Raw genomic sequence first — 72089 nt, 5'->3', positions numbered from 1 at the left:
TCCTGTTGCTAGACAGCTGCCACATAGCATGATGTGAAGCTTCTCCTGCAAAACTTTTTCCCAGCTCAATGTGCAGCAGTGCATGCAGTGGGAACTGAGAGGCTCCCTCCACCAAAACACGCCACTTGCTTCTTCTGGTCTTAGTCCAGTCTGAGACTTCTGGACCAGTCTGTCAAATGGCACCTTAGAGAGGGTCTGCAACTCCAGCCACGACGTAATGTGGGTTCAGCGTGGTTTCTGCAAAGGCAATGTAGTGGTGGAGGAAGGAGGGAACAAAAAGACTTTCAAAGTGAAAGCTGTTTTTATGTGCTAATAACCAGCCTGAGCTAGCTGTCAAGGAGAGAAACAATGAGCATTGTACTTAGTAGCTAGGCTGCCTACTAACTAATTATTGCCTTTGCAGAAATCAACTGCTGCGCCAAGGACCAGAGCAGTTAGATCATATCCACAGTCACACCTCTGAGCTTGCAACTGGTTAAAGAAAGTGAGTAGTGGACGGCTGCCACCACGTCCCTCGGGATTCATGACTCGAAGGGACGCTGTGAACCTCATCTCCGTGGTGGAGGGGAGGAGTAAGGGGTCCGCTGGCTTTGGGAGGCACAGCTTGCCAGCACGGCCAAGAGGAGATGGACAAGGGATCTGCTGCCTTCAGGGGGACTCATTCTCCCAGAATCACCTGCCAGACCTGTATTAGAGCAGCCGTCAGTAGCCCTGTCGCCAAGGTGGGCAGAGACCTCTGGGTAGTAGGGACATCCCAGTCACCCCCCGTCCCCAGGGATTAGCCCTGCTGCCTCTGCCACGCTTCAGGGTAGAGAACGACCACCTTCTGTGTCCTAAACGACGTCTATAGCAACATCCCAGGCCCTGGAGCTTCGTGCACATGCCAAACTCCTAGCACCTGAGCAGTTAATAAATGTTTGAGTCACTGGGGAGCTAATTTAAGATAGCCCACAATAACTGGGTGTAGCAAATAATTGGCGGACTGAAGAAATGGAAGATAATATGAGAAGCCTGGGCGTGGGCGTTTATGTGAGGCATAGGGAGCAGTTTTTGACTCAGAGGCTAAGTTATCTGGGCCAGATTTAAGGCTTTGGAAATTTCAGTATGAGTTTTGGGGAGGGAAGAAATTAATGTCGTTCTCTTCTATGGGACATTTAGTTTCAACATTAAACTCAAACATATTTTCATTAGTAATGCTCCCAGTCATCAGACACATCTGAATTTTTAAAACCTCCCTTTCGAACTCCTACACTACTTTTCAGACATGTTGTGTCCAACTCATGACAAGCCCTGCACCAAAAAAAAATATTTTCTGCACAGACATTCCACATGCTCAGAGGCAAAAAAAAAGGGTTTTCTGAAATGCCACACGCAAGCAAGCCATTTGGGTTGTGGGGGAGAGTCACTCAGTGTGCAAACCACAATCACAGTCATATTTCTTACACCTTCCAACAATCAACCCACAAAGCTAACACTCCTCAGAAATGCTTTTAAGAGATTTTCTGCTCACCTGGAATAAAGATAACATTTACACTGCTGTTCCTTGTTGAGCAGCTATTCTTAAAACCGAGATGTGTTCTTGACTAACCTGTTTCCAAAGGAAACTTGAGCAGCTAAAAAACATGCCTTCAGCAGACCAAGGAAGAAGGCCAGCCAGTTAGTATTCCACTCATTTCTCAAAGTCTCATAATGTGAAATGCTATTATTTTAAAAAGTCATTATTAAAATAATCTTTAATTAATACAGGGTAATTTTACACAGAAAGAAATCTCCCTTTTCTCCACCCCCCAAAGAAGGCTCTGCAATTAAATTATTCTGATAGCAGAAAGCATCTCCAGACCTCCACCACAAACAAATGTGTGAGGAGGAAACGCATTTGATAAAACCCATATAACAAAAAAATCCCCATTCCGTAGATCAGACTGTTTTCCAGCCTTCTCTCTCACTGTCCTTACTTGTACCTCTAGTATCTGCTTCAGCCCAATGCTCTTTTAAGAACAAAAGGTTAAGGTGGGCTCAGCTTAAGTCTAACCATCTGGTTGTGCTACAAGATGTGTGTGTCCTGACAAAGGGTGGTTGGAGTCCAAGGGCTCTCAGGCATCTCCTCTCCTCCATGGTCTTCTCCTGCACTCCACCAGAGCACTGCATTTACAGGAGTTTGCAGCTGTGTAGCTGCGCACCTACATTCATGATACATTGCATAGGGCAGCTTCAAACTCTGAGCAAAGCCCCTCTCATCCCACAGGCTTCTTCCAAAGTACAGCTCCCCAGAAATACGTGTGAGGAATTAAGCACCAGATAGTTATCTCCGAGCATGCTCTCCAGAAGCAAAGGGCAGAGGAGGAGGAAAGGAGAACTTCAGCACAGGGCCCGTGGGCACGTGGATGGTGTGTATCCACAGATGGCACGTGCACGGGCAAAGAGCACCACACATAGCCCCTTGGATTTGCTCATGCCATCAGCTTTCTTTACTGGAAGGCCTCTTACACAGGACAATTTCTTCCCAACAGAGGTGCCTCCTGCTCCCACATCTGCCCCTGCCTGCTGCTTCTCCTGTCCCTTCGCCTTCCCACCTCCCTGGGACCTAAACCCCTGCCACTGGGTCCTTCTCTGGGCCCAGTACCAGGCATTTTTCTTCGGGCTCCGGCTCGGCAGCGGCAGGCAGCAAGGAGTGCAGGAAGGGGTGAGAGATAAGCTCGCAGAGATAAGCTGTGTTTCTGTCGAAGGTCTCCCGTGCAGCTGCACGCTTTACATGCCTCCGGACAGCGGTGCATTAGGGCCAAAGTTAGCCTTTCCTTGTAAACTGTATTAAGCAGCCATTTGAAAATCCATCCACCTACCTTGGCCTCCTTTTGCTGTCTCTTTGCACCTTCGCCACAGCCAGCGGGACTCTTCAAATCGTTCAACAAAAGTCGTCTCCGGGTGGAGTGACGTTCATGTCCGCAGGATGGGCACGGCTAAAGGTCCCCACCGACAGGTCTGAGTTTTGGGGGTTGTCTTCAAGCATGTATGTGTCCTCGTGTTTTGAGAGCAAGGATAAGCCAGGCTTAAAGCGATCAGACCCACAGGCTTCTTGTTCGGCGGGTAGGGACAGACAGCCTGCTCCTGGACACTGAAGAAGGAAAAGTGGTGCATTTTAGAGGCAAATGATCCAGGTCTGCACTAGCAGGTCCTTATAGTCCAGCAATGGAAGGTCTAATTGAGGCTGTATAATTATCTGCTCACTAAATAAAATGAAATGTGCACTGCCTCGGTGGATATCATTGATGAAAAGCCAATTGGGGAAAAGGTTGAAATACACAGCAGGATCAATTTTATTTGTAATGGGTTTTAACATTTCATCTATATATTTAACTGGTTGAAGCGAGTGGGAATAAATATTATGTTAGCAACTGTGTCATGGAATGAGGCTTTGGTTTTGATTAAAAAAAATAAAGGGAAAACAACCATCACCATTTTATGGTTATCATCATTTGTTTCACATACATTTTTTCAATACTAAGGTGTACTAAAATATTTAACTGGTAAATAAAAATACTTACAAACTTCTAAAGAGATCTTCGGAGCACCTGGACAAAGACTGAAGAATGTGGTTTTATTCCGTGTTAATTGTCTTCTAATACTTACATGAGTCTATATAAAAAGATAGGTATATATATACAGTTACACATGCAATTATCTCTTTATCTACGCATCTCTTCCATATAGCAAAAATGTACTAAAAATATTGATCTCAAACCTTATTATGCATTGCCCTGTTTCTTGTTTTATTGATATTAACAATATTTGCCTCCACAATAATTGTGCCTCCAGAATAATAACTATTTTGCTGATATTATTACCACATGGTGCAAATTGAAATCACAGAACCAAGGTACAAACTCAGGTTCAGACACCAGTCCTAAATTCCCCCACTGCAAAACAGTTTAGAGTTCATGCTTAAAGAACCAGAAAGATAAAAGCTTAATTAATGCTTTTTTTTTTTTCATTTTAATATATGGAATATATGCACCAAGCTAGAGGCAGGAGAACATCATCTTTTACACGATATCGTATAACTTGATCTCCTCAATATCAGACATCAATAATATTACTGATGTGAATAAATAAATAGAGCAAGATAAAGTAAAATTCTGACATGTATCATGTCTAAGGGCCTTGGTTTTATTTTGAACCTGTAAACCTTGGGCAAGGACCAAGTCTTTTCCCCTGAAGTTTTTACTCAGTGGATTTTTATTTTTCTGCAATGTAATTTGATGCTGCTGTTGGCTTTGGCATTAATATATTAAAAGTTAAATTTATGTCAGCACCAACAGATCAACTATCAGATGTTGCTATTAACTTTGACATCAAAATCATTAAGAAATTGCCATCATGTAAATTAATTATCAGAATTGTATTGGCATGAATGCATAATGATATTACTCATGCAAATAATTAAAGAAAATGCACAGTGAAAAACACATTAGAGTAATGGCACAAAATGTCATTATTCTGGCTTCTTGACAACTAGACACTATTAGTTTTCAGCACAGTGATCTCTAAGGTTAACAGAAAGAGATGGGGAACTCCACTGCAGGGCTCAAGCTGCTCTTATTTGTGCCTTTATTTATTCAGTATATGAGACTGTAGGAGTGAAAACTAACTTTTTTTAAACTTGGCAAAGAAAGCTTTTTACATCACACTGGGAGAGATTAAAAACAAACAAACAAACAACAACCCCCCAAAAAGCAGCAGAATGACTTGTAGCACTGTTGTCCAAAGATGTATGTTCTTTTGTTGTTGCCACTTTGAGGTCTCAAGGGACCTCAGGCACAGAAAGGTTGTTAAAACGCTAGGATTTTCCTGAGCACAGGAGAGTAATAATTAACCTGAAAGTATTTAGGTTATCTCCTTCCACCCCCTACCCAAAAGGTAATTATTACTGATCAGTGCTCAGGGAGAGAAAGTTGTGATTACAGTGCACGTGTGTGTTCTCTTAATTTAATGTGTAATGGACTGAGTTAGCTTTTTCGTCAACAGCAAAAGACTGTCTACTCTAATAGAATAAACATTACTAACGACTCAGTGTTTCGTGCCAGCTTACTCACCAGCTGGACACATTTCTTTTAAACGTCTCTCTCCCTTCCCTCCCAAGTCAATGGAAGAGGTGTCTCTCAGTCATGGTTTTGTACTTGATCCAGAAATTATATTATAGAAATAATGCAAAAAGGCAGTCATTTCTGGGCTTCTTGCCTTCCAGCTCCCATCTTTACTAGACTAAGGAAACACCCCCACCACCCCAAAACAGAAGTTCATATCCTAAAAATAAAATTCAATGTTTTAAAGAGTTAAATCATGGGGGGGGGGGGCGGGGAGGAGAACCTTCCTTATCCTCCTATAGAAGGCCACTCCTAATGACACTCAGAAGAAAAAGAATATTTCCAGGATAAAGTGGAGGGCTAGGAAACAGGACATCCATGAGCTGTTCTTGGCCCTATCCTTGTTCTTCTGCCTAACTTCAGGCGATTAAATGACTTGCCTTAAATTTTTCCCTGTTCTCAAAGTGAGAACAACAGTGCCAACACAAAGAGAACAACACAAACAGATGTGGCAAAGGAGCCACAATTAAACAAAGAAAAACCACTCCATAAATTAAAACTAGTCAAGCTACCTAAGCATGCACAAACATCCTAGAAATTTCTCAGCAAATTGGTAAAAGATTTGTTTGTGACCTAACGTCCAAATTCTGCAGCTGCAGCTGCCAGCACAGACTCCTGCATGTCTGAGGAGTCACTTCTAAATCTCTGTTTGGAGCCTCCTTGTCACTGCACTCTCTAGTCTGGACATAATGAATCTCAGCTGAGTAATGCGACACAACAGGCAGGCAATCTACGCGTCACCAGTACCAAAGGTTTGGTTGCTCTCTGGATCTCCTGGCAGTTCAGAGCTTATTTTCTCCTGTTTGCTTTGGGGGATGGGGAGAGACAGAGAGCAAACTATTTTAGGGCAGTGAAGGTTTCTGGGAGCAATTTGGATCATAATTAATATCAGGGCAATGGCAAATGTAATTTAAAAAAAAAAACTTGAAAGCTATTTCTGGTTTTCTTTAAACTTTGCAAGTTGCCTTGGGGACAGGTAACTTCTCAGGTATGCTTTGACTTTTTATGGTGAAATACAGACATTTTGCTTGAAACAGTTTGTTTAATGATGCCCTGAGCCTTTTACTTCTGTTTAACAATCCAAGCTTTACTTCTAATCCATCAACAGATAGGTCAAACTTGTACCCATAATTTAAAGTTATGTTAATAAATCTATGACATGTCTTGCAACATTTTATTGATAATATGTAATGTATTATAAGCATCATGAGCTTGCAGAGCTGCTGTCACTCAGGGATTTTGCGCATAAGGTATTACATCTCAAAAGCATGCTGCTGCAGTAAAAAAAGGACTTTAAATAAATAGGCTGGCACAATTCTGCCTTCAAAAGGACAGTCTATAAATTCACAAACAAGATTTACTGTGTAATTCAAGCCTGAATCAACACAGGGCTTACACTGTGTAACTGAGAAGGGACACAACACGTGGTAGGGTGTTTATAGTGTGGGCAATATTGTAATGCAGAGGTTGTTTTGCAGGCACATCTTTTCCTTTTCTAATTACACTGATTACCACCTCCCATTTACAATCACATACCCACACTGAGTTTAACTGCAGTAATTGCTACATGATAAATTTATATAAGGAAAATATTGAATGTCTATTTAGTGCATTATAAGGTAATTTAGCAGCTGGGGGAAAAAAAGATGGTTACAACAGCATCATGTGACTTCATCAATTCTCCATGCAACATGGCAAAGCAGCCTCTGCACTATGTCTACGCGACCTCTGAGGTACAGTAGATGCATCTGGATTAGAATGAACATCTGTAAATGCACTAGCTAACTTCTAGTTTATGGCCACATTTACTTGTGTGAGCTTACCATGTCCTGCAGATGATATTTTTGCTCCCCTGCTGTTTGTCGATGGTATAAAACTAGATTCTTGGGGAAGGGCAGACAGTACATTACTTAGGGAGCAATAAAACCCTGAAGTGATGGTCCTTGTGACATCATCTGAAGATGTAATTCACTCAAGGAGTTGCTTCTTCTCCACCCAAAAATTTAGCAACGTAATCTACTGAGAATCAGCTTGCTTGCTTTCTCATTAAAAAAAAAAAAAAATAGTTAACATTACAAACACTACAGGACACCCTTATCCAGTTAATTCTGGCTTTGCAGGGGTTAGGACCCTGTGCAATTTAGTGCCAACTGGGAAAACACATCCCACTCTGAAGAGTTAATCCATGTCTGTGTTATGGCACCAGCATGTGTTGTTGTTATATGATCAGCAGAAGTCCTGGCTCGAGTCACCCACCCTCAGAGCCGTCCCTGACTTTCAGAGGTCACGATCATGTTACCTCTCATCTTCGCCTATATGAGCAAAGGAAACGTGTTCTCTCTGTCTGCTTTCATCTCTGCCTACAGAGCTGTTGCTTGACAAGTAAGGGTGTATTAAGGATGTGACCTGCTAACCAAAGATACAGCAAAATCACCTTACACCCTGCAAGCTGAATTGGAGTTGCAACTCATCAGTCCCATTTAAAACCAGAGCAAAGCCACACAGCCCAGTGTTTAGGCAGGTGGAAGAAAAAGATGATGCATATTGTGTCTGTCCTTCAGAAATATTTTCTGCAGTTCTAGCTAGTTTAACTGGAAGATTTCTGACCTGGGTTGCTTTGGAGAGCATTACTGCACTCACTTTTCTAAGAGGCAATGTTATAAATAATCATTTGCTACTAACTGAAAGGGAAGGATTATGGACAAGTGCTTGGAGTGGCATAATAAGAACCGCAGCTCCTCAGCCCTGCTGCCTGCTCAGCTCTGCATCTTAAGTCTTTGGGCAAATAACTTTAACCCTTCCGCACCTCAGACTACAAACCCGTGAAGCAGTCACTCCCACGAGTGCTGAGTTTAAATATGTATTTTTAAAGAGCTTGGAGATTCGCCGGCACACCTTTCTCTACAATGGCAGGTATCTTCCAGCCGGATTCACGGGCTGTGCAGTATCAAGGAAAAGAGCAAATGCTGAAAAGCCAGCAAAGCTCTATAGCCTGGCCACGCTGGAGACTCCTACAACTACAGTTTGTTCTTTCAATTAACCTCTACAAATACACAGAAGGCGTCACGCATCTCACAGCTGTTCTTGTGCTCAAGCTCTCCCAAAACGACCACTGATCTCAGTGAGAGCCTGACTGCCTCAGGGTGACCCAGGCAGGCCCATGGAAAGGGCCAAAGCCCTTGTGATTTCTCCCCAAGCTCCCACACTTGCTGCTCCTTGTGAAACGGGGACAGAAGCCGTCTGTGGGCTGTTAGAAGTGGCTGCTGGGACCTGGAGTTCCTTGTGACTCTCACTTCCTTACCGTGAATATTTTTTTCTATCCAAACTACTCTTTCTTCTCAGTTCCTATTGCACGAGCGCTCCCCTATACTGCATTTTGAAGCAGTGTACTGGAAATGATGAGACAGGCTGTGCTGCAGAGCAGGCAGGGCAGAGCCCTCCGGCCCCTCACATCTCCCTCTCGTACGGCAGCGTGGAAGTGGGCAACAGGGTCCCTGGTACCGTGGCCTCGTCCATCTCACAGCTCCTCACACCAAAGCCACAACGCTTGCCTCGTCCTTCGCCTCAGCCCTTCTCCACATGATTTCAGCACAGGAGCGATGGCTCCCGCATGACTCCAGCCATGCCTGGCCATGTTGGAGGGATGGGATGGGATGGGATGGGATGGGATGGGATGGGATGGGCAACAGGGTGCCCAGGCAGCAAAGTTCTCCTCATTTTAGACAGAAGGATCCTGATTTACACAATCAGAGACAAAAGCATAATCAACCCTGCTCTGATTAATTGCAGTGGAAATGGTAAGGAGCTATCAATGCGGCAGCCAAGAGAGCTTAAAACTAAATATAACCTGTGGGAGGGGAAGAGAGGATGAGTCTTTGAAAACACTTTTCTGAAACGAAACAGGAATCTAGGGAAAGTTTTCCTCTCCTCTCCGCACTCCCCCGGCCTGTGCAGTGAAACGGGAGCTCCTGCCTTCCTTCTCCGAATAAAAGTGCCGCTCGCCTCCCTGGGATGAACAGCTGGGACCATCCTGCTCTCACCTCCCTGCTCTCCCTCACCGCTTTAAAATTAGCATCGCTGCGATCAGGCGGCAGCGGAAGAACTGCTCACCCACCACTCGCCAGGGTGCTTAGATCCCATCCCTAAAGCGGCACCTGCCTCCAGGAGCTGGGGAGTTTGCAACACCCCGTATCTCCAGCAGCGCGCGGCCGGGGCTCGCCGTGTGAGCAGAAGGCTCTCACCCACCCGGAGAGCTCCTGACGCTGCTGGCACCGCGGCACGTCTGCCTGGGCTGGCTCCGGCTCTCGGTGGGAAGCAGCCGGAGAGGCAGAAGTGACTCTACAGACATAAATAGCAGAGACAGTCTGAGCTGAGGAAGATGATTCAATGAGATATTTCGGTCGCGTTTTTATGAAGGCAGCAAGGCTCTCCAGAGAAAGTATTTTTAGTGGGCTGAGACCCACGACACCGATCAGTAGGCACAGAAACTGCCAGCGCAGGAAACCTGTAGAGTAAAACCATCCTGAGGGGGTATGCAGACAAGGTGGTAAGTGCAAATCAGAGGTGGGCTGCTTGTAAATGTGGAGCTCCAGCAACTTTCTGGAGCAAATTTCACAAAGAGACCTCAGGAACATGAAATGTCCATTCAGCCCTTCCTGGCTCATCCTGATAAATGCTTCATTTCTCGTTTAAAAGCAAATTGAAATTGATTAAGCCGGCATCGATATTGTCCTACAAGGTACAGAGAAACTAAATGCACTTGGGGTAAATCCCAAGGAAGAGCAACACTTGTGCACGCACACACACACGCTATTTAAAATAAGTTCATCTGGGATGCATAAAACCTGAAAAAGTTTCATTAGGACTGGAAAAGGAAACACCGTTAATCAGCTCTAGGCTTCTTATTACTCACTGGAAGTAAACTTCAGTCAGATAATTTTTTAAACACACATAAACCCCCCAAATTCTCCTTGGAAGAATTAGCCAGTTAACAGGTGGGGGAAAAAAAAAGCAAATGAAAGGGGTTGGGGGCTAGATTATTATTATTTTTTAATTTGCATTCAACAGGAGAAAGATTTATGCATGAGATGCAAATTGCTATGCGTTATTTACACATCTGAAGAAAAACAAATCTTGAATGTAAATGCTTAGAGGGCATATTTTTAAATATGAAAGTGGTAAAATTATTAAAATGTTTATAACTCCCACACTGTTAAAAAGACATTAAATTGGGGAAAAATGAGCCTTTTTATTTAAATTATAGAGTCCTCACCAAATATTAGGGCAGAAATCAAATACAAACAGCTGTGTGTTTCCATTCTTGAGTCTTTTAGAGCAATTTGTTCTTCTTGCAGTTGGTCCTAGCCAGAATATCCCAATGGGTTAGCAACTGCAGAGGGCAACAGCCAGTTACAACATTTCTGTTTCCATCATGAAATACTATGTATGTCTTCAGAAAATAAAGAAACAAAAATACCTTTATAAAAACAAGTCCACTCCATAAGCAGTCCAGCTCGGGTGGTGGGATATATACGACTTGCAGTTGACCACTCCTAAGAACGAGGTGAATAGCACTAAAGCATACAGTGAAAGAGCAAGCAAAGCTAAAAGACCAGGAAGAAAGCAGTAAGAATGAGAAAAGGATGAGACGAGAGCAAGTGATGGCACCTAGAAGATCCAGCACGGCTTAGCTGATCCATATCCACTGAACTGCGCATTTTCCAGTTCTCTTTGGAAAATATAAAGGATCTCTATTATACTAGCACTACTCAATCTTTCATGTATTCACTTCTGGAGGGGAAAAGCTATTATTTCTGTTTTTACCAAGAGAAAATCAAGGTAATAATACCTGGGTTATCAAACGCGTTTACATGCTTGACTCCGTCACCTTCTAAAACCTTTTATTATCTGCACCTCAGACTCATTAAAAAGCAAAGAGATTTAGGTGTCTTCATGTCCTTGCCACTTTTGAAAAAAACGACTTGCAACACTGGCTCAAAAGCTGTGAGACTAGACTCCATAAGCTAAAAAACAATAATGGAATTACCATTTTAGCTTGCTTTTGGACATTGTGAGCGCTGGATGGGGGTTGCTGTTTTCCTTCAGCTGCCCTACGTGAGATAGACCTTTGAGTCACGTTTCTTTCCTCACAGCACACCTCCCCAGTGGGAATGCTAGAGCGAGACCTGAGCACCCCAAAACCACCATTCTCTTAAGACAGAGCAGTGACCACTCACTTTTTGAACGCCAGTTCATACACACAGTAAAAATAAGTGAGAAGGCATCCACTTTCCAACCAAAGACTTGGAGCAGGTTTTTGTGGTTGTGGTTTTTATGGCTATCCACATGGCTAATTCACATCAGGTTTTTGTTGATCTTTTAATATTTATGTCCAGATGCCACTGTAAGCTTCCAGATGTTTTTGCACAGACATCAAAAATGTTTGCATAGCAATTACAAAAAGAAAGTTTGAGGCATTTTCAAAGAGCTGAGAATGACAAAAGGCAAAGTGGCTTTTGTTGCTGAAAGATTTCATTTTCCCCTTTTTTTCTTCTTTAATTTTTTTTTTTTTTAATTTCTTTATAGACTGGTAGCCTACTAAGCAAAAGCAGAACCCAGTCCATCTACTCTGAGTGTCCTATTTAGGTGCTGCCTCAGAAAATTTTAGGTTTCTGAAGCCAGATGCTTCCTACATTTTCTAGCAAGTGCAAATAAATAGCTACCTTCACAGGTCTCCAGAGGGTGATCTATCCATATAACTTAATCACCCCTTCAGTCTCCACTGACCATATAGGACTCTAGATAATCCCAAGGTTTAAGCCACAAATATTCCTCCACCACAGAGAAGAGATCGAAGGAGTAGGAGCTGTTCCATGCCTGCCGCCCTTGGGATCAGTCCTGAAGCAGTTGGGGCTATACCTGCCTACGTGGTGTCACAGCACGGCCCCTCAGGAAAGTTCGCAGACATCTCTGAGGAACGAGGTGGAGGTGAGCTGCCTGTCCATCTCTGCTTCCACTGCACTACAGCTCTGGCTCAGAGAAAAGTGCCCGTTGCACCAAAGCGGCTCCTTCCAAGCACAGACGCGCAACTAAAACGGAGCCATTGGAGTGCATTCAGGCTAATTAGGAAATTATCTAACTCTTGCAAGTGTCTGCAGGGAAAGGACTCCTGGGTGTGCTGGAATGCAGACAGGGCTTCTAGGTGAGATGGAGCCAGTCTGGGTGGGAGTTAGGTGGACTTACACCCCTCGCGAGTTATCTGTGCTCTGGCAATTATAAAACAACTTCATGCTTCCCTGTGTTTCTGTATTATGTTGGGAAAAAAACCACCCAAAGGCAAACATAATCCAAATGCCAAGTCTGGAATAAAGAAACAAAACCTTTCTTAATGTTGATAATTATATCATGCGCTCAGAACAACACAGTGAAAAAAGAGCTATGTTGGGCAAGAATGAGAAGATGACAGAGAGGTGATTTGTTTAGCACCAACGCTCAAAGTGACAGTCCAGCTGCCAAGTCCAGTTGTTTCTGGGAGAGAAAACAGGCAGTCCTGTTCTTTGTGCACTCTGACTGCTTGCTGCAATACGTATTTTGGTCCCACAAATAATCAACAAGAGTTTTGTCAGTGAGTTTGATGGGGCGAAGATTTTCCTTTGGCTAGGAATGGGTGGGCAGGCCAGCAGCAGCAGTTTCAGCCAACCACACTGCTCTTGGGAACCGCAGTGTCCCTGGATTTGCCCATAGAGTTCTGCGGAGACAGAGATGGGTGGCAAACATGACTGCATGGGTTATATTTGTATTTAGTCAGCTACAAGTGAAATTATACCATAATGTACTTAGGGAGGGATTTTTCACTAAGAAACAAATATTAAAGTGTGAGAGCGTTTGTCAATATTTTCTGTTAATTGACTAAGGGTTGGAAGCGTATATCTATATCCCAGACAGCAGTGTGAAGTCGAGATAGCCAACTGCTTTAAACTGGCTTAGATTCCAGAAGAAATATATCTGCAGCAATGTTATTTCAAACTACCACTCAGCTAAAATGAGCTTAAGCATCTCCCTCAGTTACCTTGTAAGCTGCACTATATTCTGATGCTATGATGTGAAGAGAAATTGCAGACAGGAAATAGCTGGGAGAACATAAAATAAATTTAAAATTATTTTCCAGAAAAATATATCAGAACTTGCTAGAGATATTATTTCCTAGGCACATGTTTCCTAGTCTCAGCTCAACTCTTTAGCACAAAAAATATGTAAAAAGAAAAAAAAAAACCAACCAAATTTCATCTGATTAGCATCATGACATCCACGCAGCCATTATTCATCACTGCTACTGTCAAAAGTCTTCTTGAGTCCATAAAACCAAACACAAAGACCTCCAAATGCAATCTGCAACCTTTAAAACGCAAACCAAAACTAAACAACATTTGAAAACTGTGGGCTAGGTCTTCAGCTGCCCAGAATCACTATGGTTTCCTTGCCTCCAGTGGAGCAATGCTCACATACCTCAACTCAGAAAAAGCTGTACTGAGTTGCAACAGTCGTCATACCCACTGTATGAAAGGACGCTCCTCAGACCCGACCACAGGCACTCCTGGAATTGAGGATTCTCAGGCAAGTGAGGTGTCTTACCTATATGATCCACCCCCAAATTTATGGGCTGCATCTTGCACATAGCCACCCCTTGGAAGCTGTACTTACGGCAGTCACTGCCAGCACTGAGCATGAAACTCCATTTTGTGATTCTCAGCAGGAGAGCCACATAATTATGCTGTTCACCTTTTATTGCTTGGCATTTGCTGATCATTAGTCCAGAGTCAAGACGACATTTTTTTTTTTCCCTCATAGCACCAGATTGGAGCAAGGTGCATTTTGGTCTCTGTTTATTACAATTATTTTTTTATCGTCCCTTATAACATCAGGCTTTGATCACTGTCAGGGACTGATTAATGAGCAAGATGGACTTTTGATCCTCTGGGAAGGCAATTCTTACGATTCTTTTTCAATGGTGACATCTGTTTGCATCCTACTTTAAGGGCCTATTTCATCATGCAATAGTGGCCAAGAGACATGGTCCTGGAAATCTTTATTTGTCATATGGGCAGAAAGACAAAACTTTACCTAGTCATATATGACTACTCTGCCTGCTTTGGTCTTGCCCAATGCTCCCAACTTGTCGTGGCAAGCAGTGTTTGACAAAGGCTCAAAATGAAGGACACGTGCACATGCAGAAAACTGACAAAATCATGGGAAATGGTTCATTTAGTATTGGTCTCTTCCTTTTTTTTAGTGTTTCTGGTAATGAACATGTTTCAGCAATGAAAAATAAATTGCACTCTAACATTGGTAACTGCAGGATGAAAGCGACTGGAGCTCCTTTAAATAAAGGACACCAAGGAGGGATGGGCTTATCTGTAGCTGTGCATCAGGATTACCCCAACTCTTCCTCCCCTTTGACTTTGCCACTTACAGTGGGGTGGGTGGTGATAAAAGCGGCCGAGGTGTACATGGTCTGGAACGATAAAGCTGCCTGGAGAGTCACATGAAAGAGAAGAGCCACATCTCTAGGCTGCAGCAGAGAATCAGGTCTCCTGTGATCAGGAATATATTCCCGCTGTGTCACAGTCCTGTTGTCTCTCTTCTGCGCCGTGACCCTCAGGAGTCACTCAGCTCTGTCTGGCATTTGGGGTCATGGCACAGGAGAGGGACCACAGCGCGGTCCTCTGCAAACGCCGGAGGTACAGCCCACGGCACGGTGGGTCAAGAGGAAAGGGAATGCGCAGCCCCCTGTTACAGCCCTGCGTGGTTTGTCTCTGATTTTCTTACAGGTCCAAAAAGGCATTTAAAAACTTTCAAACAGGAAAGAAAAAAAAAAGGGATAAAAAATAACTTTAATTGCAAATAGTGGCATAAACCCTGTGGCATTCAGTCAGCCTTTTTCTACCAGGTAGTAACTTAACTGGCTGTTTTTAAAAACTATTGCCTTGCCCTGTTAGACTCAATACCTGTCACATGATTAATGTGCTGGTGTCTTATTAACTGCTATGTTAGAGAAGCTGCCGTACTCACCACCACCCCCCTTCTCACACGCCTTTTGTAAAAACCTCGTTGCAATCCCGCTGCTCTGACTGGAGGGTACTGCACCTTCCGACAAAACATCATAAAGAGCAAAGAATTACCGTTTCCCAGTAATCCAGCCCATAAATCAACCCTTGTGTTTTGTTCCAAGGACGGTGAGGGACTCCACGACTGCACCCTGTGTTCACATTCACAAGACAGGCTGTGTCTTCAGAAAGAAGAAAGGGAAAAAAAGGAGAAAAAAAAAAAATCAGGAACTGGTAAATCGTTCCCATGTCTGATTGATCTTATCTGGACCTCCCTTGCTGCAACAATAATTTGAGACTGTCGAAAATTGCCACCTTATCTGATTGGTGGTCTTACCAGCTGCTGTTTTATCAGGGACCAGCTGGAGGAGGGAAGCAGGACGTGGCACGACCTTGGTATCTCAGCGCCTGACCTCAATATCTAATCAGTCGGTTGTCTCACTGAGGCTGCCTCGGGATGCTGTGCATGTCCCCCCTGGCACCAAGTCATTCAAAAGGCGTTCGCTTCCCGCTGGTGTCAGCCCACCAGCACGCAGCGCGCGTCCCAGCGTGTCAGCGCCCTGCCTGCTAGTGCTGCGGCACCTGAGGTGGAAGGTGCTTTTCTGTAAAGCTTCGGCAGCCTTTCTCCTGAAAAGCTGGGTTTGCAGGACTGCCACCCAGCCAGCAACATTTCAGCATCCTGCTGGCTTCCCGGGCAAGGCAAGGCCTCCAAACCCGTTTCATTGGGTTTATGCAAGCTATGCGGTATATATCTGTTACCTATAGAGTGCCACACCACAGGCTCGGCCTCATAGCCTGTATTAGGAAGAATGTGGGTTTTGTTGCTCTACACCAGAAACTGAAGGACGAGGTTTTTACCCCAGCTCTAATGGCCATTAGCTGTGTGACTGGGGAAAATCATTCTACCTCTCTGTATTCAGATGCAGACGGAGGATTACGCTTGCAAGACCCCCATCATGGCAACGTTGCAGGGAATATCTGTAAACCCTAGGGCTTTCCCCCGGTGCTGAGGGGGGAGAAATTCTCCTTCCAATCCATCGGAGGGGAAGGGTGCCTGCACGGCAACTGTGATCCTCTCTGCCCAAGGCAACGGTAAGCAGAATCGTGTCCTGACCTTCACCAGTCCTGCTCTTCCTTTTTGCCTTCATGCTGGGGCTGGTGGAGAGCTTCCACCGCCCTGAGCACTCTCCCACAGAAAGAAATACCCTTTGGGGAAGGTCCCTGGGACACTGCCGTCCCTTCTTCTCCCGTTGGCTTGATCTTCCACAGTGGTGGATGTTGCTTGAGGAAGTCCCTCTCAAAACAGCAGAGTCATTGCTGTAGTTCTGTGTTGCCCCATTCGACAGGTACGGGATGAACAGCATGCTGCAGGAGAAGCCTGGGCTTGAACCACCTGGGATATCGGTAGACCAGCAAGAAAAAAGGCTGTGAGAAGGGAAACCTAAAGCACAGAGAAATTAACTATCCAAGGAAGATCACAGTGCTCTAGCCTGTCATTCCTGAAAAAGAAGATTTAGATTTTCTGTTTCAATATTATGGCTTTTAACTCCTTTATATGTGTACATTTATTATACAGAATTTTTAAGAGGCCAAAATTAGAATCAAAGATTTTGATTCTGCTAAGCCTTTGGTATGACCCTAAGTTCCTTTTTTTTTTTTTCCCCTGGAAATTACTATAGCTTTGTTTGTTCCTGCTCTAACAGAAAAATCCTCTGCAACCACAGAATTTCTCATAAAACAGCAACTTATTTCCCAACCAGCTCCATCCATCAACTCTGCTGCATGCAGTGACTGCTAACAGGGGCGTTGGTCATGCTCTTCACACACTGCAACTGGGCACAAACCCTGGCATTTCTGCACACAAGAAGTATGAGAAAAACATGGAAGTTTGGTGCAGAAAGAAGTCTCTCACAAGCTCTCACTCTGGGAGTGAATTTCCCTGTGCAGTGAGTAGGGGCTGTAGCAGGGGAGCCCACGGGATGGCAACTGTCAGACAAACTGATGGACCAGTGCATTCTTTGGCCAAATCTTGGTTAGCTGTTGCTGTTCCAAAGTGCCAAAACATTGAATTGCATGATGTCTGTGACAACTCTAGCATTAAAAGCTCAGAAACCTACATAATTCTTGAGTTTTAGTCCTTGCAGAAGTTGCAGTTCATCTTCAATACCGGTCTAATTTGACCCCCTGCCCCTTAAGTAACAATAACAATGATAATACTAATAAGAAGATGAAGAATTTTCTATATATTTTTGTTCCATTTGGGCTTTGCTTCCGTTTATTAAACTGTGGCTGAGCAGAGTCATAGGGTTTGCTGTCTCCTAATCTAAACACCTTTAAGGGAAAGCAGATGCAAGAGAATCATTACTGTATTTATTTATTTTGACAAATAAAGACTATTCAATAGGTTTGGAGTCTGGTTGTTTACGAAAAAGAACGGGCTGTGACAATACTCACAGCTTGGAATAGCAAACGTATTGAGGAGGGTTGCCCGCTGCCCACCAACTGCACACAGAGCACACCCCTGGACAGCATTCCTGCACTCATGAGGACATTGCAGCAAATTCCAGTCTAAATAAAGCCGCAGAAGAACAGATAAGCAATTGCACCTCAACACACACAGATGCATACACACAAAAATGTCCCCTTATCAGGACCTAGATAATAAAGTTGAGAATGCAGCCAAGTGCATCTTAGTTGATTGGCAATACATAACAGATTGCCTTAGTGTATTCTTTGGGAGAAGCAGACATACGATTAAATAAAACTCATTATTAAAAACACCACTCCCCCCCCCCCCCCAAAAAAAAAAAAAAAAAAAAAAGTCAAACTCTGACTAGATAAATGTGGTATTTCAGGTGGAAAATTGAATGGACTTAATAGGAGTAATATGAACAGTTGGTCCTGGAAGAGCTTATAAACTGTAAATATTGCTCACTGCCGATGCTAACACAATAATGAATGGATCAAAATATTAGTATCAAAAGACTGCTGGAATATATTTGCGATGTTGTAGAAAGTGTGAAGGGAGGTAGCTGTCCTTCCCATGGCTTTATATTAATCTCTGAGTACTGGCTGATAGCAGGGGCCACAAGCACTATAATTAGATTTTGGAAATGTATATAGGGAGGAGGAAATGGAATAATTAAGGTAAGCTATCAGATGCCTGTCCTCATCCTTTTTAAACAAGCCAGAAATATACCCTGCACTCGTTCAGCATGCAACCTTCAAGGGGAAAGGTGTCAGACACTGTAATTGGTAGAACTTGAATGCTGCTATACTGGTGTCCCTTTTTTAAGGAAACCTATTTTCCACACCAAAATTGATCCGGCAAGGTTGTTATCTCATAATGCACACCTAGAGAGGTACCGCGAGGCCTGAGGGTAGGGAATAGCAGGGCACTTCACAGCCTCGGCAACGCTGCACCCTCTCTGGGGGACCTCACTGCCCAGGCGCCGGCTACATGGTAAAATATACGTGTCTGTATGTGGAGAGTTTGGGGTTTGCTTTAAAATGCATGGGCAAGGCAGTGAAAATGTGCTAATGGTACGGCATCTGGCCGGGTCTGACAGCCGAACTGGGTGAGCATTTGTTTCTCCTTCTGAGGGTGCTGGTAGGTGGGAGACCCTCTGCCCTTCCACTCACATGGCACCTCTGAAGGGCAAACTGGCTTTGATTTAATTATCCTGCCCTCCTTAAACAACAGAGAAGAGCCACAGAACCTCTACAAACACAAAAAAGAATATTTTTGGTGTGCAAAATTACTTGACATTATTCTTAAATATTTAAAGGACACTGCCTGCTGGTTTGGAAATCCAGTGAATAATTTAATACTGTTTGACAGAATCTCTTTGGGTCAATTATTCAGTAAGTGGATTAATACATTCTGACTAAAACAAAGCACATTGCATTTTGGCGGGCATATCTCATTACATCACGTATTCCATGTCACATTGCATTGCAGAGGATGCCAGCATAATCAAATGGGGCAACTTGACTTAGACAATGCAATCAGAATAATTTCCAAATATTCTTCAAAAGCTTCCTGTACCTGACTGTTTCTCTACCTGGTCTGTCTATATTTATCTGTCTAAAAAGGAAAATAACACAGCAAGAGATCTGATCAACTTACCAAAAAAAAAATCTAGCTGGAAACTGTCAGCAACTCTTGACCTCATTATAACCCTAAGCATCTTATCTATACCAAACACTTTAATTTTAGAATAGCATCTTTAAAGCCCCAGGGGAAGAAGAGAGAGCATCTCTTGATGCTTGACAGCAATTCTCTAACACTGACATGGTCCAAAAGAGGTATTCTTATCAAACCCTTCTGAGGAAAGCAGCTGTAATATAGGATCTCAAGGGCAATGGGGATACAATACAGGTTAAAAAAAGAAAGATCCTTGGAATTTCAAGAGGTATGTAGAAGGCTTCAGAGGCGGCAGCTGTCTCGCACCAGGACGGGTTTTATAGATAAAAGTGGAATGGATGGTCCTGCTCATGTTTCAAGTCACCAGCAGACACACCTCCCTCTCCTGTCCTTCTGCTTTCCATTCTTCCCCAACATGCTGTGAAGAAACAGGTGGGACTTTCTTTCCAAAATCCTGTAATGCAAGGTGGGGAAGATGGTCATTTTAGTAAAGCTAATTAAAATTTGGATTTTCAATTTTGTGGGAAATTCTCAGATTCTTCAATTTTCCTTCAAGCAGAATGGGGGTAAAAAGTCAATAATCTCATAACTTTACTGAGAAAGAAAATATTCCAAAAGCAATTCTATGTTTATGCATTTTTTATAATTGTAGTATGAATATTGCAACACACCGTAAAGCCCAAAACCATGCTGTTGAGGACAAATACTCAATTTCATGGGAGTGATCTGAGTATAACATGATATTTACTTCATTAAAGTGAGATATTTCTGCAAAAGAAGTTTCCATTTCCTGCAGTCAGCATTCTCTGATCAAATTCCTTTACCAGCTCAAAATTTTAAAGACAAATACGCAAAAATGCATCTAAAGGTCTGAGTAAAATCAGAATTAAAATCATCAGAAAAATAAAAGGTACCTGTTCCTCTGCTCTCACAGCAGAGATGATAAGACCTTTCTCACACCATGTAAATGAAATGAAGAGCTTTGCACCATTGTACACCCATGGCAAGCCAGAAGAGACTCTCACTCTCCGGCTACGTTCAGCAGTATCGTCCACATAGTACATCTAGGATGGCACCTGGCTTTGTCCAACGGCTGCTTTAGCAGAGCAAAAAGTACAGCTAGGAAAAAAAAAGATGAGATTTCCTCTGAACATTTCCTAAGGGCGACTCAACAAGAATTTTGCTTTCTGTATGTGTGAATGGGAGCAGGGATGAGGTCAGGATAAAGCCCTGAAGAAGTTTGTGAGATATTAATTGTGAGGAGTCCCTAAGGGTTTAGTTCAGACCAGCACTGCAAAGTTCCCACGCTCATGTGCGTCTTTGCCAGACTATCTGAACAATTTCCCCTCCAGAACTGTACGAGAGCCTGTCTTCTTCAGGTCTCCAGTGCAAGGCCGGCACTCCTTCCTGCAGTCCTATTGACCAAAACTGCTAAGGCCACAAGCAAATTGGCCTTCTCATACTCTTCAGGACCAGAAAAAGGAGGGTCAAAGGCAAGTGAAGAGAAAAAAAAAAAAAAAACAACCAACCTGCAAGGCCCAAACAAGCTGGGATGTGGAAATGGGCAGGCTCTTTGTCTAGTTAAATTTTCTTACCCATTTTTTTGTGTTTCGTGTTAGAATCACAGTACAGCCCAACGTGATGCTTCATGCTGGTCATTTTAGACATCCAAAGTGTTTTTCCCCATTCTATCAACTGGAAAATGGAGGCAAAGTCACTGACCTAAAAGCTTAGTGGTTAGCAGCGTAAACCTACACAGAGCTAGCAGTTGTAGCTGTTAGCAAGGTTTGAGGTTGGAATGGCTGACATAGAGCCTTCAGGTTTGCACTGACAGATCGCAGCACTTCCACAAACAAATTTCCACATCCCAGACCCCCCTAAAGAGCACCTTTGCAGCAAGGTAAGAAGTAGCAAGCATTGATGAAAAGGTACAGCCCAAGTTCTCCTTTAAATTGTTCAGTAATAAACATTAATATCGAAAACCCCATAACCACCTAAAAATGAATAACATCAATGCCCTCTACCCTTGACTTCTATGCACATAACTTTACTCTGACTCAGTGTCATTAAGCCTAGCTGAAGAATTTGAATTCTCAAGTGTTTGGATGGTTGAGGATTGAATAAACATAGCAGAAAGCTCACAGATCCTCCTTACAGTTTTAAAACATGTACTTCCAAAGAGATATTACAAGAAATATTTTAAAGATGATAGCTCAATAGGCTGAGATGAAAAAACATACGCTACTGAGAACCTCTGGCTCGTGTCACCCAGCCCCCTCACCTGATGTAGGGCTGTCAAAGTATCGGGAAAAGCCCCTGAACCAATGAGTTTGAAATTTTCTAAATTCCATCATGTCACGCTGAAAGGAGATAGAAATTCATTTCACAGAGGCTTAAAATATACACATACAGATATACATATATGTATGCACATGTATGTAGATACACCTTGGGAGGCTCCCGTGGGCAGAGGCAGGAGGCAGTGTGTGGGGAGGCCGTTCACCTTGACCCTGACGGAGGGGGGGACACAGGAACTGGGGTTTTTGGAAACCTCACAGGTAATGATTTATTTTAGTAACACAGACAGTCTCCTGCCATTTCACACAGGCAGCAGTGTCTTGTTGCAAGGACAGGAGAAGCAGAGGGAGAAAGAATGTTCAGAATCAAAAATTAAAGTGGTCAGCTTAGATGCCCAGCTCAAGTTGTGCAAAACGCCCACCTTGGCTAATAGCATTAGTTTTTAAAATGTGCTTTTTAGGATTTATTACTACTAAAGTGTTTGAATGTCTGGGCTGGAAGGCACAGAGATGAGCCCAACTGTTTGGATTTCAGTGATGCAGAGAGAGCTAGCGGTGACTATGTCCAACCTCTTGCACGAGGAAATGTCCTCCCCAATACTGTGTGCTTCACAATTTCATCTTCTGATTCAGCTACTGAACATCAGTTAGAAAGAGACCCAGTCCTGACAAAGGATATATCACTTCCAGAGAAAATAAGTAATATATACCTGATTAACATACCTGATTTTTTTGTCATGAAATTGTCCTGTTAAAAAAGTGAATATTTTCTATATTCCTGATTCAGGAAAGTATATTTGAGTGTTTTCTCAAATAAGGGGTGGATTTGAAGCACACATTGAAGGATTATTCACAGACAGGGATCTCTTTTCTGGACAAGATGACAGGGAGACCAGAACTCTTTGTGCAGATGAGGTTTAACCCAGCATGATCTGCTGAGATCAGGGGAATCACTTCCATTTTTCACTGGTGCACCAGCAGAATTGGGGTTCCAGGCTTACCAAAACCAAAACAAATGCTGCTCTATTTGAAAGTAAAGTTACACAGGAAAAACACTTAGGAAGAAACATTCCATATAACTAGGAAAGATCAATGAAACAGTTGTGGCTTAACCAACACCTGTAACTTTATCTCTTTCTCTAGTTCCAGGGGAAGGAGGGTTACATGAATGGGAGCATGCTCCCAGAGGGAGGAAATGTGGCATTTGACAGGTGCTAGAAGCCAATAAATTATGGGAAATGTAGAACAGAAGAACCATCTATTTCCTTGCAAAATTGTCAAGGTCCAGGCTGTAGAAAATTGGAAAGAGATGCTTAAGATAGAAGTAAAAGATGCAATTTTTTTTTTTTTTTCTTCTCAGGAGGACAGTAAAGGGGAGGAGAATATCAGTAAGAAAAGGAATTGAGTTGGAACTGTAAATCAAAATTTGCATTCCAGTGTTATAAAAGTATGGTGGGACATTCTGGCTTCATTTTAATCATGAAAACAAGTTCAGGGTTGATGTCTGCTCTTATAACCAGAAATGTCTGTAATATAATGTCACACATGTTCTGAACACTGTGGGCTGCCTAGTCTGCTGGAATTTGGCTCAAAAGACTAACTTTCTTACTTGTCCTTAATTTTATCATCTTTTCCACAGAGGAGGAAGAAATAGCCATCAGCCTGTGAATATACAAAACACTGATACCAACAGCAACGTGAGACTCTAACACAACGCATGAGTGTCCAACACCACCCCGTGTCTCCAAGAGCGGTGTTGAGCAGCCCTGGCCAGGCTGGAGGCTGCACTCTGTTCAACCTTTCTTTTGGTTTGAATCTGGTCTTTACTTGTGCTTCTGCTGTTCAAGTGAGGGCTTGTGATGGTATAAGCAGAAATACTTCATTATCTCTTCTGCCGTAGGCAAGTGCGGCTGAGTGCAAGTGTATTCCCATTAAGTCATGTGCATTAGCTGTGTGCTACTAGTAGGGAACTAGGAAACTACTACACAGTCTCCAAATCGTTTTATTTCTTTCCTCTCATCCTCCCCTTACTAGAAATGGATTAAAAGTGCAATGTCTTTGTTTTTTTCTGTTCTAAAAGGGGAAGGAAATGGCAGCTTGAAGCTGAGAGCAAGATTTCCCCATAATATAAAACAGTACACTGCCCCTGATGTGAAAGGAATTACGCTGATTTACATCCACAAAGACTGTGGCTCTCTAGCATACTAAATACCCTGTGGTAGTGCTGCACCAGGTACTCAGCTGAGGTATACAACTGTCCAGTGCTCACAGTACTGTGGGGAAATGTTTCTTTTAAAAAAACAATAAAAGCAGGCATTGTAATGCCCTTGTCTTTCATTACATGGCTCTCACAGTGAAGACAAAAGTAACATTCCCATCAATATCAACAGGATCAGAATATGGCCCTCGGAGAATATTTCATATTGTTACATCCTTTCATGACTCAAACAAAATTTCATTCCTGGATAACAGCCCTGGTTTATGATAGGAAATAAGTGCTCTGTCACACCCTGATAATTAGTACATCACAGGCAGAATGTAAAACCAGGCAGTAAAATGACACTAAGTTTCTGGCAGAACTTTGAGCCACATATAAACCATAAACAAGATGATACAGACAAGACATGGTTGTACTCCTTCTTTTCAGAGAGGCTGATAATAGAAAGGTCAATGCCTCAGGATAAAACAAAATACTGAAGATAAGCTCATGCTGGAAAGCAGTTGCAATGCCATTGCCCAGCTTCATATTCACACAGTAAAAATCTCAGCACAAGCAGCTTTGGCCATATGCCTTTCTTAGTATATAAAGAACTTTTTAAAACACACTGGGAGTTGAATGAATCTCAGCGAGGCAACTATCACTGACCATATGTGATGAAGAAGGAAGAGTCTGCTGTGAAATGTGTTTTTTCCTTTTTTTTTTTTTGAAACAGAGATGAGCATTTCAATTTTCTGCAAAGATAAATGCAATTTCTTAAGCACTGTTCTGAGAAAGGGGAAGGAGAAAAGGCAGGATACATACCATGAATGACACAGTGCAGATAAAAATGCAGACCTTCGGCAGCAATGGAGACCCAGGTTTCTACTCCGTGCAGCAGAAAATACATTTCTCACACTGCACATCCATAAATAATTATCTAGAAAGAAAACACAAAACTTTAAAAAAGTACCTTCAAAAACAATTTAAGGACTGCAGATAGACAGGTTAAACCAAACTGACACTCATATAGTCAGGTGGAGAAGAACATGTAGGTCTTTTAAAAGATTTTTTAAAAATTTGCCATGGAAATGAATGACTCGGTAATTTTAAAAAAAATTTGCCATGGAAATTAATTACTCAGTAAGAGGAGATGAAACCCATTGCAAACTGCTGATTTGAGTGCAGGTCCAAAACATTCAGAAGGCCAGGGAATGTCCAGATTAAATGGATGTGTGGTCTCCATCCCTTTCTGGTGAGCAGGGGTCCATATCCCAAAACCACCAGTGGGTAAGCCAAGGAGCGAGGAGGCTCTGACTCACCCCTGCTGAGGACACTGCTACGACCGTTCACCCACACAGCAGCTGGAGGGAGGTTTGTTTGCTGACAGGGCCCAGAAGAAAGTTTACAGTGAAAACACAACGGGAGCGACACATCAGACTGTGCTTTGGCGTACACAGCTTCAGGGCCGCGCTGCATTCCCCTGGTGGTAGCTCTAATTCAGGAGTTATTGCTAATATTAACTTTTTAGCCTAGTTTCCTAAGGAAATGGGGCTTAGGCAATCATTTTGTCTGGCTGGTTTCCCTATAATTTTGAGCCTACTGACTGATGTCAGCCAAGTGGAATAGAGGGACAGAGCTCTCACAGACAATTATGTTCCTACAAGTTTTGTAAAAACAGATGTCTGGAGAGGGAAAAAGGGGAGCAACCAAAATTTATTCCCTGCTAAAGGAAAGGCTGCAGCATGACATCATCATTTAGGTATCAAGAGGTCTTCCTTCAGACGGAAAAGGTCTATAGATGCTTGTTGCACCAAAAGTTCAGCAGGCGCTGATACGTTCAGAGACACCAAAGTCAGTCGGCCCCAGATGCAAGCCTGCAGGACACCTGGCTTCATTAGTTTCAAAGCCTGCAGAACCACTCATACCGCATCTAAGCACAGTTTCATGCTGACTCACACTGGAAATTTCCCACATGACGCTATTCTCCACATTTCCTATTCTCAGAAACTCTCCTCACAAGAAGCCAAATGCAAAGGATTTCTTTCAGACTACCGAGACTGAGAGTGCCTTTCTTACTTATTGAAAGTTAGCTGATAATCCTTCTGTTTTTCTGCATACCTTTGGCTGTCTCTTTTTACTTCAGTCAACAGTTGCAACACATTATAACACTGATGCCATCAGCAACACCTTCGTAAAATTCCCTTTGAATTCATTACTACTTAGTGCAGGAATGATAATGACCGATATCTGCTACATCAAATGGATAGTGCATGCCTCTGTGTATTCCCTCTGTGTGTAACCCATTGCTACTCGCACATCAGCACCTAGAACTCAAAATTAAAAAAACGAGCAGACCTGAGGATCTGTACCTGGGTGGTGCCACAATACATGTAGTGGACTCCCCTGAGCTCGTTTGTACTTTCTCTCCTGAAGAGTTAAAATCCAACACGTGAGGGCAGACTTACAACACCAGTTTAGCAGCCCCCTTTTCCAGAAAGTGTACGTCCCATTTAAACAAAACAAAATTAAAAAAAAAAAAAAAAGAGAGAGAGAGAAAGAAAACCTCATCAACATCTTGACTAGCTCCTGTTGAAAAATACTTCTCTCTGAGAAATCCAGGACATTCCTCTTTGCATTAATTGCCAGCTTATTAGTGGAATGAATGTTGCCAGTCTTTTCTCAAGCTGCTTGGAGGTGAAGAGCCTCTTTCTTTCTCTTTACCAAAAACAACAACAAAACATCTCAAGAAAGAAGAAAAGAGAAAAAGGAAAGGGAGCTGCTGAGAGCCAGGCTACTTATTCATCTTTGAACATTGGTTTCCATGGGAATAAGTTTGGTTCTTTGTGGAGGCTGAACAGCCCCATGCAGTCTAATGCCTCCAACATTACATTTGTGTGGTCAACTTTCCTTTGGCCTCCCCTCGTCCCCTTCCTCCTCATCCCTGCTCAGCAACAAGACTGGTGTCACAAAAATGAAGAAATCATTCAATAAACCGGCTGAATTAGGTTTGCATCAAAGCCCACTGAAGCTTTTCTAATGCCACCAGTGAAATTTGGATGAAGCCCTCACAGCATAAAGCACAGTGGCTTCCAGTCAGCTTGTCAAAATGGTTACCCAGCCTTTGTCTGCCTCAACTTTTCTATTTTGATGGTTTCTGTCTCACTTTTGTCCTTTATCTTTGGGGTTAGTTTTTTCCTTCTGCAGCTCTTCATTGTTTTGTAGTTTTGACAGATCATGTAGAACATACAGCTCTGGTCATGTTAGTGTTTAAAAGTGAATCATTACCTGTACACCATGAAGGGCACAGGTTCACCAACAACTGCAAAAAGGATTTTGGATGAAACCTTACTTAAATCAAAAAGCATTTCTCCTACATAAAACTCTTCAGAGGTTCACCTGCTTTACTCTTTGCTTTAGACCAAGGAAGTGAACAAAAGTAGCATGGCATTCCTGTTAGAGAATGAACTAGATGAAGACTGGGTGATCTCAGTCAGGACACAGAAGACATTACAGAAAAACTCATGGACTATGTATTGTGTTTGATCTGACTACAATAATTTGCTAGTCTTCTTGTAATCCATTTTGACATAAAATTTAAAAAAAAAAGAAACTGTTTATAAATCCATTACTCAGAAGCTGCCATGCAATACATTTTCATACATTAATCCTCATCATTTTGCTAACTGTCATGATTTTTTTCTATTAAAGGATTAAAGCAAAAGCATGTTTTCATAAATCACTAATAAAATATTTAGCACTTCCTGTTGCTCCACTTTCAAAACTCCTCCTCCTTCTTAAAAGCTTCTAAGGTCCAAAGTTTTTTTGAAAAAATGAACAAAAGAAGAATATATTAGAAATTCATGAAAACCATTCATAGGCAGGCTGTCGGGACTACAAGGGTTTTCTTTTGTAAGGATACTTTTTCCGTTTAGATTTTGAAATGTATTTTCTTTGCAAGACAGAGGCACTGATGGATTTTCAATTTTTAAATCTAAGATTAGGTCTAATTGCCTAATTTACTTTACCTATGCCTTAGAAAAACTTAGCTGGAACTGCAGCATTTTATACAGTAACTCAGGATGTGTGGCTTGAAAGAAGCTATTGAAGCGCAGAAAAATTGATCAATCATTTGATTGTCGATTCACACATCAGTGAATGACGGGTAGTGCCATTTTAGTCTTATCGTTCCTATAAGAATGTTAGCAATTCAGGCCAATGAAGATCCATTGTGATAATGGAAGTAATAATGAAAGCTGGAGCTTAGACCATGCCCTAGCATTCATGGCAGTACATCATCTCCCCTTACTCACAATAAGATGAAATGAGAAGGTTATTAGAAACACATGAACAATAAAGCTACCCTAAAAACTACCTTCTATGGATCCAGGTTTCAATAGTGCAAGTGTGTTTCTTTCTTTCTTTCTAATTTCAATTCAGCTGAGGCCTTTTCCCATCTTCCCACTGCATTTCAGTCTAGGGCAGAAGCAAAGCAACCAGCAAGATGTTTTCTTAATAGGTTATAGTTATGTGGTTCAGGAAATCAAATACACTGGATTATTTGTCCAAATGAAGGGGAAACACGAAGCTAACATTTGGAGTTTGCCAGGTCTAACTGAAACGATTTCAGATACCTACTAATAAAGTGAAAGTGCACAGCATAACTTGAGCTAACTATCAAATTCCAGGAGAGTCACTTTAGCCCAAAATGAGCAGGTTTAAGCAAAACATGAAAAGGTAGCCCAACTTCTTGCTCTGAAGTCCTCCTGGCATGGAAACATTTGTTGCTACGTATTCTGTAAACTAGGGAGAAGACTTAGTTTTCATGAAATTGTACTTCTAAGAGTGGGTGAATTGACAGATTTGAGACATTTTATCAGAAATAACTAAAAGTGCAGAGGATAACTAGAAAATTGAAAGGCAATTCCCACTTCTGTTATTCTTTGGCCTTTGACACATAACAATCCAAAACTGAGAAGCATGAACATTCTGTAAAGACAGCCGTCATCAACCCATTAGTTTCAATTCAGCATGGACCCACTGGGAGATAATAAGAGGAGCTAATATGATCCAGTACAAGAAAGCTACCAAAGCTAAAGCAACCCAGGACTTTCAGGACATGAATTTTGATGAGAAGTCATCACTGAAGGCTGAAACTCCTGAAATTAGGAGTCTAATCTCTAATGAAGTTACCTGGGAAATATGTGTGCAGTATACATTGTGTCTCACTGTATTTGATGCCAAAACAGCTAACTAAAACTGTTTTGGTTAGAGTTTCACTTATGACACTTCCAATGAAAAAAAAGAGGCGCTCAGCACAGCTGGAGTCGGAGGACCATGCGTGCCTCTGGCCTGCTGCAAAAGCTGTCCCCCACCTCCCCGACACAGAATGTCCCTCAGAAGATCTTGCGGGGATGGTAACCTCCGCTGAGGAGGGTTACGAGGAGGAGGAGGAGCAGTAACCTCCTAAACCAACCTGGATGGGAGAAGGAACAGCCGAGTGTCCCTGGTTTTAGACACAGGGTCCCTTTCCAAAAGCAGCAAGGAGGAGTAGAATGTGGTGATATTTGTTCTTTGACTGCCTACGTAGCAGTGCGAGGGCTGGGATGCTCCCCTGGAAGGGGACACCTTCATGCAGCTCCCTCCTCTGTTGTATCAGACGTGAACCACCAAAACCAACAGAGAGAAAAAAATACATGATTATACCTATAATTCTACAACCTTGTGGTCAGGGCATTTACCTGGAAGGTTGCATACCTGGGGTCTAGTCCACAGCCAAACCACAGCTCAGGGTAAATCCTGCCACTGTTTCACCATGGTGAAAACGTCATTTTGCAGTGAATAAATAGAACCATCCACCAATGGGCTTGTTAAGCCTTGATTTTTTTCTGGTTTTATAAATAGTTCTAGTTCCTAATATGTCGCATAACAACCATAAATTGGGGAGGAATGAATCTCACACTCACTTACAAAGGGACAAACTTTATCTCCAAGGATGTAAAATACAGAATAAACTCTGTAATTGGAAGCTTCTACTGCCTGTGTGAATTTATGTCACAGAGGAAAAGATTTGGACTCCCTACAAGTTAGAGTTAAAATTTTAATATCTAGGGGTTTTACTTTGATGATTGTGTCTTGATTCATCATCTTTTCTCTCTGTAAATAGCTTGTAAGCTAGAAATTTCTGCAAGCCTGTCAACTTTCTCAAATAAATCTTTTTTTTTTATCTTATTGATTTGTTTTCCGGAAGTATTTTCCTTTCTTTCTAATGTTTTATTTATCTAACAGTGTTCACATTTTTATCCCCAGAAACCTTTTCATTTGTTTTTTGTTGCTGTTTATTTGTTTTTTTCCTTTTGTGTTTGGCTGCAGAAAAACAACTTGCATTTCAATAGCAATACTTTATACAGCTGAACATCCCAAAGTGCTTTACATTTAATTACACACTCATAGCCAAGTGACTATATGACAAATCTGGCCTTTGGGATCTCCATAAAGGGAAAGGCAGGCAAGTCTTTCACAATCAGACCATCGTGTACACACATGTGGCACTTTTCTTGCAAATGAGCACCACTGCAGATTCTATATGTGATGCACAGGAGATAGCTGTGAGGAAATGAAAACAAGAATGAAAAAAAGACACTGTTGGCCTTCTGACTAAAGAAAAGGTACCAGGCAGCTTCTGGAATTCAGTGTCTTATCCTAATTCACATGAAGAAATGTAGAATACTTCTTTCCACCCAGAGCAATACAGAAAAAGACATGTAATAAAAGGCTTGCACAGATACCTTTTATTTATTTTGTTTAGCTTATAGCATGTACTGTTTCATTTATTTCCTCATCCTCTCATTTGTGTTATTTTCTTCTGTGACAGTTTGCAGAATAGTTTGCTGCTCATTAAATGATGAACAAGAAAGCAATCCATAAAATGTTTGCCGCAGAACAAATCAAAGAGGTATTTGGAAATCAAATTGTAGTTTTAATAATAAAATTGTCACATTTTAGCCCATATCGTTTACTTATTGAATGAAATTAATGAGGAATGTAACTAAGCTGTATCATTTTATAAGACTGCTGCAGAAATTTTCAGTGATTATGAAGTCAGTAAGAGGTGTCTTTGGTCATACGATACTTTTAGCAATCAGTTGTTCAATACTTTAAACAAATTATTTTAATTTTTCATCCTGGGACATTCAACAGTCTAGCATGTGTCAGCCAATTCACACTAGATGTGTAATGTAACAGCTTTCATTTCTTTAGTCAGGTTTTCTTGATAGCTGTTTTCTGAAATAACTGGACAAGAGAAAACTTTAATCTGCTTAGTAAATACGAGTAATATTCATGTTTTTGTCATAGATTGGTATTGTGGGATTATCATTCTCCTTTCACAGATAAGAAAGCCCTGGCTAAGGGGGACAGTTAATTTTCTTGGAGAAATTGATGTAGAAAGTCTACGGCTATGCCTAGAATAAAATCCCAGTCCAGTGCTTTATCCATCACATAACTGTTTCTCAATGGTCGATTGCAAATGTTCTTGCAATGCATAACATTGAAACTGTTACATCAGGCTAAATTAAATAAAATCTAGTTTCCCCATTCCATTATGTTTAAAGGTCACATATTCACTAGTAACTATTCAAAACACACATTCACACCAAAACCCTGTAGCTACTACTAATATCCTTAGCAGTGGGGTTTGGTTTGGTTTGGTTTTCATTCTCACTTTAAAGCCAAGGAGGCAGGATCACAAAATTGTTTTGCCCGAGACTGAATGTCACCATATTGAACAGAACAACAAAACACTGCATTAGGACCTAGTGTTCCTTCCCAAATATTTTTGCCTGTTGGAGGAGGTTAAGAAACACAATTTCCTTTCACAGATGCTCCAGATTGAAAACGAACCCAAACCACCCAGCCCACAACATCCCAATTGTACCGGTGTACAATAACCCACGTACAGTGAGGCGGTTGTGCCAGCAACGCACAGTCCTGTGCAGCACTTTCCTGGGTGCAATTCTGCACAGGTGCTGCGGACCCTCTGCCACACGCAATCCAGGGGCTAGCTCTGCTGCATGTACAGCATCGCAACACGTGGGGCTGCAGCGCCTGTCCCCAGCATCCTCCCTCTAGTTTCTGTGCATTTTTACCTTGAGATAGTGCTGAGGTAAGACCACCTGCAATGGTAAGTATGCCTGGTCCCACGTACCATAGAGCGCCAGCTGTATTGGATGTTGACCGTGAACAGCTTCTGTATGATGCTAGACTTAGCTCCACGTCTCAATACTTCTTACAAACACATCTTCAGCCTCTGAAAGCTGAGCAAACAAAACAGAGCAGGCAAAGTGTTACAAAAACAGTAAAGGTTATTTTGAAGCTAAAAAGCAAATGCAAAATGGCTTTTTTTAGTTCACAGCTGATCTCAAGTCTGTGCACGATTTTTAATATCATTCTCTGTTGTTGGTTTTTTGGTTTTTTTTAATATGAAAGTCTTTTCTCCCACAATCCATCCTCAAGCCCAATATGCGATGCCGTATGCAACAGCTTTGCAGATGGGCTTCATTTTGGTTGATGTCTTCCACCCTTACAGTAACCTGCCAACATTGTACTAAGACAGTGAGAAAAGAAGGGTTTATGAAAATAGGAGAGTAGGGGGTTAGCCTATATCACCTCTGCCTTTAAAAAGTTACATTTTTGACACAAAATATTGTTTGAGAAATCAAACATTACTTTCATGGGATAACATAGTTCTAAATACAGCTGACAGCATGACACCAAAGCAGTTGTAAGCCAAGATGCTCACAGGTGCTGGGTCCTTTGAAAGTCTCTGGCTCCTCTTGGTGAGTGTCTGTTAATGGAAACACAGAACAAATTTACGCAGAACAGTATGCAGTATGAATAAGTGGTTAGGGGACTCAGATTTATGATTTATATAAATGCAACTGCCTTCAGTTTTAAAGCTAAACTTGGGCTTACATTTGCATTCAGTGTGAATGGTATCCCACTACTGAGGGCCGTTCTCAAGGTTATCTTCTATCTTAGGGCACTTCTAAACCAAAACTAAGCCTCCCCTTCACTTGTGTCTTATAACTACCAACTCCCAGGGCACTGGGAGCCCAAAGCCAATGCCCTAGAGTTGGGAGCAAGGAATTGGGAGCAGCAGCTGGGAATCATCTCTGAGTGGCAAAGGCCAGTTACAAACCTGTAACTCATCACCAGTAGTCAGTCAGTGGCTAACTGGAGATTTACCAGGTACTTTGGTGTCATCATCCAAATGAAGAGACATTCTTTCTTTTCCTCTCCCACCTTCTCGCCTATCTCTTTCATACAAGCAGACCCTCTCCTCTGGCCTACAGCCTATACAGATTCTATATTTGCAGCTTACGGTTAGTTTGACCCCGCTGTTTGCTCTTCAGATAACTGTAATTCCCACCTTTCTTTTGACATAAACTATAATTTCTGCTTCATTTCATGTCATTTATAATTGCTTTTTTCTTCTTGCTATTGTTCCTATCAACTCTCCAGTGATGAGCTTAACCTGCCTGTTTGCCCCCATGTACAAATACTCTTCTGAAAAAGTTATCCAATTTTTGTCCTTAATTTTTTTTCTGAACAAGCCACAAAGCCAAAATATTGCATTTAACAGACAGAGCAATATTTTACCACGCTTTTACTTATATACTGGAAGTCAATGCAGCACAAAAATTGCTCTGCTAAATGAGTGCAAGACAGAGTTTTCCTGGCTTACTCTAGTATAGGGAAGCAGCAATGAAGAGAAGAAAGATTATATATTCCAAATCATCTCAGCTACCCTCTTTATCATTATTATTGCTTCCATTTTCTACTGCATTTTAGAATATATTCTAAATGGAATATTAATATTAATTTCTTTCTTCTTCATGAGAGTTCAGATAATTTGGGATAATTAAGGGAGAGAGGATAGGAGAATCCATCATGGGGTTATAAATCTCCAAGGAATGTGTTAGTTTTGCATTTTAGTTCTGCTGAAAAATGTAAATGCTTCAATTAGTGTGAAAATCAGAGGCTGCCTCTCTCATTAACAACGAGGCCTCTAACCTCTCACCTTGCCCATATCTGAATCAGAGGATTCTGAAATTGGAAAGTCGGCCCATTTTCCTAAACACAGCAATTGCTCTAAAAAAAAGTAACCAGAAAATATTTCCTTCCCACACGCCCCTCCACTTTAAAGAGCTAATTAGTTTCCAGAAAAGGCTTCTCCAGAAAAGCTGGTGTCCTGTTGCATGTGATGGGGAAGCTGGTGTGCTTGTGGATAGCATTACAACAGACTTGAAGTGAAGATAAGAGGGCTGGGTGTCTGCAGTACCGGGATGAATCTCCTCAATCTAAATATTCCATCTTTCATAACAAACCTGTCAATAAGGGAGGTGAGGGCAGTTTTGCTGCTGCGCTATGCTATCCTACAGCTAACGCAGCCTGAAACCTCCTAAAGGCTGATTGAAATCGATTCATACACAGGTGGAATGCTACAGATCTCTCTTCTCAGCCTTTATAAAGGGAGATTTAGTAGGAGATTTTTTATTTATTGAGAGATTCGTATTATACCAAGTTCAATACTCCTCCAGTCCACAGTTACCCAGAAAGGCACACTTAAACAAATGCCTGATATATTCAGTGTGCATGGGACCAAATAAATCAGGGGAAAAAAATATAGCTAGTACCACACACATCCATTCTGCACACATTCACTTCTAAGCCAGGGGCTGGGAAGCAAGGAGAAAAGCACTGCCTGGACTGATGATTACATTTCCTCAGTGAATAAAGCCCACAGGTGCAAAACAGTAATGCAAAATTACCTGCTTCCTTTGCATAAAAAAGGTTCATCTGCAATGATTTAATTAATTGAAGGATTAGCCTTCTGCTAGCATTTTTGACCTGAGGTTTTTCGCCTAGTTTTCCTTTTACTGCAGGATCTTCTAGGCAGTATGGCACAAGTAATCTCATAGCATTGCAGCACTTGTATATTTTCAAGGCCATCAGCCCTACTCACAACTTCTAATCCTTAATTTCTATCATGCATTATTCAGCTTAACCTTTTATAGGGTTTGAATCAGTTTTTCATATATGAACTGGTTCAGACAGTGGCCCAGTTGTCCAAATGCATTCAGGATGTTGACCCAGTTTGCACAGAGGAAGCTTTGTTTGCATAAAGGAACTAGTATGGAGGAAGGCTGTATTAGCTCCTCATGACACACCCTGCAACCATGACGTTGCTTGATCACCCTTCAAATCCATTCTAAGTACTGCTACCAAAATTACCTTCCTGATCCACCATTTCCTCTACTCTGCTTGTTCTTGATACCACCTGCAGTCACTCCATCACATCATATCTAGCTGATCCCAGCTCTGCTCCTCCAGGGATATTAGCCTCAGACAGTCCATCTCCACACTACCCTTTTTCCTGGTCTGTGATAAATTCCATAACAGTTTAATACTTCAAAATAATTTCTTAAACCTTTTCTACTGTTTTGCCTTCAAATCAATTCCATCGATACTGGTACAAGTACCTGAGCTGTCTGCTTTTTACCCTAAATTCTGTTCATCTCAGTTTTGCAAAATACTTTGTGTCATGGTACTATAGACTATGTAGGTTCTGGTTCAAAATTTCACAAGAAAAGCACGATTCAAGAGCAGTGGCCATAACATACTTAGATCCAATATCCTCTCTGGAGCAGCAAAGGTCAAAAATCCACCACAATTGTGCTAAACTTTGAGCAACGGAAGTATATGAAAATGAGGAAATTTGTTAAAGAAGAAGCTAAAAGAGGTAGCTGAGAGAATGAAATACTTATGGACAGCACAGGGACTACCAAAAACCATTCTACTGAAAGCAGAGCTTCAGTGCATGCTGTCTGTTAGGAAAAACTTGAGAAACAATAAAAAGAAGCAGGCGTGATGGAGCAGTGAGCTAAAGATTTGGGAAGTAAAAGAGTTTATTAGAATTGAGAACGCATCATTCAAAAAGCAGAAGCTGTATCCAAATGAAGAAAATAAAAAGGCTCATAAACTCTGGCAGATTAAATGCAAAAATATAATTAGGCAGGCCAAAAAAAAAGAGTTTGAGGAACAGTTGGCTGGAACAATCAAAAGTAATACTAAATTCCTCTTCCAGCACATGAGAGCAAAAAGCCTGGCAGGCAGTCTGTGGAGACCACTGACAGCCAGGTTGAGTACCCAGAGAGGGCAAGGCTGTTACAGAAAAGCAGAATGAATACTTGCATCACTGCTCACTGTAGAAGAAACTGAGGATATTTCCTCACTAGAAGCCTTTTTGGAAGGCAATGCTGCAAAGAATCCATCTGAAATGTAAGTGACTCTGGAGAGGCTATCGTAACATTAGCATAAGCGCTAATGAGTTGTCTGGATTGGATGGTATTTAGCCAAGAGTTCTGAGAAAATCCAAGAAGGTAATAGCTGAATCACAGTAGGGGTGTGTGATCTCCCATGTTAAGTTTTAGGGCACCATGAACACTGGAGGCTAGCAAATGCTGTGCCAGGAAGGATCCAGAGAGGTACAGGCCTGCAAGCTAGTAACTCTAGTGCACAAATTCATAAAAGCTACAATAAAGAACAGGCTTTACCCAAGATACATGTCTAAATACAATCTACGCGGAAAAACCAATGTCAGTTTTGTAGCGGGAAATTCTGCTTTGTAAAATCCGTTAGACGTTTTTGAAATTAACAGTCATATGGGTCAAGTGAGGCAGTCAAGCAAAGCACAACTGGATTTTCAAAATGCTTTTGACAAAGTCTCCCATGAATGATTTCTAAAGAAACTTAGCAGCCATGGGATAAAAGGGAAGGACCTGGTAGGAATAGATAATTGGCCAAAAGACATGAAACAGAAAGTCTGTCCTTGCAACAGAACAAATACCCTTCCCAGTGAAATAAAATGATGGACACTGAGCTGGTAATTACCATTTGGGAGTGGGAGCTTGAGGTTACAATAGAAAGCTCCATGGAAGCATCAGCTCAGTACTCAACAGCAGTCAAAAACCAACTCAAATGCCAGGAATAAAAAGCAAAACAAAAACATAATTATGACTCTGTTCATCTGCAGCTTGAATATTTTTTCAGTTAGGGTCCCGTCATCCCCAAAAAGGACATATTTGAGGTGGAAAAAGCTCAGAGAAAGATCAGCTATGATAAACTATGGAATGGTTTACAGAGTTCTGAAAACTCATGAATGATGTGGAGTGGATAGGAAATGACTGTTCGCTGTCTATCCACTGCAAGAAGCAGAGAGTGCCAAATGAAGCTTATAAAAGCTAGACTTAAAGCAAACAAAACGAGATGGCCCTCACAGAAGAGGTATCTGTACCACTTGGCACATCTTGTTCAATATCTAAAGCATCTATTTTCTGGAGGAAGGACTTCAAGTTGCTCTGTATCTACCTCTTCAGGCCCAGGGTCCTTGAATTGGACTTTTTGGAGATATTGGTACAAATAATTAATCATATACCTTCAGCCTACTTCATGAATGTGTTGATTACAGACTTAGAGGTCAGTGCATGATAGGGAACTTCACTTGAGCAAAGCACTAGACCAATTTGTAGCTTCCAGTTTCCTCTTTGCATGAATTCAAAGTCATCATAATACTATTGGTCTTCAGGAAGTTGTCTCAGTTTAGACCAAGAGCAACCAAGGGTAGAAACAAATGCTAAGAAGACAAACCATAAATTCTTGTATTGCAAGCAATGCACATGCATCAGTGACCAAACTGTGAACATGAAGAATAGACATGTGTAGTCAGAGTCCCTGCACATTGCTTAAGGTAGCCATTTCCAGGGTGTCTGCTTGGAGACAGCCTTCAGCTTTCACCCTGTCAGAGACTACTTTCATTATGTCTTGTTTTTGCATTATCCTCTGCACTCCCATTTCTTGTATCATCTTTCTATTATGGAGGTGATGTGGGAAGTCTCTTCCTCTACCAGTTATGGTCCAAAACAACTGGAAGAGGGAATTCACTCTCAATACAATCCCTACCTAGAGGAGATAATTGACTTTCCCTGACTCAGAGCTAACAAGAGAAGTTAAACATTACTAGGTGCCCCATGGGACTGTATTTCTGTTGAAGACTGGGAGAATTCTCAAAAGAAGAGGGAAAATGTCCTCTCATGTCCACTGATGCAGATCCAGAGTCATGCCACTGATGTCACGCCAAGGTTTACACTGATGCAGGATTCAGTCTCGGGAGCCAGTTCTGCCTGATGCACCCTCACTGGAAACTGGGCGATACCTGGGACTGCCAGACAGTTTTCACTACATCTACACAGAAGCAAATGAGACCAAGATTAGGGAACAATTCCAGGCAGAAACCTAGTGAGGTATATAAGGAGAGGCTGGTTTTACCTGCAAAACAAAACATGTCAGGTCTGTTAAAGAAAACCAAATTTTTCTTTCACGGTTCATCTGTTGTGATCGTGAGAACTAGCACAACTAGGCCTCATATATCTGAGAAAGCATAAAGAAGAGATTTCCCAGCAACAGTGCTTTCCTGATGAGTGAAAAACAGTTCAGTGTCTACTGGTTCATTTAGGTGCATTCTTCAACACATTAAAAATGACATAATTTTTACATTATTTACATTAACAATCATATGTAATGGATTCTTCCTTTCCTTTCCTAATAATTCAGATGATACATAAGCAAGATCAAAAGCTATAGTCCAACTGAAATGGCCGTACCATTTGTTTCTGTTGAAGTTCCTTTACAATATTACTGAATACAAATGATTTTTCATTGTTTGAATAGAAAAATGTTTTAAACCTCTTTCAAATTTCCTTAGTATCTGAGCTCCAAATGAAGACAGGATTTTATTAGGATATGTCAGTTCACCATAGCCCCTCTAATAAAGAGAGCTGTGCCATAAGAGTTTCCAGTTTACAAAGAAAAAATAAAATAGCAGGTGTTAACACTGAAGATGAAAATTGGGACAGAAAATTAAGGTTATTAGGGAAGCTGAGAATTATAAAAGGGCCAACAGGGAGTGATTTCAGAAATCACAGTTTAGCAGCAGAGCAAATAAACAAAGAAGCCTGTGACTGAAGTCATCAAACTAGAAAATATTCTAACAAAGTAATAAAATGAGAGGCTGGTTACCTAACTGCTATGTTCGTTCCCTTTCGGCTCATGATATAGAGGCAACCTCACCACCTCGTGGGGCTGAGCCCTGGACATACACATAGACAGAAAAACAGAGTTATTCCAGATGTCTTCAGTTCTTGGAACTGGATTGAGGTTTTGACACAAAACCTGTCTATCTGGCAGCACATCACTGCCTGAACTGTGAAGTGATACTGGCACATATTCATGAGCTTTTTCCTCACCTGAGGGTGCAGTGGCTGACACGGTAACAGGAGCCAGATTTTGCATTTAGGCCTGTCCAGCACTGGGGTACCCATGCCCACCAGCAGAACTGGGAGACACCTTCGCCTTCACCTTCCTCTCTGCTGCCTGACATGTTTGCAGGCTAGGAACATAATGATCCCAGAAAGATTGCTCTTCCCACTCTCCGGTACTGGCTGCAGGGGTAAGCAGTGCAGGGACACCAGGATAGGGCAGGGATACTCTCAGGACCCACTTCTCAGGAGGGCTGTACAGGGCAAGCGGTCTAGGTAGAGGGTGAGGGAGAAGATGTGCCACAGATGTGGGGTGCAAAAACCCATCTCAGGTGTTCTCTCCCCACGGAGCCTGTGACCACAACAAAAGTCCCTGGCATTACAAATATTTAAAACAAAATGAAAACTAAAGCAGTTTGTATGAACCCAGTGCATAAGATGAGCTCTTCTGGGTAGCATAAATTAAAGTCACAGGTAGTGGGCAGCAGGAAGAGTCGAACGTCAGCATTTCACCAAAAAAACAACCTGTGTTACAGCCTCTAGGCTGTAAGTCAGCCCTGCTGAAGCAGACAGTGACGTAGATTTTAAGGCCAGCAAGAACTGCTACAATAATCGTGTAGCCTGACCTCCTGTGTAACACAAGCCATAGGATTTTATCTAGCAGGTCCTGCAGCGGTAACACCTACTCTTCCCCGCTGCAGGGCAAGCTCCTTACAACCCCCTTTCAAATGAACTCTTGGCAGGACTCTGAGAGGAACGAACAGATATTCGACAAAAATTTGTTTGCTTGTTCTTGCAAAAGGAACAGTCAGGAAAGCAGTTGCTAATCACTAGCGTAGGACCGCATCGCTGGTACCCAGTGGGCATCAGGCCTCCAGGCTCCAGCTGAGCGGTGAAACCAGGGCAGCAGTCACAGCGTGCTGCGGCAGGACTACAGCTCTTTCCTACTTCCCTGACATTCACGTTGCCTTCCTCTCACCCACTGAGTATTGTCATCACAGAGGCTGGAGTTTGAATGTGTTTAATGCTTTCTTAGCCACAGATCATTAGTAACCAATTCCACTTTCCACTAAGTCCCAATTGGTTTTATACAATGCAGGACTCCTTTTTTTCCCTCCCCTCCCCTCTTCTTTCTTCCTCCTCTTTCCAGTTTTCTTGTGGTAAAACAGTCCTGCCTGAAAGCAATAAGCTCCTTTCAAAACTTAAAACCCTCATGGCAGGCATTTGGATAAAGAAGATCTAAAGGCACCATTATTCCTCAATTTGGCTTCACTGTTGGCTCGCTGTCCACATGCATAATGCCGAGCTTTTTCCCACAAAAGTAGTGGTCCTCAGATAGCCACAACTCCACGTTAACTGCTTGGCTTTATTTATTCCCCGACAAAGCTAGCAAAGGGACAACTCTCACGACATTTGGGACGCCACCATTAAGTCAGTGAGCACTCAGCTAAGTATGGGAGGAATATAAATGAAGCAATGACTTAGGTAATTGTACCCACCAGGAACTGCTATTCATGCTTTTTGGATATTGCCACTCCACCCATGATGTCCTCTCCTCCTTCTCTACCAAACCTTTTCTGGTTCACAAACCCACTTTCCACAGCTCTGCATCTCAGTGTTCACATGAGGCCTGAAACAAGATTGCAGCTTGTCATTGCTTTTCCCATTTCTGTGGGGCTGTAGCGTCCAGAGCAGGAAAAGCCAGGGATCCACTCCCACCACTGTTTCTCGCTCTCTGGACAAGCTCCAGCTGTCCATTAGCTACCGACTGGCAGCTGTGAGAAGTGGTCTACACACTTGGCAGGTGGGCTGCTGGCTGTAGCACCTCTCAATAAATTGTTGGAGATCAGCAGGACATCATCAAGGGGGAACCTGCTCCTGGCCAGCGCCTGCCAAACCAGCGGGCCAGCAGCTTTTGCCTGCAGGACATGCGTTTGGATGTCTCCTCACAGAAATGCAGATTGGACTTGGGTCTCGCTCTGTGGCTGCAACAGGCAGCAGGGGACCCAGGGGCAAAGAAACCCAGGGGATTACCCAGATGGTAAGCCTCACTTCCAAGCCCCACTTCCACTGCTATCCTAGAAAGAGTAAAGAGCAAATGACAGGGCTCACCCGTCCCTGGAGGGACAGTATTTCACCATAGGTAAAGCTCTCAGGTTGTCAGTCCCAGGCAGAGACAGGACTCCACCATGCCTCACCGCTGTCAGTCCAGCGGGCGCTTTAGGATACACACAGGTCCTGCTGTCCACAGCAACGTTCTTCCACTGGGATTGCATGGGCAGGGTGAGGAGACGTTGTCTCCTCCATAGCCGGTGTGCCAGGGTACGGGTCAGTGCCATCCCAGCCTCCTGCAGTGCCACGCCAGGCCATGCCCCACCACCAGCGAGGAACCACCGCCCATTTGCTGCTATTAGCCCTGAGCAGGGGCAACCCTCCAAAGAGCATGGAGGAGGAAAAAGAGAGTAAAGTCTCTAACCCCACCACAGCTAAACGTCAGTGCCCTTCCTCACGCTTTGTGCAGCAGCAGCCTCCTGCAAAGCCGTAGGTCCCATTGCAGAGTCCCCAAGCCTGCAACCCAGAGCCTCTCATGCCTTAAGTCCAGCATAACCCACCAGAAAACAGGTGGCAGACCACCGCAGTGAGGTGTCAGTAACTGTTCGACGTGCAATCCGTTCCTGCAAGAAACCGTGGAAATGAGTAAATACCTCCACGCCCTCACGATCAGCAAGGCAGGGCATGCTGTGCCTGGGGAGGGCTCAGCTGTTTGTCTTGCTGGAGAGCCAGGGGTGCTCCCCCTCCCCAGCCCAGCAGCGTCCCGGCGCACGGTTATTGTCCATCCCCGCACCGCTGCTCTCCTCCTTTCCCATAAATAAGGATCTCAGGGAGGGAGGGGGGAGCGGGGCTCCTCGCAGCCCTTGCACAGCTGCCGGGCATGGCTCAGGGAGGGGAGAGCAGCGGGGCAGCCCCCTCCAGCTGCCAGAAGGATGGGGCGAGAGGCGGGTAGGAGCACGGGGGTCTGATGGAGGCGCGTGGCCCAAATCCTGCCCACCTGCTGGAGCGTGACGCCAGCTGCAGCCCAACAAGGGCCCTATTAATCCTTCCCACGCGGTGCGTTTCTCTGCCTCCGTACGCCTGACGGAGGAGATCTCGCTGAGAAATTTTCATCCGTGGTTTGCTAAGGGTTTCTCCCCAAAGAATCATGATTTAATTGCTGTTATTATCTTCATAAAGCTGTCCAGAGTGTTTTTCTGGTGGTTATTTAAAGCTTATCTAAAAGATACTGATAGCAGTGGAACGGCTGGTTAAAACTGCAGTCCCGGTATGCCGGTAGCAGAGTGTGGTAAAAATAATAGGTCTCTTAAATCAATCATCATCTTTCTCTAATTTATTGTATTGTTGTATTTTTGGATCCATGCATGGCATGCACAGCACATCATTACAAAAGAAATGCAGTTAGAAGCTATATAAACAGACAACTGCAGAACGAATTACTGTCAGTCTTCCATGGAAAAAAAGATACTTTGGCAAAGAATAAAAATCACACATTATAATTTTTTAAAAGATCTGCTGATGATAAACCTTGTTGTAGAAGCAAGCTCTCCAAAACATGTCCCTAAAACATTGTACATGCTGCTGAAGAAAAATTGTTTCAAAATGTCTCGATCAGTAACAGCTTAAAAAATAACAGCATGAATAATATGAATGTTTGGTGGAAACAAACAACTGCACAAGTATCATTGGGTATATAGTCTATATATATTGTTCCTATCCTGATTTAGTGTAGAGAGAGAAGCTAGAAACACAGAAGAAGTGATGAAATGTGTTTTTAAAAGATGGCGGAATTTTTTTTCATGCAAATCCCTTGTTTCATCATATCACTAGTGACTCATGCATAAAGGCTTAGAAATCTACGGGAAGAGATGACACATGTCTCAGAACCAGATATGAGCAAATAATTCACTACAGGATAGTTGTTTTCTCTTTAAATCAACTCTGGGTTTTTTATTTAAAGAAATTATCTGCAAACAGGTCATTTTCACTATTAATTTATTCCTATGTTCTTAGTTGCCTCAGGGCTTGTTTGTGAAAACAAATTTTAGACAATGAATTTACAAACTGATCTTTCAAAATACTTAGCTACTGTGAGTTGCCAATCACTTGGCATTAAAAATCATATGTATTATTTCTACTTTGTAATTCACTCCCCAATTTGCAAAGTCAAAAAAGTATCTACCAGAATTTTGAATCTCTCAGGATCACTTTGGATGAAGATAAGGGATAAGAAAAGTTGAGGAATTAAATGTCACTTCATGTCTTTTTATGTCCTCCTTCCACACAATCATCACAGCCCCTTGCCGCTCAGCCTGTTCCCTGCAGTCCGATCCCCAAGTGGTGCATTCCTTCATAACTCATCTAGGGAGAAGATGCACATCACATTTATGGACCAGTGGATTTTACATCTCTTTTCCCCTCATGTTCTTCCCAAGCCATTTGCGTTGGTGAGCACTTATCTGCCAAGGATGCAACCTAACTCTGCTCTGGTGTGTTTAATTCCCCAAGTTCCTGTGCCAGAGCTTTGGAAGGACACTGGGAGACCTCCCTCTGCCCCTCCTGCACCATGCAGCACCACAGACTGCACATTCATTTGGGAACGGCAGGAACTGACCTTGATGGTGTCCCCCCTCCATCATCTACCATCTCCAGAAATCCCCTTTAGTAACTGGTTTTGTGACTGCTTGAGTTTCCTTTAAGTCTTAAATAAGCTTGGGAAAGGCGCTGTTGAACGTAAGAGACAAGGCTACATAGAGTTCCTCCAAAGACGGGCAACTCTCTGGGCTGCAAGGCTGCCGGGAGCAGGCCATGGCCCCTTCCCTTGCTTTTTCTGTGTATAAGCCGAGTAAAATCAGACTTTCTGTTACAGCTACTACCGAGAAGGAGATGGCAGTGTGATGAGTAGCAGCCACAGTTGATGACTCTATTTTTAATCCATTGCACCGTTTTTAGGATCCACCATTGTACCTCTTCAATGGCTTCTGGAGCTGTAGTCCAGACTTTCTGAGGCTCTTCATCTGGTTTCCTGAACCAGCCCCACCCAGCTTAGCTTGGGCCTTTTTCTTTAACCCTTGGTTTTTGCCAGCCTTACCATGACTTGTCTCCATACCTTCCTCTTTAGCAATTCAATGTTGCCTATACTTCTGTGAACCCTGCAAAAGAACTGGTGAAGGGCGACTCAAATGCCTGGAATGAAATACTTGGATATTACTCTAGTAAGACATCTTGCTGTAATGTCTGGTATACACAAGCAAATATCATAGAAACATTTTTCCCCATGGAGTGGTTTCATTACCTTGGCAAATCCTGTGAAGCCAGGAAAATGCCTATGCAACAAAACTGATACCTATATTATGAGACCATCAAAACTGGGCTGGTTACACTCTCTACCTTACCGCAGAATCATTCTTCACACCGGGTCCCCACGCTTTGTCCTTGCAATGGAGTATGCTGAGGAAGTGAACTGGGAAGCAAGAAAAGAGATGAGATTGACTGTTACAAAAGCCCACACATCACCATCCTTTGTGAAGGAAGGCAAATGTAGCCCACAATAACATTGGGAAGTGAGTGGAAAGTTCATTGATCCCAAATAGACCCATGGCATCCCTCCTTCCTGAAGAGAGACTTGGGATTTAACAATACCATTACATCAAGACAAGAGTTCTCCCTACCAAGAAATACATTCCTCTTCTAGTGCATTGAAACAATTAGGTAATTTTCTTCTCCTTCCCTACAAATTGAATCTCTCAATAGCTCAATTTCTGCAAGTGCCATTGTTTTCTCAGGCACGTCGAAAGTCATTTTGCTGAGCTGCTATACTCTCTGAGTACCCAAGCATCTCCAGCACCTGGGCGTTCAACACTACAGCTATTTCTTGAGCAGTGCTTGGACATGTTTCAAGTTGACATTTTAGATTGCGTAACTCCTGGCGCAGCACTGCGAAGATGTCTCCTCCCATTGCATCAGAAAGTGACCCGCTGTGGCAAAGGCTATTACTTCCTTTGAGACTATCGAGTCTGTGGTGCCTCATTGAATTATACAGACTCCAAGGGGAGAAAAAGCAACCGCTGCATGCTCCGGGCTCTGAACTTTTCAGTACAACACATCTGGAGAGCCTTCATCTACATATGCAGCTCTAATGCCACATCTCCTTGGCGAACACTGCGTGCGTTGAATTCTGCTAACGTAGGATGACAGACAAGTAACAATAGGAGCTACATTGACTTGGTGCTTGTCTCATCCTAAAATAAAATACTGTGTGACGGACTAGCCACAGCTGCATGCTTACAAAGAGCAGTCTGTGGCTTCTAAGCAAAGCAGCTGAGAAGTTAAAGAAAATAAATCTCAGCTTCCCCCTCCCCACTCATTTCCACACACACATGTTAGATCTGAGGCCAAAATCCAATGACTAAAGTAGGCATATAATTAAGAGTGACCTGATTTTGGGGGAGGTACTGAGCAATTGCACTGCCCAGGGACTTTACTGCTTCAAAATTGTGTTTCTCGGGGAACACAGAGGCTCAGTTCCTCTGAAAATTGGGTACCTTTGAGCAGGTGGCTTAACATTAGGGTTTTTAATGGCTCAATCTCTTAATTTGTTCTTCTGGAAACAATGTAATTTGAGAGTATAGACAAAAGAATACTGAATTAAAAAAAAGAATTTTAAAAAATCAAATATTGAACATCTGGATTCTGTAGCATTAACCACGCTGAGTACCACTGGGGGGGTGGGTATTGCATGCCGCAGTATGGAGGGGGGAGCAGCAGGCCGTGCAGTGGCAGGACCACTTTCCCATCAAAGTGATGCTGCCACAACGGGCAGTACTAGTAGGAAAGGCAAGGGATGACTGATCCCACTTGAGTCTCAGAAACCCTTTCTGAGCAGTATCCTCCCTTCTCCAGGTAGCTCACTGATACTAAAGACAGCAACTTTTCAAGTCAGGGCTGATCATCAAGAAGCCCAGCAACACAAATGAGCAAACCTCTGGCAGGCTCTGGGTCCATCTGAGGCAGAAAGAGGGTGATGCTGAAACCAAAGGGTGAATTACAGTCGTCTACCTTCTTTTTCCCCTGCTTTGCTCTGCATGTTGCTTGTGACTAAGGTGGCAGGAATGGGCTAATGCTTGCCTTCAAGGGATTTGAAGAGAGTTCTTAACTGTTTAAAGAAAGCTTAAAAAATTGTAATTCTTAAGCGACTTTCCAAGGCTGGTCGCTGAAAGTTACACAGGGCTAGATGCAAAGTTGTGTAATCCTGTTTTTCAAATGTCAGCAGGAAAAAAAGTAAAATTCTCCTTTTGGCTTTCACCAACCCCTGAGTAATCTGATGCAGCACAAATCAATATGTTCTTGAGACAGTGTTCCATGGAAAATGTAAATTGTAATGTTATCTGATATTTGGGTTGTACAAACTCAGGCAAATTGCAGAAACTATAATCCCAGGCTGTGAATCACTGCTGTGGATCTAATCGCTACCACTCTTTTCTGTCCATCAGCTCCACCGTTTGCAAAGCAGTGGAAGTATGGATTACACGACTTGTACTTTTCGCCACTAACATGCCCTGATGGTAAGAAACTGTAGTGTGACCAACCAGTTAATCAGAAGCAAACCCTGGTAGCTAGTTTCTCTCTCCTGTGTGCAAACATCCTCACCTCTCCAACAACAGCAAGTTCGGGAGTTCACAGCCAGCACACATCTACCTCTACTTTTTAAAGCAGAAACTGTCACAGGGGAGCAGACTGCTTAGGAGCTGTGATTAGAAGGAAGCTCGCTAATGCAACAAATGGTCTAGCAGACAACACAAACCAACAGATGCCAAACTATTTGAAGCCTGACACAAAACAAAAGGCCTGCCTCCTCAAATGAGGGCCAGGGCTGCAGAGCCCAGACAGAAACACATACCAGCTGGCCAGCCATGCAGAATGAAATCCCCCAAAGACCTGTTTCATCATAAGCAGCAGCTGACCGATCTCGATTGACAGGACGGCTGACGAGAGGGCTCATTCCTTGGGTTCCTCCCTCCCTCAGTCTCTGTTGACATGAGCTGCCGATTCTGTCATGAGAGCCTGTGGTACGTGTTTGCATGGCACAAAATCAGGGGGAATCAGACTTATTTTTTGGCACAGTTCGCCACAAGTCAAGAAGAAATTCCTGTTTTAAGCTGGCAGAAACCAGAGAAGTCAAAGTCTCCACATCCCAAAATGCTCCCTGAGTAAGTCTTCAGCTGCTTAGGGAACACGGGTAGGTCTGCCCCACTTCTACAGGGATCGAGCGGTGCTTTGACACACGGCCATTACCCCACGGTGATAAATGCATCTGACATCACACATCTGTATTACCATCTCCACCACTGCTGCCACAATTTTAGGCCTTACATTTGTCAGCAGAGATGCAGGCCTGGGTGGTCCTGCCTGAACTTTATTGGTGCCTTCATGAGCCTTTCTAAGCAGACCACTACAGAAGTTTTAGTGGTTCAAAGAGGGAAGTCTCACAGCCAATGCATGACACGAGACAGGAATGCAGAAGGTCCTGGGAAGAAAGGAAAGCCAGAGAGTCAGAGAGGACTTTCTTATAAGGTGAAGACTTTGAATGGGAATGCAATTAAATCCTCTGATGTGAACCCTTCTTCAGAAGGCTGGCAGGCTTGTCCAAACCCACCCAGGCTGCTGATCTGAACAGAGCACCCTGAAAAGTCCTTGTGAAGCAAGTGACAGGATAAACCATCTCACAGGAAGGTGGATACAAGAGGGGAGGATGTCTGAGAGAGACACACAAGCAAGGGAGGGACTGTCAGCTGGAAAGTCCAATTCTATAAAATAGCTCTAATAAAATTAGGAGAGTCACACAAAGACCTCCCAGAAAACAGACATTTCAGCATCCGCATGCTTTTTGTTTTGCCTACATGCTGTGCACAACTCCATGTTTACATACAACCCATCCACTCTTCTCCTTGGAAGACCCACACATTTTAAATGGTTCTGTAATTATATTACTTCATAGCAGCAGACAGTTTTAAAAAGCATATCAGACAAGCCAAGGGAACAAACTCTTCTTGGACCATTTCCCATCCCTGTTATTTTCATTAAAAAACAGGGAGAGCATTGGTGCACCAAGACTACGGCTGTTTGCAGTATGTGCCTGACTCAGGAAACAAGCAGTTTGTTATTATGGTTATTTCTGGCAATTCAGGCCATTACTGCTCTGAAACATAAAGCAATTCCTATTTCACCTCAAGTACTAGTCTACAGATTCAAAATGTGTGTGCTAAGTCTTAATCTACAGGGTGTCCCACCTGACTGACTAGGAAATAAATCTGAACAGAGCACAGCAAAAAATTACAATAAGTTGCCTGCATCACTTCAGGCCATATTCATCAAATGATGGTTTATGACTGCTGTACACTGAAAACACACAAGACCTGAGTATTGTGAATTCTAAGCCACTGCCCGTCATTTCCCTTTACCCTAAGTTCCTTAAAAAAAAGGCCAGATCCTCGGCTGCTGTCAATTAGCAGAGTCTCATCCAAGCTGATGCTGAATTAAACAGGCTAAAGATGTGCGCCCTGACTCAAGCAGAACAATCTCTCCCCCACAATTACAGCAGAGAAGCTCATCTTTGTTTAAACAGTCGGTTTTACAAAGGCTTTAAAATTCACATGTTCACAAAGATCGGGAGTTTTGTGGGCATCAGTGTAGGTTATGTACACCAGATTTGGGGACATTTACGTAAGTGACTCCTAAGAAAAGTGTACAACAAATGGGGGGGGGGGGGGCAGTTTCAGTGGCTGCAAATTGTGGCTATAGTTCTTGTCTCTCCCTCCACATTTGGGTGTTAATCACTTAACACACCCATGAGCTGCTCTATGGTGTCCGTTAATTTTTGAGAAATAAAATGGGAAGCAACATCCTTAAAATCAGCATGTGTAAAACATGGGATGTTCCCACCCCACTGCCCCAGCACTTCTCCTCTGTGCAGCTCCCCATTTACCATTTACGGACCCACTATACCCTGTTGCTGCCTTATAACCACCTCTGGTTGCAGGGCAAGGTAGCAGCTCTATGGCAATCAAGGAAGCTGTGAAGAAAAGGGTAAGGTGGGACTATTTTCCATATTTCAGGCTAGAAATCTACAGGATTTATTGAAAACATACCAGGGGAGTTAGTAAGCCTGTCCTTTACCACAGGATGCAGGATTTCTGGCTAAAATATGGGAAACCCCATATTAAATGAGAAGTCTGTCAGCCCTAAGAGCTCACCCATAAAGTGGATTACTCTGTGCAATCACAGAGGTTTTCTAGACTACTCATTTTCACATGAGCTGGTAGCTCAAGGGGATGTTCAGACAGTGCTTGATGCCTTTGAACCTGACCTGCAACCAGCCAATATCAGTTCAAACCTGACCACTGGCAGAAAATCGGGGAAAAAAGGAAAGAGGAGCTAGGCATGTTGTCATAGTCTGCCTCTGTCAAAGGAGTTTGTAGTTTGAGAGAAATCAAACCAGCAGAGCAGAAAGCTCAGATGGCACTGAAGCTAAATAAATAGCACATGTGCCAGGGAGAGGGGAGAAGTTTGGAGCTGTGCAGGGAGGCAGGGGAGGTCTCGGGAAAGGGCAGTGGGGCGGCAGGGGAGAAGAAGGACAGGACTTGGAGCAGCACAGCCATGCTCCCAGCCCTACCAAGGTCCAAGGCAAGATATGAACCCCTCCTTGTCCTCCCTGCCTTTTCCCCGTCCTCAGTGGGACCTGGGCAACCCTTGCCCTAAGTCCCATCTAGTGAGGGCGGTGAATCTGTCATTCCTCATGGGAGCCAGCAGTAGGGTAGCCCTTTCCACCTTCCTGGCAGCTTCTGCAAAACACAGAGCGCAAGACTGAAAATGCACCAGGTCAGTGCTTAGCACAGTGTCCCAAGCACTGGCAGTGGGTTGGGAAGGGAGCCACCGTTGACTGAGATGAATACAGGAGTTCACACCCCTCACATCTCCTGTGTCTCTGCAGAGGACATTTTCATTCAGCAGAGTACACCTCATGGAGATGAACAGGTTACTTCACACTTCTTCAAAAAACTCATTCTGCTTAAAGGTCAAGAGTCCAAAATCCACACAACTCAATTGGATTTCCTTGAAACTAATAGCGCAACATAAATTTGCCATCCAAATACATAAACTTGCCATCACCTGAGTGATTTACAAAATGCATTCCTAAAAAAATAAAATAAATAGTCTCCCTGGAGGTTGAAAGATTGTTGCTGGGGGCATTTCTTTGGAATCAAACTGGCTCCAGCCAAAACACATAGGAACTCAGTCCCACAACGTCCATCACGTCTGGCGCGTGGTGCCTGTCACCTCCTCGGCAGGCAATGCAGAGCAGGGAGCTTGGCAAAGGCTTCAGTTCTGCAAGGAGGATCAAATCTTACACTGGGATGGAGTGGCCCTAGCAGGGTGCACGCTGAGCTGCTCTGGTTGCTTCCCCATGTCAGCTGGAGGCTGGGGTCTTGTTCCCATAAGCAGACCTGGCTGATTATCAGTCTCGGGATTCGGGGGTGGCTAGCATGTAGGAGTTGTTCTTCACCCAACCCTGTGCATGTGCTGGGGCCTAGAAGGGTCCTGTCACCACTTTCTGCTGTGCGCAGAGATGGTCTGAGGGACAGCAAGAGAAATCAAGCTGAAAAACATAAGATTCAGGACAATACACATTAAAGACACAGTCCCCCCTTCCCTGGTGGGACAGGGAACAGACCGGAGCAGGTTGTTAGGCTGGCAAGGAGGGGATGTGATAAAGCAAGCCTGGCTGAAACTGGTGCAGGGGATTTCACAGATGGGTGACATACAAGGAATGCAAGATCTACTTATATGTGCAGTTAAATAACCCCAGAAGCATGCAGAACTCTAGCAGGCGGCTGCCTTTGATGCATATATAGCAATAGGTGCCAGATGACAAGGAATTATTGGCTCCTAAAATACTCATGGATTAAGAAGACAGGAAAGGTGGTGAGCTGGAAGTCATAGCCAACAGATATGCATGACAGCAAGTTGGAGAAGGAAGAAGATTCACATGTTTAAGGGGGGGGGGGTGTGTGTGTGCTACATGGCTGTCACATTGAGATTTATGAAGTTAGACCTGCTTCATGGTTTCCCCTCTCTCCACACAATAGCGGACAAGACCTCAGCACTTATCACAGTATGACCAAGTGTCCAAGAGTGGGGAAGAAGCACACACCAGCTATGTAGCCTCTCCATCCCAGCCATAGCAATGTTACGGCTGCTCCTGTAGCTGAAAAGTCACAAAAGAGACTCACTTCCAATTAAAATATTTCTCTTTCATTAAAAGACAAAGAAACTGGATGAAGACTGCTCACATATTGTAAAGTTGTTTACAGCCAAGACAACCTTCCTACCTTGTTTAGTTTGGGGTCAATTTGAAATAGCAATCTAAAAGGGAAACTTTCCATAACCTATTGCCAGTTACTTGAATCAGTGATTTCCAAAATGTGGGCCACAGACAGCTGGTTGGTCACATGTGGCTGGCACTCCTCCCTTCTCATTGCTACTTCAGCCCAAGCACCGCTAAAAATATACCAAATGATTTCCTAGTATTGCATTCTCATGTGATCACTAGCTAGTGTTGAAATGGGGATGTAAGAAAACCAAAGATGTAAGAGGTGGAAGAGTGGTGCTCCACGTGTTGGGAGATGGTAAAGGGAGGCATGGATCACTCTGGGGGAATGTGAACTGCAAAACCAAACTCCCACTTAAGAAAGAAAACAGATATGCAAAACAACTGCATGTAGTAGGAAATTATATCATTTCAGTTAAGGCTGTTGAGAAGTGCGTAGACTGTTTTTATGGTTTGGTGGGTTTTTACATCTTCTTTTGTCCATATCTGTAACCTCATCTTATTCTGGGACTACCTACCCTGTACCAAGGAGCGTCACTCTGCTCATCTAACACGGTGAGGCCTGGGCCCCAGGCGTGCTGCCAGACACCCCGTGGTAGAGGTGGAACTTCAGGACATGCAACTCTTGACAGACTAGTTAATAAACATCTGTGCCATCTGAGCAACACACCGTTTTGCCATTTGGACACCTGAGGTTGTACCGGGCAGCTGCAGAACAAACTGCATGTAGGCAAAACTGCCCACCCGCCTGCCAGTGCCCCAGACCTGCAGATCATTGCATGACCCAAACATTTCTGACTCCTTCTGACAACGAGCTGTGTGCCTAGCATGCTGTGGGTGGGATGCAATGCAGTGCAACTGCCTCAAGAAGCATCTGGATCAAGACAGATCTTTAGGTCTTTCATATCAGCAAAAAATGGGAAAACAGGCCTGAGCAGTTTTCCTGACAGCATAAGGGATTTCGGCGGGGGCGGGGGAGGGGGGGGGGTAAATCTGTTAAAATAAATTTAGAAAAGGACTTGAATCAGTCAAGCCTCAGTTTATGTTCTCTGCCTGTCATTTACATTTGTTCTCCTTGACAAAAATGGGTGGCACTGCTCTGAAGCCCCAGGAAGCCCAGAGCCTTACTGGGGAGCAGTACACTGAAACGCAGGCTGCAATGCCCCACAAATCCCTGACGGTGGATTCCAGACAGGCCAAGATCCCTGGGAAGGCTGCACGGTGACATCACCCACCTCCACTCCAGGAGGGATCTGGGAGCCGGTTCCAAGATCTGGGGCTGCAGGCAGGACAAATAAAGCTCTCACATGCTTTACAGCCAGGCAGCTGCATGTAGTTCAGCAGGAAACTTATGTACTTTGTGACCAGGTCACAGACATGAACAAAAGGGCACCAAGGGACTGAGTCAACAGCCAGATTCTCATGTCCATCTGTGTCATATTCATGTCAATAAAAATCAAATGCTCACAAGAGGAATTTGACATCGCATGTGCATGCTGCAACATTTGCTATAAAGGTAACAGTAAAACATTCAAAAAAATTCATGCAGGTGCAAAAGTTTTACTGCTACTAAAACAATAGCTGAAGGGTAAGTTTTCAGCGAGATGCAGACAGGAATTTAACCATGCTGTTTACACTAATCCCCCTGAAATGTCTTTTCAAAAGAATCCAGGAGTGGAGGGTTGAACTGGCCCATTCCTTTTAAGGAAATAAATCAGAGGAAAAGAGCAGCAAAAGTTGAACAGTCGCCTGAGAGAAGTGAGAAAAAGCACATTAGGATCCTTCTGGGCCACTTCTGGAAGAGACTTCACCTACTATACTGGATTTTGCTATTCAACTTCTATTGAGAAATGTGGGTTATTGAATCCCCATAAGGGGTCTGATGAAGTTGGAAAGCAAGAAAAGTCACTGTAAAATGACAGTAATGTGTTGTGGGGAGGAGTGGGAACAGGGTCTCAGAAACCGTGATGCCCAGCATTACTGTTCACTCACCTCCACAGCACAACAATGAAGGGAAGGAAACAGACTGGAAGGACACAGCTTGGAAGAATCTGTAAAATGCATTATAAAATGCACTGCTGTAAGATTGTTGTTTAATTTATCCAGATTTTTGTTGCATTCTTGTGGGAATCCTCTTTCTCCACCAATGAACACATCAATATGAAAAATTTTGTTGACTCTGGTAACAGCACCCTTAAAATAAATGATGGGACTTTCCTTCCTTAACACAGGAGAGGAAATGGTGTTGGGTCACATCCCTGTTCCTCTCCTGATTTCAATGACATCCAGAGCAGTAGGCAACAGCTTCCCTAGTACAACACGTAATTTTTTGCAGTTGCAGGAAGAATAGTAGAGTCCCCTTCCTCCTCTTCCTCGCCTTTGGATGCCCGCACACCTTAGGGAAGCTTCAGAAGAAAATGAGGGAAGAACATAATGGCAAATTGGGCTGGCTAAGTCAGGAGCATCCTGTGTTTCAGCAAGCCCACGCAGTGCTTCGGCATGAAGGTGGGAGGATTTCTTTCTGCCACATCCCTCTGGGGAGTGAGCTGCGGAGACCATTTCTATAACAGCACCCTTTTGCAGGTGGAATTACAACTCATCCTTGGGGTGGAAGTATAGGGTTAAAAGCTGACTGAAACTCTGGTTCTGTGGAAAAGGGCCTAAGTCTCTCAGATAGGGTAAGCATCTGGTTGTAGGCTTGCTGTTGGAATCACACCTAGTCTCAGAAATAGGGAAAGCGAGGTGTTACCTAGGGCAGGAGATGGCTGAGGAAAGGAAGCAGTCCAGGCATCACGAGGAGCCAAAGCACCATTGCTTGTGCCTTGTGTGGGGAAAAAGAAGGGGGCCAGCTGCTCAAAAGGCTGCCCTCCATCTCCCCCTGAGGTCAGATTCAAACCAGGTTGGTTGCTTCTGCAGGCAAGAAAACTGCAGTATCTCGCTGCTTCTGTGGGCAAACTGCCCTCTGAGCAGAGCAGCCAGCTCCCTGTAAATTACCTTGTACTTATCCAGTATAGGGGGAAAGTTTTTCTGGGCACCCATGATCTGGCTGTGTATGAAATAGCCTGTTGGATCAAGTTATGACAACTGTCAGTCACAAGACAGTTACAGACTGGTCCCTCATCAACAGAGGTTCTGAAATTTAGAAAGAACTTCAAGTGACCTGCCGAAGGCTACTGGCTGCCTTCGTGTCAGCACCAAGATTGGAATACCAGACTAGCTGGCCTCCAGTCAAAGGTTCGGCCCCACCTATCCTATATATAGATTATTGTATCATATGCTCCCCCTTATTGCTATGCAACTGGGTGTCAGAGCAAAAACACAATTAAACACTGGACTTGGGCCCCACTGAACCAGATGTTGGGAATGTTTTTCTCCATTGCACTTGTCTGAAAGGTGGCCATGCAAAGTAATCAACGCTCAAGCTGATTTTTCTAAAACCGTTTTTGACCCTGACTTCTTAGGAAGGGGACTTGTTGCAATTTGCTCTTTGAAAAATCTTAAATAATTTGATTACAGTAGGAGCTGATTAAGCCTTCTTGTGTCAAAGCCAAGTATTGCCTCAAGCTGAGGGAGAGACCCATAAACACGGTTGTTTCATAGTTATTTGTAACCCTGCTTGAGAAGAAGTGCCAGTTCTTGCCAGCGAAGCCTGGCCTCCCATGCTCCTACTGCCATTACCTAGATGTCAGCAATGATTACGGGGTGCTCAAAGGCTTTTCTCAAGGCTTGGGATGATGGCATCGCTTTTATACCTGGTCTAATCCTCCCTTATAGTTCCTCAAATTGGTGGTCAAGATCCCAGTCCCACAGACATTACCTTTATATGTGTGAAATTGCTCTGTGTGACAGCATCTTGAAGGCGCGGAGAGACAGTCGTTTATTTCTGACGTGCCCTAAGGCAACATCCTGGCTATAGTAAATCAACAGAAATTTTCCATTGACTTTGCTCAGGCCGGTTTTCTCATCTTAGGGGTCTCGATCATCCTGATGGCAAATCAGGGGAAAATTTGCTCAAGGTTGGAGACTTGTTTTCCACAGTGTCTCTCCCTTGCCTTATTATCGCCAGTAAGTAAAATAGAGATATAAATTCAGTCACTGAAGGGTTCTTCTTTCTCATGTTTTATGCTTTTGATCCATACAAGTACCCAAAGAAATTGGTTTCCAGCTATTGGTTTAGCTCCGCTTCTTCAGAAACACAGTGGGGACTGCCACCACAACCGCCTGTGAGGAAGCAGTGCCTGATGGTGCTATACTGCTTTCCTGTTGATATATTTTCCCCTCTCTAATTTTTATACATACGCCTATTTTAACTGTATGTACACAAATATGGAATTTGTCTGTTTGGGGCTTTACGTTACTTTCATTACAAAACTGCATAAAAAAGACAGCAAATCAATTTCATAGTCAGTGCTCACGCAGCAGGAGACAATTCATACTGACATCTGATACCTGCTGGCTGCTGCTTCCAATTATGCCAGATGCCGGAGAGCGGGACTGTGGAAATAACAGTGTCGATGGTGCAATCAAACTAGTTAAGATTCTGGAAGTGTGTTGTGCTTGGTTCAGTGCGTCGTCAAATTCCCACCATAAGCAAAATAGTGACACCTACTCCTTTTTTGTTAACTTCTTAACTGGCAAAGAGATACACATTAATTCAATGTAAAGTTGCATCTTTGGATATATAGCTGAATCTGCCCTGAGGCTAAATATCAAAAGATTGGAAGGAATGTGAATGAAAAGTGAAATAAACATGATAAGGATTTATAATAATACATCCTTACTAGATCCTGCTACAAGGCTGCATCACAGCCCTCAAGGCAAGACCATGTGTACTGCCTGCCCAGTGTCTTGCAGCGCACTAGGGAATGTTGCTGTCATCACATCAAATTTGGTGCATTCCTGAAATTGGCTTGCAGCTTACTGAGCGGGAGTAGTAGGAGGATTATAGGACAGGGTGTTGCTGAGGCATTAACTGATCAGCAGAGCCAAAGAGGGCTACTTTTTGTGCAAGGCAGAAAGCAGAAAACAAGTTTGGCTGGAGCCACAGAGCAGCACAGCCATATAGTCCACTCTTTTCTTACCTCCCTAAAAGTTAAAAGAAAAGCAGAAGACTATTGCACTGGCAAAGCACATCCTCCTTCCCACTAACTGCCATCACACAAAAAAGCCAACCAACTAAAAAAATTGCACATACACACACAGAAGGAAAATGTTATCTCACACCTTCCAATACCTGTAGCATTCCCTGATCTTCCATGAAAAGGTCTGCTGGAGGAGATGTAGACTTTCCTTTCCTTGCTTGCTTGCTTCCTCCCTTCCTGGGTCATAAACCACATTGTCCAAAAACCTGAGAACGGGAGCACAGGACATCAGTTTAGCACAGTCCACAAAAAGATTTCACCAACAGCTCCAGTTGGCCTTACCTTGTCAATTAGCACAGCCAGAGGCTTTCCCCAGCAGATATTTCATAGAAAATTATGAGCTACGCAACACTGACAGCTATCCCTAGGATTAATTATGTTGCCTCCCAAGCACAGAGGATGCCACTGAGGCAGGGCAGTGGAATGCCCCAGGCTGACCTATACCATGCTGCAATGAAGCTGCAGCAACTTTCTGCATACAACCACTCCAGTTGAGTAATACAATCACTATGCATGTGCAAATATACAAACACCTCCTAGTTGGAGGCTTCCAGCCTCCAGAAGAGACTGAAGTGTCTGTTTTGAAATATCTTTGTTTTGCAAGGAGGCAACACTCTGTACATGATCTTCGCAGTCAGTGTGCAGTTACCAGTTTCCATTCACAAACCAGCAAAGCAACTGCATGTCTGCAGTGGCCGCACCTACAAACAGTGAAAATGCTGTAATTTAAACACTGTATAAAAAAGCTCAATTGAGATGGCTGGCCACAGTACCAGAAGCATTCTGTTCTTAATTGGACAAAATCTGCTAGATTTATAAGTAGATGGTCACGTTAATGCTGTTAATATATTTACAGTAATCATAAATGCCAACTGATGCTTTAAAATGCTTTCATCAAAGATTTCTAAATCTACTACATCTGTGTTAATCCTCAATTAATATGTTTTTAATATGCAATGGGGCTTTTATTAGCAGAACAAATAACTGTCATATTAAATCTAAATTAAATGCATAGTTGGGACTCTAATTTAAAATGTTACTCTTAAATCTTTCAGACAACAAGACTTATGGCTAAATTAATCTCAAATACTAAGTGTCATAGGCAATAATTTTATAATGCACCAACGCCTCAGTCTTAATTACACGCCAGGGTACTTTAACTCAAAAATGGGAGAAGTTCAACAAAACTTTAAAACCTCTTCATCCAGGCATCTCCACCTCCTTCAGAGGAAAATTCAAACACACAGAAAAAACCACTGAATCTTCAAATTATATCCGGTTCTGCTCATTGACATGGATGGGATAGTGTGCCAAAACTATTTAATTAATTGTGGATATTAACCACTGTATTAATGACATGAGGTAGAATCCATATGTCAGTGGCAGAATGTAACATATACATTCTGTGAACAATTCGTTATGATGAGATAAAGAACAACGTATTCAGTTTAAATACCTTGACTGAAAAAATACTCAAGAATGGTTCAATTAATTACTCAGCTAATTACTCTTGTTCCAATAACAGACATTGACTTGCTCCACAGTACTGTGTATTTGAATTTTAGACTTACTGCTGCTAATAAAATTAGTACTTAGCTTAGATCTAATATAAACAGAATTAATGCACATCCAGGAGACATTCAGCATTTAGCAATATTTTATTTTTATAGCATTAGTCAGTTGTCTGTCTTTTTCATTTCCAAATTATCTATCACATTGCCTGCAAAATCACAAATTATTTTTTCAGGATATTTCCAATCCAAGTGTAAGTTAAACAATAGTAGTTGGGAGTGGGGAGAAGAGGAGGCAATTTCTTTCATGAAAAATGTACATTAAAAACTTTTGCAAGAAACCCTCTAAAATGAAGACAGATGATGGCTTATCTTCCAAACTCAAAAACCTAATTACACTTTAAAAAAAAAAAAAAAAGGGATTCATTTCTAAAACATACAGATATCAGTGGAAACAAGAATATAAATTTCCATTGTGTTCAGAAGCTCCACATAGGGGGAAAAAAAAAAAAATAACCAAACTTTTTTTTTTTACATGAAAAGCTATTTCTAACCAGGTCTGTTATGCCAAAGATTTTCTTTTTCTGGTCAAAAATTTTGACCATTTTTAACAGAAGTTAAAACTGTTAACAGATTTTACAACGTGTTTATATCTGGTCCTTACACTGCACCAACTTTTTGCCTAACACTACAGTTCATGTTTTATTGGGAAAAAAAAACAAAAACCAACAACAAAAAACCAACAAACCAAACACAAAGAGACACAAGCTTTTACTCCAAGAAGATTATGTTATGTCTAAAATTAAATTATAAAGAACAAGAGTAACTACCAATATGCGGATGTGTGGAAAAAAGCACAAAGGCTGCAGTAATAAGATCACACAGCTAATTTCAGGCTCCAGTGCCTTACAGCTTCTGAGAGGCAGGACTTTGCCTGCAGAGGGAGTGACTAGGGAAGAAAGATCTAAGATTGGGCTGGAAATTTTTTAAGAACCTTTTCTCGCAGTGTGTTTTGTCATTTATGCTCAGCCTCTCCCAGAGTTACACTGTGACTGATGTGATGAGGGAGAGGAAGCAAGATACCTTCAAAAACTTGCTACCTGTTTCTAAACCTTGAAAGAGGCAGAATTGCAGTCGGTTTCTGGGACAGTGTTCACCTCATGGTTCCTTCAGCACGCTCAGGCATCCCTAGCTCTTATGTACATATTTTCAGACTTCTAAAACACCACTGAACCCTGATTAATTCTGATTAATTGTCCAAAGACTGAATCAATAATAAATGAGCTAATTACAACCAGTTGTCCCTGTGGGACTGTCACAAGGCTGATAAAGATCAGCCAGTTGCAGGAACAAGCCATCACAGATCCTTACTCTTCCCTAAAGAACAATTTACATTTACACTAAACCTCAAATTGCCACTGATGGATAACGTGCTAAATGTACGTATCTCAGCCTCTACAAGAATCATAAAATATTTAGTTCCATAATATTGGCCAAAGGAACAGACAGACAACCACAGCAGAGCCATGCTCCTGCCCCTTTCTCTACCCCATGAGCCACATGGAGTACATGAAATAGGATAGTAGAGGTGCTGGACCATCTTCAGCCTGCTTCAATCCACAGAAGACAGTGTCTCCTTTTGAAAAAAAAATAAAAATAAATGTATGATAAATGTATAGGGAAAAAACAATTTTGAAATGTCATGTCCCAGTGTTCAGATGGGGGTATGATAGATGTATAGATTTTCATGTCTTGCACATTGTATTGCTAGTATAAATCATGACAGCAGTGAATTAAGACATAAAAGGGAAAGAGAGAGAAAGAAACTAGAAAAAGAAAAGGTGGTCTCATGAGCCAGGGACAGTGGAACAAATTCACTGCTGCAGGAACAAAATCACTGAAGAGAGCGAGTGCTTCTTTCAAAGGAGCTTTACCCACTTGCAGCACGATGCAGCTTCGTCCATTGACTCTTCCCAACTTAAAGCAATTCCTAAAAGCTGAACTGCCAGTTTGTTCTCTGCCTCCAGGAAAAATGAGAAGCATTACTGTGAACGGGTTTCTGACGTTTCTGATACAAGTCAAGGTCACACATACGTATATGACTCTTTGCGGTAAGGTATTGTTACTAACCAGCATCTTTTCCTTTACAGAAATGTTCAAGTGCTCCAGAGTTTTTAATGATGTGCTTTGACTGTGCTTCTCCATAGATGAAAAAGAGGAGAAGTAACATGAAAGAACTACTTCAGCAGTGAGAGCTGGAGAATTAGCTCAGTGGTGGAGCAGGAGCGTTGCCTGGAGAATACATGCAGAGCCCCAGCACGTTGCTAGCCCTGGATATGCACGGAAAGATTTGGGAACCTTTCCTTGCACATTTTCTGTACACATCTGTTGTCCTTCCAGCTCTTCCAGATGAGGAGCTATCGTCCAGTGATAAGAGTTCAAGTTTGAAGGTTCTTCCAAATTTACTCTGTCACAAAACTGCTGTGTGACATTAAATGATAAAAGGAATAACAAGAGAGTGCCATGCTTGGGCCTGAGGTTTCTCAGCACACGTTTCATAACTATTGTTATACAAATACCTCCAAAATTTCAAAAATGTGCACCCTTTCTGTGTTCCCTTTTCATGATATAGCCTAAATTTTAGGGATTCCCATAAGAGTAAATTTTAGGCAAGTATTCCTTATTAATGGTTTATAACTAACACTAATTGAAAGATAAAAATGTAAGGTAAATATTTCTGAGCAGTGATTTTTGAAATCAGGCCCCTAGTCACGTCGAGTTACTTATGCATCTGGTTGGCATGATCAGTATAAAGATCAAGAATTGCTCAGCAATAATGCTTTACAAGAACCATCAAGGAAGTGGAGGAAGTACTGGACTGGACTCCTCACAAAGAGAAAAAACTCAAATCTGTAAAAGGAATCATTCACGGTGATCTTACACAAATTGGAAAAAACAGATAGCTGGCAAAATATAGTCAGAGTAAATCTAGTTACTTCGTAAATGCTTCAAGATCCTCCGTTGCCAGGTGCAACCGTGATGCAAAATATTACTGTGATTCATTTGTTCTAATGGCACATGTGCAGTAAGAAGTTAAGCAAGTGGTTTGTAATAAAAGTTTCCAAATGGCTATATATATTGTATTTAACTGGCCCATAACCAAATTTATATTCAGAGTTCATGGTAGCAAATTTGGTATAAAAGTTTAGATAGATCATAAAAAGCAAAAATAGGAACATTTACCTATATTGTGCCAAAACATAGCAGTGAAGCACATTCTTGGAAAGCAAAGAGCGGCTAGCATCTGACACTGCCGTGCAAAGGGTCAAGCATCAACTATACGGATCCCTCAATTTTTCCCTCGGAAAGGGAAGAAACAAGAATCTGGAAGACTCATTCATTTTTGCAGACCAGGCATCCTTCCAGGCTTTTCTGGAAATGTACATTTTCTTTTGCTCAAGCCAACGAAGGTTCATCAAGGAGGTGAAAATCCCTCCTCCTGGCCAGTGCAGCCACTGGGCCCTTTTCCGCAGTGAGTGCCCTTTCTGCAGGTGGAACAGCCATTGATGTCCCGCCTGTGGCTCCTCCACTGACAAGTGCAGAGCAAGCAGTGAGGAGTTTCCACTGAGGAGTGCAGATCAGAGGGAGTGATTTTCTTCAGCTTGTTTAAGGATTTGAAGACTTTTCCCCAGAGGCTAGTTATCGAGAAAAATAGCAAGAAACAAGAGATGCCACAAACACTTTGTCAACTTCAGATCTTTCTGACTTAAAGATGTTAGAGAGAGCTGTTTCCAGCTACGTCAGGCCAGTGCAATGGTTTTACTGATAGGCTGAGGAGGAACAATCTGTTCCAATTCAAATGCATTGTGTTCCATAGAAAGCTGGATTCTGCCCAGTAGAAATCCTGCATGAGAATGTTTTAACAGCATTAAATAGCACCTAGTAGGTCAGACTTACCAGCATGTACTGTATTTCCACAGAATTAGAGATGTGCAACAGTTTGGTTTGTTGATGTGACTGGTTATTCACAACAAACCAAAACCTCTTCAAGATGTGCTTAGAAAGCATAGAAAAATCTGTCTGCAAACACAGCTTTCTAAAAAAAACCAGCTACTGTGGTGCAGACACAGGGTAAGTATCTGTGTGCCATGGATCAAGGAATCAAGGTGCAGCTTGTGAATTCTCTTTGAGATCACGGACTTTTTGTACATTAAACCCTCATGAATATTTGCTGTAAGTCCTTGCCCTAATTTTTTTTTTGAGTGGTGGCTACATCTCTGTCTCAGAATAGATTGCTCAGTCAGGACTATCAGCACCAGCATCGATCTAGACTAGGAGGAACAAAATTATAAAGAAACATTTTTCTCCAAGGGTTTTGAAGAACGGAGCAGGGCAAGGGAAAACAAGGAGATAAGATAAATCTCAGGCAGAAGAAGGAGATCAGAAGGCATTTGTTTGTACTGCAGGGCACCCTTTTTCCTGCAGGAAAGCTAACAGAGCTGATCATGAGGAACACTGGGCTGCAGATCTTAGGAAAAGAACAACTCTGTGCTTCTGGGATCTCAGCTTGGAAAGCAGTCCTAGAAAGACTCCATGCCACAAAAATGTTCCTAGAAACCCAGATCAGAGACAATCCCTGGACTCTGCCCAGATTAAAACAGTTGGAAGGCATGTGACTCCAATTTGGGGGATACACCCAGAGTGGACTGGTGTGTATCCAGAAGGGAGAGGTTGAGCACGCTGTGACAGTGCATTGTTAATAGCTGTTGCCTTGCAGCACCTGGTAAGTGCTTTGAAGACACTGGAGACTGAACAGTGCAGACAGTTTCCACAGTGAAGATCTGGTCCTTTTCCTTGGCATTTTACTCACAAAATAATCTAGCCTTTCCTAGGTAAACATCCCCCCATCTTTGTGGTACATGTCAGAAAGCACCCAAGTAAGAAAAAGCAGTACTGTTGGAAAACTCTCATAACAAAATATTCAAGCCCCTTGTTTACTTTCTCATGCTTTCACAATGTGAATGAATGCTGGCCATGCACCATACAGAAAATTGTCATAGTTCTGCAGATATTTTCCCCCACGTGTATTTTTTGCCCATCTAACACAGAGAGCTCGTCTCAACGTTTCCATTATATGTCTGTTAGGGTGGTTTGTGACATCTTATTTTCAGAGGGTCAACAAACTTCTTATTTCAAGGGAAACAAAACCAAAACCCAACTAACCTTATCTAATGAGAATGGATATGGATGGCTTTATGCCAGAGAACCTCAAATTTTCTGTTTTCTTGCCATTTTTGGAAAATTGTTTGGAAGCAAGATTTCTGCTTGCTAGTGTCACATTAGAGAGCACTGAAGGGGTGGCTACAACGAAACTGGCAGGAAAGAAACAAAAAACTGTTTCTGATGTAGCATCCAAAGAGACAAAACAGCTAAAAATGGAAACAGGGACAGTTACCAGATTATGGATATATCTTTTCTCACGGGCTTCCCTGGAGTGGAAGCTGCATAGAATCCAGCTGTCCCTACAGCTGGTCAAAAATACCCTCCTCATGTCCAGAATCTTTCACTTGCTGCTGAGTTGGTTAAGAGACTCATTTTAAGATCCTGTTGATTTTTAAAGCAGTGCTCAGTTTAGGCTTCCATATAACTAAATGAAGTTTTGGTTCCCTGTTGCCCAGGTCATGTTCTGTACTTGGTAGATATTGGGCTGCAGCTTATACAGAAACACTGTAGTGCTATAAATCATTAAGTGTCAGAGTCTTTTTGCATTATGTCCAGCAGCCCTGGAACATACTGCTTGCAGAGATTCAGGAAACATCAATTCTGTAAATACTGTCACATCAAGGTTAAAAGCATATTTCAACAATAATTTCTTTTCTAATCCTCATAGTAGTAATTATTTTGGACTTCAGTCATAATATGTCCCATTATTTTCAACACAGAGAGGACAGTTTTAGACGTGCATGTGTTGCAGTCAAAGCAAAACTGCATGAAATAAAGGGAAAATTTCCCATACAGCCTGTCACGTGGACTCCAAGGAGACTATTTCTGAACTGAAAAGATTTCCCCGCATTTTCCCAGTCTGGTTTACATGGAATTCACAAGCAGCAATGCTCACAGTGCTGCAAGTGCAGAACCTAATATTCACACAGGCAAAAGCACCCTTTGTCACTGTTCATTGTGAATTCAAATGCATTGCCTGAGACATCACATGAGGTCATAAAAACCCACAGCTATTAACTTATAGACAATAATTACTGAATCTGACCTGAACACAGCATACAAAGTCATAGGACTGCAGATAATCAAATCAGATTTTTCTGTGAATACAAAAGGCAGATATTTCCAAAACCAAACCAAGGGTCAGGCCCAGAGCACATGGGAATGATGTAAAACGAAATTAATGGGAACCAAAGAAAAAGACAGACCACTCCCGCTCTCCCTTTAACACGCAGATGGCTTTTCCAGACACAGAAGCAGCCTCAGAGAACTACTCCAAGCTATGCCTGCTCGCTCCAGCTTGGGGACCACACAGGACAGGCTTCAGTCTGAGGGTGCAAGAGGACCCCACTGTGGGGACTTCCTTCTTGGTTTGGCTGCAGTGCAAACCATTAGGGTTGGCTCAGGCTTTATGCCCAATCCAGGTACCCTGGAACTCGGAGAAATGTTGACATTTCCTACACAGGCCTTTGGAAGAAAACTAGACCCCAAATTTTGAAACTCTTCAAGCTGCTGCTAGAACTAAGGTGGTTTCTTTTTCTCATTAATTGCGGAAAATCACAGCATGTTATCTATTGGCCTTGGTCCAGTAATAACATATTGTGGGCTCCTCTTTGCTGGCCCTGGAGAAAACAGATTATCAATGATGTAAACACATTTCCCACTGAAAACATTGAAGATTTTGCCATGACAAAGTTAAAAATAAAATTGTATTGAAAAAAAATTTGTGAAGGAATGTGAATATGTGAACACATATACACAGAAAACTAAGAAAAAAGGTGTAGCATCCCTGCTATACATAGGCTTTTCCAACTGAGGGGGGGGGAACCCACCTCCCATTTCGTACCCACTTCTGAGAAATCATTTCCCTCCAATTCAGTTTGACCTTCTGAATCATACCTGGATGTGATTATCCCCTCAAGGACACAGAAGAAACGGTATACCATGGGTGTCACACACGGATGACTGGCCTTTACCTGACCTGTCCCACTCAGCTTTGCCTTTGCTATTGACAAAACATCATTACAAAAAAGGTCAAAATAAAAAATTGCTAGACTATTAGAAGAAGATATTTTCTAGTCAAGAGATTCATTTTCCCTGCAACATAAACACTAACATATGCTACAACATACCCACAACAAGAAAGCTAAATGTTAGCTTCTACATAATAAAAATACAAATTTGCCAAAGGTCTGTGCACACTTACATAAACTAACAACACGTGAGCCAGGGAGTCTCACACAAGTACTAGAGCATATGGTAAATTACAGTGGGAAGCGAGGCAAGCCATTAGACCTTCAGATTAATTGTGATTATTTACATACTTGCCTCCTATTCTTTCTTTCTCATGTCCTATAACACCGTCCCAGGCTTCTAGAATTAAAGCAAAACAGGATCAAAAGGCAGCGTTTTCTCAGCGCTGGAGATGGGCTCTGCCAAAAAGGACCCCAAACACCTGGCTCCGTGAATTTGCGCACCAAACCCAAGCGAGGCCCTTCTCGCCCTGGCGGAGGGGACGCATCCATGGCGGCGCATTTTACAGGCATCCTCGTTTACCCCCAGGAGGGAAGATAAGCTCCGGCAGGCCTCGCTGCCTCCGTTCGGTGTCGGTCCAGACAGCAGGGTCCTGCCAGGCCGCTGCCGGGGAAGAGGAACAAGGGGCAGCAGCAACTGGGAGCAGCCCTGGCGCAAGTGTCCGAGCACCAGGCCCAGGCCCAGGCCCAGGCCCAGGCCCAGGCCCAGGCCCAGGCGTCGCTGCCGCAGCTCCCGGCCTCTCCCCTCCCGGAGAAGATGTTACCGGCATCGCCGTGGGCAGACTGAGAAAAGCAGGCTGAATCGCAGCCCGGTTGACCAAAGGGAATTTTGCTGTTCGAAATACACTGAGAGGATATCTGCAATGCAGCTCTAGCAGGCCAATGCATTTAATGAAGCAGCGGCACAGCCGTTTCCCGTGTCATTTGCGCTTTCTGCTAGCGAAGTGTTCCCCCCCCCCCCCATATTTTTGCTTCATTTTAATGCCTCCAGAGGTTCGTGTGCGAGAGAGGACACCCTGGTGCTTGCAGCTGAGCTCGAGCAGGGGCTCGTCAGCTGGCCACAGCCAGGCAACGTGGCCCTGCGGCCCTGCCTTTCCCAGCAAGGGAAAGACTCGCGACGGCTGACGGTCCCAAAGCAGCGTCCGGATCTGAGCAGCCTGGCCTCGACGGATACATTTCGCAGCAAACCCCCCCCCCCCCCCGCTCCCCAGCTGCCCTCCTGCAGGAAAAAGGGCAGCTAGAGCCCGCTCGGCGGCGCGCCAGGCAGCTCGGTGGGCAGACCGACGGTCCTGGCACCCTGACAGAGCGGGCCCAGCTGTGCAAATGTGGGCAGCCCCTTTCCGGAATCCTGCCCGTCTTCCCCAGCTAGCTCCGCAAGGCCGGCCGGCTGCGGCACCTGTCATCTCGTTATTAAAGATGGGGACATCTGAGGGACAGAGCGAAATCGAAGCCACAACCCGAGCGGGGCTGAGGCATCCCCCACGGGTGCTGTGGAGTGGGGCCGCCTCTGTACGGGACAGGCTGGGCAGCTGCGAGCGGGACCTCGCTTTTCCACGCGTACACGCATCCCACCTCCACAGACCCCACGGCTGGAAAGCGCTGGCCTCACGGCCACCGCCAGCAGGTTTCAGCTCCGGCTCCTCTCACCCAAACGGCCCCTTTGAGAGGGTATCAGCTCCAATTTAACATCAGCCAGCTCACGCTTCCCTAGCTTTCCAACCTATTTCTTCCTCTCTTCCTTCATACATGTACACAGAGAGATACAGATCTAGATATATATTTTAAAAGCCCAGTGATTTAGATGAGCGCAGACATAAAATCAATTCCTGAGCCAATGGTCTAACCACACCTTTGTATGGCTTATAATGGAAAAGTCAGTAGTAAAATTAAAAGTGTTGTTAACTTCCAAACGGCACTTTCTGTTGTTTTATGTTTGGCATAACTGACCAAATGGGACATGTTCACATTTAATGGTGGTTTTATTTATTTTTCCTACAGTATTTCTTTAGTACTTTTTCCTTTTATATGACATATTAATACATAATTCAGTGGGTTTATGTCTCCCTGCACAGTCCGCATGATTTCTTGTGCTATTGAGCAGTACTATTTATGACCAAATGGCCAAAATGTCTTTTTTTATTAATCTTTCCTGGTCATGGGTTTGTTTGTTCTTTTGTTTTCTTGCCATTTTCTGAGCCTGCCAGAGTGCTCAACTCCCCCATATCCCTGTCTGGAACAGCTCACCCCAAAGGGTCAGAATCTGCCTGTTTACCAAGAAAAGTCAGTCAGCTGACAGAGGTTGGAAATACAGCAGAGGCATCAACATTCACAGAGCTGTTATCAGTAAAGGTCCTCTTGCATTTCTGTGGCACATGAGGGGACGCATGTGAGCGTGTGAGCCAGATGCCCCCATTAACTAAGACCAGCAGCTCCATTGCCCATCCCCAGGCACCAGTCCCCCCAAGTCTTGCCGTGCCACCTTGCTGGGGCACTGAAACCAATGTAGCACTGCGGGCTACAAGCCCAGCTTGGCGGGCAGGTGGCCAGACTGCATGTAGTAGCCTCAGTGAAAAGAAACCAAGCACCTCTTCCTTTGTAAACATTTGTTCCAAGCATGTCCCACTAGGTTATCAGTGTCCAGTGTGCACTTTTTAATTGAGTAATTACTTTATCCATAGGTTAAGCACTCACTGAATCCAATCATTATATCACCATGCAGTCAGTACATGGTGTATATCCTTAAATGCCATTTCTGGGATATTTTCCATCTGTACATCCTCCTCAGGCAATAGCAAAGGACATAGAGACCTTCATTAGCCCTTTGATGGACTACAGACATCCTGATTGTTAGTCTATTATCTAACTGCTTATCAGTCACATTCTCGAGCTCTCATTATTTTACTTTCACACTGCTGTAATTAGCCTCTGCATTTTTCAGGCACTCAGAGCCTTGCTTCAGCCTACACACACAGATTGTACAGAAAGGAGGTTCAAATACTGATGCCATAAATGCAAACCTTTTAAAGGTGACCTGTAAAGGACTGCTGATAAAAGAAGCTGGGAAGTAGTTTCTTTTGTGTTTGTTTTCATTTCCTTTGGGTATAGGCTGCTTCTCCTCTGTGCCCTCTGAATGTTGCCAGGGAACAAATCCTGCTCACCTACCTGGTGCAAACAATTTCATCGATAGAAGGTAGCTGCTAACAAAAGGTGAGCAGGATTCAGCTGGACTCAGGTAAGGAAGATGCTTTCTTCCTTGTTCTATTCCTTGCAGGTATCTTTTTTCTCTTTTTTTTTCCATATTTTTAAGGGATGGTCTCAAATGTTGTTTTTCAGAACATACCTTCCAACCTAGAGACAAGGGGAATTATTTGAAAACAGTAGGGGGAAATCTATCCACTGCTTTCTCCAAGGTCTAAGGCTTCCTTCTCATAACCAAGCTTTTATGATAATAAGTCATGATGCTGGGCAGTCCACTGCACCTTGAAAGGCCTGCAATGGTAACAGCAAGTGTGAACATACGAGCAGGACTTTAATTATTGTCAATGTAGGAGGAGCTGCTGCCTTGTGATCTGACTCTGTCCACCAGCAATTCCTCTCAGTTTTCTTGTGGAACAGCGGAAAAACTAATAAGCAAAATAAGCTGCTGCTAAGGAACAGACTGATCATCAGCACTGTGAACTCACAGTAAATAAGAAACCCAGCAAATTAAAAGCAGCCATTTCTTCACAAGTATTGCTCCTCTAAGGAGGTTGGATTGTTGTGAGGTCCATTCCCAGTGTCTTGTGTCTTTCTTTTGGATCTACTGGCTTCTTTTGAAATAATTTCTGAGTTTTCCCAGGATCTCACCAGATCTCAGCAGTTCCCAGGGATCAATTCTCAATGTAGTTTTCCTCTCTCAGCCCAAACCACCTGCATCTTCCAATGTATCGTGCCTCCTGTTCTCCCCACACTGGAGCTCACCCCAGTTTACACAATTCTGTGAGCTGATATCTCAAGTATTTCTCTCCTTGTGAAATTGAAGCAACCTCCAGCTCATTTCATCAGCTATGTTTCATCTTATTCAGCAGTAAGCATCTGCCAGCACAGAGAACAAGATGTGGAATACAGATAAAACCATGAGATTAATTCAGTTTTACCTCTCTGTATTTCAGGAAAACAAATCATATTTATTATTTCATTTATATAATGCATCCTCCCTACCATGCTCACTGCTATCTTTCTATTGTTAATACTATCAAAGGTAGTGACCTACGTCTGGGCATTCCAGCTCCATGTTGCTCAAATTCTAAATGCTTTTTATGAAAGCCACTTGCATAGCCATAATTGTGGTTTGCCAGGGAGGTCTCCATTAAAAATATCAAATCCAGGGGTTTCATCACTCTGCCATAAAAATTTGCCCCAGGCTGAATACAGCTGAAAGGTACTCCTTTTCCCACACCAATACTATGCAGAAGCAGAGTATTGGCCTCAGTTTATCACCCCTTCACCTTCAGTGTAATGCTAGAGAGCTTTAGAAACAGAGCAGCCAGCAGCCCCTGCAGCAGGGTGCCCACTACCTCCCAGTCTAAGATCATGCATTTAGTCTCCCATAACTTTGCCCAATTTTACTGTTGAGGCTTAAGGCTTTGGGGAGGTGAGCTGCTGCACATTAGAAACTGAAAAGCCATGTTAAAATTTTCACAAAGGTGATTTCAACTGTTGCCACAAATGACATAAAACAGTATTGTTTTGCTAGTAATGACAATGGTCCCCTCCTCTTGCATCCCTCCTGCACAAGGTGCAGGACTGCTCCACGGAGAGACCTTAGCAGCACCCTGTGTTTTACTGCAGGGATCAGTTGGCTTGACAGAGAGAGAAAAGCATCACCCAGGAATGAGAGAGGTGCCTTTTGCTATTACCATGAAAATCCACACACATTTGGCCAAGTTATAAACCACAGGTGGTCACCAACTGTGTGTTCCTCATTTTCTGGATGCCTGACTTGAAACCCTGGGGGCTGATTTGCAAAGTGCTGAGTGCTGGAAGCTGTAATTGAAGTCTCTGGGAGCTGTGCTTTGAACATATATTGAGCTATAAAAACACTAAGTACTCAGAAACATCAAACTGGGGCCCCAAAATCGGTGGGTCCTTTGACCCTAATCTCCCTGTGACTCAGCTCCCCATCTGTAAAATGGGAATACTGTCACCCTCTTGTCTCACAGGGGTGCTGTGAATTCAAATCCACGTGTGTCCATAAAGTGCTCAAATGCTCTGCTGAGAGCACAGCTGAAACACCCAAGAGCAAATCAATAATTTTGTATTCAGTACAGTGTTTGAATGGTGTGAGGTAAATAAGGCCTGGGCCACACTTTGAATGCTATGACCAGATGTCTCTGAGCATCATGCAGCAGGGAAAAAAAAAAACAAAAGAAAAAAAAAAGAGCTTATGTAATTAAAGACTGTCTTGTAATGTGTTTACACAGGGGACCAGAGTTGCGGTTATGTGGGCAACTTTAGCTTTGGCATTTCCAGAGCAAGAAAAATAACATTGCTACTGAGGGATGGTGTACAGTGAATTGCTGACACTCAACACTGTGCAGGAGGTAGGTGAAAAGTGCAATGATAAATACACAAAATGTGTAAGTTAAAGATCATTATTCAGGTGGCAAAGCAGAGCTAGGACACGCTGGAATGAAGGATGCCTGCAGAGCCTTTACTCACTGCCTCCGCATTAAGATACCACTCTTAATTACATAATCGTATATTTTGCCTTGGGAACCCTTGCATCAGCACAGACAGCATTTCTTCAATATTTTGTTTGTATTCTTCTGTGTACTCGCCTAGCTCTTACTCTGCTGCACATTATTCAGTCCCTGCTATGAAGACAGAACTATTAACTTCTGTGTGAGTTCCTTATGGCTCTGGCACTAATTCACAGTTAATTTACTTCCACGGTACATAGAAGCAAGTCACGGGGATATTAAGCCAAAAGGAACCACTAATTTGGGACTCAATTTGATTTTTCAGAGGGGGCGGAAGGCTTTGCCAATCGATGCGGTGGCTATTTGCTGGTAGCAGACAAATCCTGAAACTCAAGGACCTGAGATGCTATTCCAGGTACTCTGGAGCAAGGAGGGAGGCATTTGCTATGATGGACACAGATAACTCTGTATTTACTGACACAACACATGACCTTCTTCCTCATTTCTGCTCTAATCTGTCCAGCCTCTCCCTCACAGTCCCCCTCTCTTCATCAAGGTGCTTCCTTCCTCCATTCCTCAGGCACTTAAACACAAGCAATTAATTCCTGCCTGGCAAGCCAGGTCCCCAGCTCCATCCCCTGTGTATTCCTCAAAACCTACTCGATCCCATATGTGCTGCCCCAGTCTCTTTCCCAACAGCATTTCAGCTTCTTTTTCTGAGCTCCTCTCTCAGCCTCCCTCTCCCCTCCAGCTTTATTTCTCCTCTTCTTAGGACATGTTTCTGTCACCTGAGAAATGTTTA

At 43.1% G+C, this 72089-nt stretch overlaps 2 long non-coding RNA genes across 5 annotated transcripts in view; one reads left to right on the top strand and one right to left on the bottom strand.

Moving 5' to 3' along the window:
• Positions 1-19044: 19044 nt before the first annotated feature.
• LOC142034570 (uncharacterized) lies at positions 19045-42097 on the bottom strand. 3 transcript variants are annotated; one of them, XR_012651696.1, is made up of 6 exons: positions 41968-42094; positions 32686-32730; positions 32092-32200; positions 24711-24825; positions 20306-20510; positions 19045-19845 (listed from the first exon to the last, which is right to left on the bottom strand). It is a non-coding gene; the product is annotated as an uncharacterized LOC142034570 (long non-coding RNA). The 3 variants fall into 3 exon arrangements; XR_012651697.1 differs by lacking the exon at positions 32686-32730 and having other exon boundaries at positions 41968-42097; XR_012651698.1 differs by lacking the exon at positions 20306-20510.
• A 26513-nt stretch (positions 42098-68610) lies between these two features.
• The window catches only part of LOC142034986 (uncharacterized), a 7356-nt gene continuing 3877 nt past the window's right edge, over positions 68611-72089 (top strand). For both annotated transcript variants that reach the window (XR_012651786.1, XR_012651787.1), the window contains exons 1-3: positions 68611-68838; positions 71069-71188; positions 71613-71702. This is a non-coding gene — a long non-coding RNA (uncharacterized LOC142034986). The remainder of the gene's footprint in view (positions 68839-71068; positions 71189-71612; positions 71703-72089) is intronic.

The sequence above is a fragment of the Buteo buteo genome, chromosome 9 (genome assembly GCF_964188355.1).
Source record: "Buteo buteo chromosome 9, bButBut1.hap1.1, whole genome shotgun sequence".
Classification (NCBI taxonomy): domain Eukaryota; kingdom Metazoa; phylum Chordata; class Aves; order Accipitriformes; family Accipitridae; genus Buteo; species Buteo buteo.
The sequence above is the reverse complement of the archived record's forward strand: the minus strand, read 5'-3'. Positions and strand labels throughout refer to the sequence as shown.